Below are 72,089 nucleotides of genomic sequence, written 5' to 3'. Positions count from 1 at the left end.
GACCTAGATTTAGCCAGCACTCGATAGTGACCATCATGCTATTATTGCGGACAAGATGGAGATAGGTGGCCTGGAAAGTAGTCCTGCTAGGTGGGTTTAGAACTGAGTGATCTCTAGACACACATTAATAGTTCAATGACAGTTTGGAAGAATTTCTCTAGTGCAGACCCCCAGGGATCTATATTTGGTCCTATGCAGTTTAATATTTTCATCAATAACTTAGATAAAGATAATGATAACTTGCTATCAAATTTCTAGATGATAGAAAGCTAGAAAGGACAGCTAACACACTGTCTGACTGAGTCAGAATCCCAAAAGAGAATGTTGGGTCAATTTTTAATAAGATAATATTTAATAATTAATAAACCAAATTCCTACACTTTCATTCAAAACATCATCTTCCCAAGGTCAAGATGGGGAGGTATGACTAGATAGAACTTTGTTTGAAAAATAAATTGGGAGATTTTAGTGAACTGAAAACTCAATATATCTATACTATTGTCAGTAGTAAAAAAAGCCAGTGAATCTTTGGCTACATTAAAGAAAGTGATGCTCCTCTGTATTGGATTCTGTGATGGCCAAAACATATTTGGAGATTTACATTCAGTTCTGGGCACCACTTTTTTGGTAAGACATTGATAAAGTAGAATATTTAGAGGTGAATAGACCAGAAGGTGAGGGGCTTCAAATTCATGCCATATGAGGAAAAGTTAAAGGAACTGAGAATGCTTAGCCTAGAGAAAACTTGAGGGAACTAGCATAATAACTGTTTAATCTGAGTTCAAAACCCATTTATATGGGATTCTCCACAATGGTGGAGATTAATTACTAAATGCTCCTAAACTATTTGGAAAGCTGATGTGATTGAGGTCCTAGCTCCTCCACATGTTGACTTCTTTCCAGAATCTTATTAGAGACCGGAAGAGTATGTGGAATCCCTATTCTCTCTCAAAACTGGAAACTAGAACCTCATACTGGTACAAAACACTGAGTAATTAATTTCTGCCGATGAGCAGAATCTTATGCAAAGGGACATTGAGCTGTGGGTAGCAGCTTGGGTTTTTTGGTGTTAATGTTGTTTAAATTTGAAGGCTTTCCCTGGAGAAGAGGGATTAGACTTGACCTTCCTAACCCCAATGGACAGAGAGGCAGAAGTTGCAGAAAGGCATGTTTAAACTTAAAATAAGCAAGAACTTTTAAACATTAGTTGTCCCAGAAGGAAGTGGACTGCCTCAGGACACAGTGGTTTCCCCATCATGGGAGGTCTTTAAATAAAGTCTTATTGGCAATATAATAGAAGGATCCACTGACAGGCATAGGTTAGAATGGATATCTTCTAACATCTGTTCCAACTCTTAGAATCCATAATTTTGAAAAAGATGGTGGGATTATACATTCTGATTTAGAGCTGTTCGGTATCACCGATGTCAGTAAGTACCTCTATGTGCCAGAGGCTGTGGCAGGCACATAGTACCTTAGGATTTGCAGAGTGCTTTATCCCCTTTGGTTCTCAGAACTGTAGTTTCTTGATCACTCTAGTTTTTCAAGCAGAGGCTAAATCACCATTGTGTTGAACCCCCTTCCTTTACAAGTGAGGAGACTGAGGCTCAGAAAGATTCAGTGACTTTCCCAGAGTCAGTCACACACAGAGTGGCTGAGATGGAATGTGAGCAAAAGTTTTTTTCAATCCAAGTCCATGCCCTGTGCATACCAGTGCAATGAAATTCGAATGGAAGCAGATTCCTTCAGGCCATATATTGCTTTAGAAAGCCATAAATTTACAGTATCTGTGTTATGTTTTATTTTGTTAAACATTTCCCAATTACATTTTAATCTAGTTGGACCCTTGACCCTTAGGCCAAGAATTTGACACTCCTACATTGCACTGTGCTATCCTAAGTATCCAGAGTCCAAACAACCAGAAAACTCAAATAGTAAGACTTTTTTTCTTTTCCTTTACAGTGCCTTTTAATATAAGAAAGAGGTAAGGGTAAACAAACACGTTGATGTTGTGTTTGTTGAAAAGAGCTATTATATGATGAAAAGAGGTCTAGATTTAGGATTGTGGGTCCCTCAGCAAGTCACTTAACCCTGTTCGTCTCAGTTTCCTTGTCTATAAAATGAGCTATAGAGAAGGAAATGGTAAACCACTACAGCATCTTTGCTGAGAAAATCTCAAATAGGGTCAAAAAGAATCAGACAAGACTGAAAAACAGCAAACTGAACATGTCTACATGTACAATATACATATAATATATATATATATAATGCATATGTTATACTATATATACATATGTATATGATACATGATTGTTGAGATGGATACATGAGTTTATAAATACATGCATGTGGTATATAGGGTTAGATACATTTATTAATAACAACATACATAATTATCTCAGTACTCCTTTAGTGCACAGACCAGAGTTTAGCCTTTTTTTTTTTACGCCCAGCACCTGGCATATATTAAGCACTTAATAAGTGCTTGTTGATTGACCAACGTCCCAAAACAACAGGTCTGCAACAAATAACATTGCTATAATGCTCTAAGGTTTACAAAAGGCAATAAACCTGAGCAGTAGGTAGCACAGGTATTATTATGATCTGCATTTTACATATGAGGGTATCAGAGTATCAGAGAAGTAAAGTGTCTTACCCACGTTTACACAGCTAGCCAGTTTCAGAGCCAGGAATTTGGATTCCTGATTCCTGATTCCATATCCAAGGGTCTTTAGGCTTCTACCATACAGATCTTGAAAGGAGTTTTGAAATAATCAAAGAAACGTTCAGTGATGTTCAGCCTATTTTTCATGTTAGGTATATTTTTATTGTAAATCAAGAAGTCGTTTATAGAACATACAGACTCATAGACTATCAGACCTAGACAAGACCTTAGAGATCATCAGATTCAAATCAGACTCACTTTACCGATAAGAATATTGGCCCAGGAAGAATAAAAAGTAACTTGTTCAAGATCACACACCTGTGTTGGACACCTGGGCCAGGTCTTGAACCTGGGTCTTTTGACTCTAAGCCCGGTGTTCTCTCTCCTTCATTGAATTACAATAATCAATTAGAGTATTCTGATTATGAAGATAAGCAGATGTTTGTGGGTCTCCATAATATATTCAACACATTCCATATAACTTATAGCACAGTAGAGACATATGAATGACTTAGATAAATATACATTTTTTAGGTCTAGATCTTTAAAAATTTTTGAGTTTTTCCTCAATATAGAATTATATTATTCCCTTAACATATTTGAATTCAAAAACATTAGATGCCTGGGGCATAGGTATGGAAAAGTAGCACATTGTACTAGATTCACAGATAAGAATATCATGGAGTAGAAATCAACAGCTGAAGCTAATAAAACCAAGTTTACCCTTTGGGAATAGAGGCAGATGAATTGGCAACATGGATACACATATTTGATGGAAAAGCAAACTTCCTCTAGTCCTACAGGCCAAAATGTCTCTCCTGTTCAACAATGTGGGGGAAAAATATATATATATATATATATATATATATATCTTATATATATATATATAAGATATATGTAAGTCAGCTAGCACTCTATTGACTAGTAAGTGCCTACTGTGTGCCAGTCATATAGTGCCTTGAGATTTGAAAAATTCTTTGTTGAATTTGATTTTCATTTGTAGTTTCTCGACTATGCCAGTTTTTCAAGCAGAGGCTGGGACTTTGTAGGTAGAAATCAGGATTAGGTTGAGCTAGATGGGTTCTAAAGTCCCTTCTATCTCCTCCCTACACCTATGATTTTCTGATTTGATAGCAACAATATAAAGCACACTTTTATATAGTACTGTTTTGTTGACAATAATCCTATGAGATAGGTGGTACTTATATAAATATTCCCATCTCACAGATGAGGAAACTGATGCTGCAAAATATTGTGAGTGTGATGATAATGGTTATGGTCATTAGTAGCTGACATTTACATAATGAATTTATAAGACGTCTCATGTACATTATCTCATTTGGACCTCATAACAAGTCTCTGATGTAGGTTTTATTATTATTATTATTATCCCCATGATAACGATGAGAAAGTGAGGCTCAGAGAGGTTGACTTACCCATTATCAAACAGCTCATTAGTGTCAAAGGTATGATTTAATGACTTACAGAAGGTCATGCAGGCAGTAAATGAATGAGCCAGGGCTCACAGGATCACACACTTGGAGCTGGAAGGGCCTTTAGAGTGCACATCATCCAATCTTCTCATTTTACAGATGACGAAAATGAGATCTAAAGATATCAAGTGACTTGAGTAAGGTCACATAGCTGGTAGAACAGAGATTTGCATCAAGTTCCTCTAATTCTGCAAAAGTGGTCTTTCACCTACTGGCTCCAAAACCAAGTCAAAATCAGTCAGAAATGCATGCTTTAAGTTCAAAAGCAGGAGAAATGTCCACAAATGGGACATTTAATTTATAAGATGAAATTTAATTACAAATTGGTTTTAATAACTCTATTCTGCCCATAAAACCAAGATGAGAAAAGATGATTTAAATCAAGAAGACTTAATGTATTTGCTTAAGATAAAGACCAGTGTAGTTACGTGTTTGCATATATTAAACTTTTGACATTCAGTCTCCTTGGATTTTCAAGAACAGACAATGTTTTTTAGCCTTGGACCTCCCCTTCGAAGCCCAGGCTCACTAACCTATACATAAGGACTTTCTTCCCTGAATGATGATGGTACTTGGGCCATATGCTTTAGGGCAGTTTATGTTGCTAAGCCCACTGTGGAATCAGCTTCCCTTTCAGACAGATAACCACTTGTTAGGTTTCTGTCTTCCTAATTAGCTTGACTGATTGTATGGAGTGTAAGAGATGTGACCACAAGCAGATCTCATAATGTGAGGCTAGGAACTAAGATAATACGTGCTTTTTTATTCATTTAGCACCAGCTGCAGCTGAAATTTGAAATAAGAGATTTGTCTTCTGTGCTATGGTACAAATGAAAAAAAAAGAATGAAAATCTTGAGTCAGGATAAAAAATAGTTGGAAACAGACTATTTTATGTTTGTTTTAAAATTTTCTTTTTGCTTGGTGTACAAGTTTTAGCCAAATTTCCTGAGTTACAAGTGTGTTTTTTTAATTTTTTTTTGTAATCAAACCCAGCATCCCAAAGGTTGCATGGCAGCCACTTTGGTGGTATCCTCCAAGCCATCATCTTGGGAGGCCCAAACTAATATCATGATAGCAAGTTATCGGAGAATCAAAGGTCAGGGCTAATTTGCAAAATGCAGAGTGTGTTGCCAGCTGCCCTGCCTTTTGTGGGGTGAATGGTAGGAGCTCCTAGAATTTATTTACTCTCAGGCAATACTTTATGCCGAGCTACCACACATTTTGACTTACTTGTGTGTGTGTCAGTTTTTGTTTTTGTTTCGGTGTTTTTTTTCTTTTTTGGAGGTTATTTGTTTTGATTGTGTTTTGTTTTGTTTTTACCAAAAAATGCCAGCAGTTAGAGTTGACTGCAGAATCATTGGAAAGATTAGAGAGAGGTGACAGATTTAGGGTAGAGAATGAGGCAGATAGATGTAAAGATTCTCTTTCTCTCTCTCACCCTGCCCCCCACCATTGAGGGAATTTGTTTAGCTTGACTAGTTGTATTTGTTGAAATAAATTTATTTTTCTTTTTTTTAATGGAGTTGGGATAGGAAGGAGAAAAAATAGATTTCAGTTCATTCAAAAAATGAGAGAAGTGAAGGGTGTGACATAGATATAAAATGCTGAATGTACTTTCAGATGAAGATCGCTGTGTATAGTATTAATTTTACTTAACTGTTTAATTTTGTTACAAGAGACCTCTCATGAATTGGGAGTGATCTTTGAATGTATTATGCAGATGAAACGCATCAATAAAACTTTTAAAAATATATAAAAGAGTCACTGTAAAGGCTTGGGGCTCTAATCTAAGCCACATTTGCTCTCTCTCAAGGTAGAGTACAAAGTTGGAACTCAATAATACTTCATAAAAATCATTTGGTTGATTGATTTTTAAATGCCTCTCAGAAAGAAGATTCTATGACCTCTTCTTACTTTGATTCTTTAAAAAAATCAATGATTTGATTAGAATGGGCACTTCTTGACTGATTCAGGTCACAATGCCATTGAACCACGTTACATACATGTATCTTCCAGTTGATATGGCCCAAAACTGAATTTATTTGTGGCCTAACTTAAAATGAGTTTGTCAGAACCAAAGTAGGCTGTTTAATGGACAGGCTATACAGCCTGTCATTTAGCCTAGACTCAAGGCCTTTCTAGTGAGCCAAGATTTGCTTTAGCTTGTGGTTGAACCACACAGTTTTCCAGAAATCAGAGGTACTTCTATGCTAGAGTAAGACACCAGATAAGAACTTTAATGGAGCTTTTCTGATCCATTTGATATGGTGGTTGTAAATTGATAGAATTTTTTTCTGATGCTCGACAAAAGGGTGATAGTAACAATATAGTATTTTGAGGGATTCATTATATTTCTGGTTAGTATTCCATAGGTAAAGATCTCAACACTGCCACGACTTACTAACATGGTTTCACAGAAATACTCCATTGAGAATCTACCCTTCAAAGTGGAAGCATTCAACCAATTAATAAGCATTTATCAAGTGGTAGGCCCTATGCTAAGTATTGCGGGTGAGAGAAAAGAAAAGCAAAACAATAACTGCTTTGCAGAAGCTTACATTCTAATGAAGGGAGAAAATTCATGCATGCATGGATTTCACACAACATACACGAAATAACATATACAAAATGAAGATTCTACAAGACAATTTCAGGAGAACAAGCCCAGGGGGTGGAAAGAGAAGAGGGTCAGGAAAGTCCAAACATTGAAGACAGTGCTTCCACTGAGTCTTGAAGGAAACCAGGTGTCCTGAGAGGTAGAGATGAAGGAGTGCCACTCAAGGCATGGAGGATAGCCATATCAGAGGCATGGAGATGGTAGATGCAGCATCATATATATACAACAGCAGGCAGGCCATTAAGGCTAGAAACACAGAGCACAAGGAGAGGAGTAATGTTTAAGTAAATTAGAGAGGGAGAAAGATGCCAGGTTGTGAAGGGATTGCAAGCAAGGATTTATATTTGATCTTACAGGCAAAAGGGAAGCATATGACTTTGTTTGGGGGTAGGGGAGGATGAAATGATCAGACTTGTGCTTTTAGGAAAATCACTTTGGACGTCATAAGGAAGATGGAATGATGGATGATAAGGAAGATGAGGAGTCTTGAGGTCAGGCATCATATATCTGTGATCATGCAATATTCAGAGCATTATTGGGGTATTTGGAGCTGATTGTTAATATTATATGTCTGGTATCCTTTATTCTCATGAAATAAACAGCCCATTGCCTTTTTCTCAATGGCACATGTTACACCAACATTCCTTCAATGGTATATGCTACTCCAACTCTTGCATTCAACCCATGTTGAAAAAAAGTATATGCATATGCATGGGTTTATATGCATAGGTTCATATGCATGGGTGCATGCATATTCCTATATGCATATGTACACACACATATACATGGGTGCACATGGTTTGGTACATATATCCATTTGGGTATATGGTGTGTATGTTCACATGTCTGCCATGTATATTAATATGTATCTATAAAGAAATGCACTGCAAATTTTTATATAACTATACACATATACATTATGTATTATACATGAACATTTACTATGTACCTAATCGGTTTTCTCTGTAATCTTATGAATTTTATGCATTTAAAAACATTATTGTAAGAAGGGATCCATAGGCTGTACAAGACTATCAAAAGGGTCCAGGATGTACAAAGAGTATTTAAGAACTCCTGCACTAGTTGTATTCTCTAGGACTAAGCAAGGGAAAAACATTTAATTCTTCTGTTTTAAACATATGAAAGTACAAGTCATGCCCAATCAATTTTCCCTTCTCTATGCTAAAATTCCTTGATTCTTTTAACAAATCACCTCATGGCATAATCTCAAAGCTCTTTATCATCTTTGTTATTTTCCTCTGGACAGTTTCCAGAACATCAATGCCCTTTCAAAAATGTGGTACCCAGAACTGAATACCACCCTTCAGATATGTTTTGACTAGAGCAAGGGACAGTGGAACTGTGAGCTCCCCCATTCTGCATGCTAAGGCTTATCAACGCAGTCTCAGATTCCACTCATGTTTTAGCCACCATATACTGGGCTTGTAGTGTACCAAAAAGAAAATAAACTCAATTTTTAACACATTACAGATTGGAAATTTTCCTTGGTTGCCAAAGAGAAAGACTTCATGTGTTTTTGTCTCCAACTATTCTGCCACTGTAATATAGTTTATGTTGGGTCTTGAGAATTTCTCACATTTAAAAAGAACAAATTAATAACTTTTTAGCCACAGAGTGAGTCAGAGAGCACAGGATTGATCATCTATCTCAAACCAAGGTGAAATATGGCACTCTAAGTACTGTGAAATGCATTATAATTGAACTTAGATTCAAAAGCCCTGGATTCAAGTCCATTTTTGAAAAGATGTGTTGGGGTCAGCTCTTAATCCAAGCCAGAGCCACTTGTCAAATTTTCAGTGAGACTATTTCCACTACGGAAATTAGCCAAGGCTATAAATCAGGACTTGCTTTATTATTTTATTGGTTTCTCTCTGGCTGCTTGCAGTATTTTCTCCTTGACCTGGGAACTCTGGAATTTGGTGACAATATTGCTAGAAGTTTTCTTTTTGGGATCTTTTTCAAGTGGCAATTGGTGGATTCTTTCAATTTCTTTTTTACCCTCTGGTTCTAGAATATCAGGACTGTTTTCCTTGATAATTTCTTGAAAGATGATATCTAGGTTCTTTTTTTTTTGATCGTGGCTTTCAGGTAGTCCAATATTTTTTTTAAATATCTCTCCTGGATCTATTCTCCAGGTCAGTGGTTTTTCCAGTGAGATGTTTTACATTGTCTTCCACTTTTTCATTTCTTTGGTTCTGTTTTATAATTTCTTGATTTCTTATGAAGTCACTAGCTTCCACTTGCTCCAATCTAATTTTTAAGGTGGTATTTTGTTCAGTGGTCTTTTGGACTTCCTTTTCCATTTAGCTAATTCTGCCTTTCAAGGCATTCTTCTCCTCATTGGCTTTTTGGAGCTCTTTTGCCACCTGGGTTAGTCTATTTCTTAAGGTGTTATTTTCTTCAGTATTTTGGGGGTCTCTTTTAGCAAGTTGTCGACTTGTTTTTCATGATTTTCTTGCATCACTCCCATTTCTCTTCCCAAGTTTTCCTCTATTTCTCTTACTTGCTTTTCCAAATCCTTTTTGAGCTCTTCCATGGCCTGAGACCAATTTCTATTTTTCTTGGAGGCTTTTGATGTAGGCTCTTTGACTTTGTTGACTTCTTCTGGCTCTATGTTTTGATCTTCTTTGTCACCAAAAAAAGATTCTATAGTTTGAGTCTGAGTCCTTTTTCACTGACTGTTCATGTTCCCAACCAACTACTTGACCCTTGAGCTTTTTGTCAGAGTATTATTATTATTATTATTATAAATGGCATATCAGATTGGTGTCTGGTGGTGCTCTCCTTACTCCCTGCCAGATAGATCTCTCTTTTCTCTTTCTTCCTTTTTCCCCTAAGAAGTCATACCTCATCTTCCCCTCACATTTCTGTCCTTCATCTTCCTTCCATGTCTATGGGTATTTTTAACAATCAAAGTTTAGATAATGTTTTGAGGCTTTCACATAGGTAGTACCCTCTCTCAGCTCAGTCTCCCAACTCCCACCAGCAATGGCAAGGTGGATTCCCAGAAAGTAGCTCAATATTATTATCCTCCTCATGGTTCTAGCAGTAACCTTGAGGGACCAAGATTTTTTGTAGTGTAATTCATGAGTTCTCATGCTTCCATTTGGAAAAGAGATTTATTGAGAAGACATGGCAAGTGTTATTTGTTACAAAAAACATTTTCTCTCAATGTGGAACATCTTACTTTTGAGCAAACAAGGTCAATGGGAAGAATGGACTCAAACACAGAGTACAATGGTAAAGGCTCATGAATAGAAAACACATGTGGTCAATGGAAATCTCCCAACATTGGGCCCTTGAAGTCTCATTCCCTGGCTTCATGACATTCTCCTTATATATTTGTAGCTCTCTTCTTGGTGATAAATCCTAAACCTGCTACCATCTTCAGGGGACTATTTTTTCATCTCAGATTGGATAGATCTCCCAGTTATGTTAGTAGCCCCCTCTTAGAATACTTAATCATTTTTGAGATTAGGAAAGGGTACACAAATAAATCTGAGGCACCATGTGGTCATGGACACATGTCACCTGGGCAGGAGATAGTGAAGTTGCTCTCTTCCTCCACCTAAAAGCTTATAGCAATTTTGCCTTATCGCCATCTGGAAGGAAAGAAGCAAAAAAAGCCAACTGAGAGAAAAGTTGCTCTTTTTGTATATACACTCAGTTCTAGCTCAATAGTATCAGTCATCAGTCTTTCCAATGCCTCAGTCAACCAGAAAACATCTTTGTCATCACACGGTACCATCTCCTTAGTCATCCATAGCCAGAAGTAAGCTCACCAAGCTTCCCTAACTGTTTTGATTGCAAGCAATAAAACAGTATTTATGGATGGTCTAAGGACTAAAACCAGGCAGGCAATATCAACACCTTATCAGCACCTGTTGCAAGGACTGTCTTCTCCACTGACTAGAATCCCTCCCCCCAGCAAACATATTATATCTCATTTAATACTCAAAAGCCTATGAGGTAGTTATTATTCTTATAGACGAGGACACTTAGGTTGAAAGAGGTTACATGATTTCAGCCAGAGAATCTATTTTTTTTGCATTCTCTCCTTTCTTATTTTCTGTACGTTTTAATGCCCTTCTCTTTCCCCACATTTTCTATCCACTTCTCAGTCCTACCTCAGGTTCTCATACAAATGATTTCTTCACTTACTCCTCTTATTGATGACATAGGAGGTTGTTTCATTAGATTTTAATTCACTATACATATTTATGGGTCAATTTATGGATATATGTGTGCATATATATTCCAGACCTATAATTTCATTATAGGTAGAAGCATTGGTGTAGGGAGCATCAGGCAAGGGAACTTCCTGCACTAATGATGCTTAGCAAGAGTTATGTAAGTTTCCATATTAGGGAGGGTGCTGAGACATTGAAAAGTTAAATTATTTGGCCAGGGTCATATGACTAATGTATGACAGGACTTAGCCTCAGGTTGTCCTGATTCAAAGGCAGGCCCTCCATCTATTATGCTATGTTGCCTCTGATAATGATGATGATATTGATGATGGTGGTGATGATGATGATGTTGATGGAAGAGGAGGGGGAAGGAGACATTTATATAGTACTTCAATGCTTACAAAATATTTGGAAAGAGCCTTAGAGATGATCTATTCCAACTCCCTAATTTTACAAGTGTTAAAATTGATTCCTTGAGAGATAAAAGAACTTGAACCAGGTCAAACTGGTAATAAGGTCAAAGTTGGGATTTGAACCTATGTTTGCTAACTTGAAATCCAGTGTTTTGCTTAAATGACAAGAATTAGTGGGGGCAACCAAGATGGTTCACAGTATATTAACAAGAACAGTAAAAACACCAGCATATTAAGATTTATGAAGCACTTTATAATAAATGATCTCATTTGATCCTCTTGACCAAGTATTATTCCATTTCTGAATCTACAGGGTATATCTTCATTCTTCCTCCCAAAGGAAAAACAGGCGCCAGTCACCGAGAGTCTGGGAATCTTTAGTCTGCATGGCCTCGTTCTTTTTTCTTCACATGACACTAGTATGAGGTCACAAGTCGTCTTGGAATGTTTTGTGGGTTTGAAAGACTATTGGAATGTGAAAGAAATGGAAAAAATATTAAAAGGGATGTCATTTGGAAGAAAGATCAAATGCATTCTGCCTGGCCTCAGAGACAAGAACTAGTAACCATGTTTGTTAGGTATTGTTGCCTAAAACTTAGCAAAGTCTGAAAGTGGAATGAGTAGAGTCTGGATGGAATGTCCCTCCTCCTTGCCTTCCTCTTCAAGAGGACTTTAAGTAAAGGCTACATGACCATTTATGAGGTATGTATGCCCTATTACACAGACTATAATCCTATATCCCTCCTCCCATACACTGCCTAGTTTCTTAGCTGCACTTCTACTCTTCAATCCTTTAATTCCTATCAACTTTCAATTCCTCTACCCTTTGCAATACGGCTTCCAAAAATACCACACTACTGAAAATACTCTCTCCAAATTCACTAAGGATCCCTCAGTTACTAGATCAGTTCTCAACCCTTATCCTTTTCTTTCCGCTGCCCTAGAAACCTTTTCATCCTTGGAGGCTCATTCCAGCCCTAGAATTCACATGTGGGAAGTACCTTCTGCCCCTGCTTCCTCTCCCTCTGGTTGGCAGGTTCCTTGCAGAACCTCTATTTAAGCAGGATAGCCAGGTCAGCCATGTCTTATTACTCTCCAGTCAGCACTCCTGATATTCTTTTCCATCCCCCACCCCCATGCTCTTGAGTTTCCTTTTATGTGATGTCTTCCCCCATTAGTATGTAAGCTTCTTGATGGCAGGAGCTGTCTTTCTTTCTGTTTCTATGTATATTCCCAGTGTTTAGGATAATGTCTGGAACATAGCAATTGTGTAATAAATTCTTACTAGTTGGCTGGTATTTGACACTGAATATCTGTCCTATATGCTAACTATCTCAGAGTTGGGATGGAAGAAAGATGTGACACGGAGAAGGAAAGGAAGCAGGACCACTGAATATTTAGAGCTAATAAATTTAGAGCTAAGCAAAGAGCTAATCTTCTTCTATAAAGGAGGAAGCAAGAAGTAATAGCTTCTTGTTCTCCAAGGAACATAATAATAGAGCTGCAGATGCTATCAGATAATAAGCTATCCGATAGTGAATAGAAAGAGAAGAGAGAGTATAAATAGTTGATTACTCTCTACTGAGGTCTCTTAATATGGCTTTTTGTCAAACCGATCAAAACAATTCTGAGATCTTTCCTCTTCCTAGTGTATCTATCAGGGACATGACAGTGAGCCACTTAAATCTTATTATACCACATTATAGAATCACAGATTTGGAGATTGAAGGGATTCTGAAAGTCATCTAGTCCAATCCCTTTAAGTTACAGAAAAGGAAACCGAGGTGCAAAGCAGGCAAGTGACATGGCCATGGACACATAGGCTGTTTGTAACAAAGGTGGGTAGGACTAGCAGTAATGGAAATAATAATAGCATTTATACAGAACTTTAAGGTTTACAAAGTGCTTTATATGTGTTATCGTACTTGTTCCTCACAATATCTCTGAGGTAGGTGTCATTATTACCCCCATTTTACAGATGGGGAAAATGAGGCTGAGAAAGATTAAATGACTTGCCCCTGAGTCATACAGCTGACAAATGTCTAAGTCAGGCTTTGAACAGAGGTCTTTCTGAGATCAATTCCCATACTCTGTTCACTGTACTGCTTTGCTGCCTAAGTGAGATTTGAACACCTGGCCTCTGATTTGAAATCCAGTATCCCTTGCACTATAATTTATTTCTTGCTGATTCCTTCAAGAATAAATGATATCCCTGAATTGGAACCTAAAAAAATGATTGCTGAAATTCACAAAATCTTGGATAAACAAAACAAACCAAAACAAAAAAAAACAACAGGAAGATTTATAGGAATAGGAGATATTTTGCTTAAGAACAAGATTTGACCTTTTTAGTCATTTCTTATAATTTAGGGATAATTTTAGTCTTTTGGTTAGCTATGAATTCACCTAACATAGCCTAGTAAATATGGGCGAGGTGGCCTCTGAGCTTCCCTTGCAGATAGGATATGCTATAGTTCTTTTTTTTTTGTTTATGGATTTTAAAGGAGTATAGATGTGATAACTAAAGTTGTATAAATCAGCAAAGAAAATTGTCATGGACAAGCAGTTGAGAAACTTTAACTTAACTGGTCTTGAAAGTGTCCTCCCTTTCTGTATATCTATGTAATAGCCTGTGGCTCACTCTCTCTCACAAGGGACATTGGTTCTGGATTCAACATGAAATCTGAATTCATTCTGGGGGTGGGAGATGTGGGGGAGGGCATGAGTCTGACTTCAAACAGGAGAATCAGACTTTTTGAAATCACATTCTCTGGATCAATCATGTCCCCACCCCTAAAGAAATCTCTTCATTTAGAGATATTTTCCTTACCCCAAGGGAAATCTCTTAAATAAAACTTCTGTTTGGCTCACTTCACAAAAGGAGTTACTAGAGTCCCTTCTAGAAAAGTTGCCCAATACACAAAGTAAAAGATATCAAATTTAGGACAGGATTTCTTCCACCATAAAAAGGAGAAAAAGTCTTAAAACACAAGATTAATGTATACTTAAAATATAAAATCTAACCCATTACCTCTATCACAATAACTTTGAAGGTAAAGAATCCCTGGAGACTTGTAGGCTGGCTAAAGACATAGTTCACAATTACAAAGATCCATAGTGTCTGAGCGGTAACTCAAAGTCAGTATCTTCTGGCCAGCTAGGCATGCACAGCTTATCTCTTGGCAGTGATTATATTCTCTGAGAAGGTAATAGCTACAAGGAACACCACTGGCTGTATCTCTATTTGGTTGGCTGTGCCCATGGGGAAGAAAATAATACCTAGTAGGATGGGCACCCAGGGACATGAGACAGTGCCTTAGGCTTACCTAGACAAAAAGAGCTCTCACTGCCACATGCTCATTGCCAACCTATCTACTATTGGGGAGTAGGAGATAAGAGAAATCCCTCTTTCCCATGTTGAAAGTCCAAAAGAGAGTAGGGATTGTCTATGTCCTCAAAGAAGGTATGACTTAAATGAGTGGCAGCTCTTCCTGGTTCACTTACTAGTCATTTAAAAAAATTCATTTTTAATTCATGTAATAAAACAAGCATTTCCACAACATAGTATAATAAAAAAGATGATTGCACATGAAACTGCAAATCTATTATGTACAACTTGCTATAACTTTTAAAAATATAACAAAGTTATAATAATTTTTTTTTCTCTTTTTTCTCCACCCCCCAGAGATGGCTACTGTTAGACATCATTAGGTAGATAGATAGATAGATAGATAGATTAAGATAGATGGAAAGAGATTGGGGTAGATAGAGAAATAGAAAGATAGATGGAAAGAGATGGGGTAGAGAAAGAGAGAGACAGATAGATGGAGAGAGATAGGGATAGATAGATAGATAGATGAAGAAAGATGGGGATAGATAGATGGATAGATAGATAGATAAATAGATAGAGATAGACAGATGGAGAGAGATTGGGGTAGATAGTTATAGAGATAGATGTAAAATTATTCTATACATACTTCTATTTATCAGTTCACCAGTCATCTTTGACATTTGCCATGGTCCCTAACATGAGGACCAGAGAACCAAACCAGGAGCCTCTGGTTACATATGTCCTTTAGCAAGGGCCCAGAGCAAAGGCCCATCTCCATGCATTGCCCACAGCCCCTGAATAAGCATGCATCTACATTTCTTTTCCTAGTACCCAGGGACTGTAAGAGGCATAGCCATTCTGGTATCTTTCATTTGTCTTATAAAGAAATCAGCATATGGCAAAAGGTACAGTGGTTTGGTCCTGAGTCATCTGGCAAATGAGCACAGAATGAGGAAAAGGAGTGTTCGTGATCCCTGAGTTTCCATTCTGACTTTGCCAACTCAAGTTATAATAATATACCCCTAATGCTTCCAGGGATACTAAAGAGGTCCAAAAAGATGAGGCAAATCACCAAGTTTTACTCTGTGTTAGGCAGACCTACCTAGCCACATGTTGAGAGGAGAATAAAATTATGCCTTGGTTCAACAGTAATAATAATGATATCTCACCTTTATTTCACACTTCATTTAGTAACATGAGAAAAACCTAAAGAAACTGGATGAAGACCAGGTGGTTTTGTTGCTGAACAAAGAAGTTCTGAACTTTCAAAGTAAACAAGCTGGGTCCACATAATCCAAGGCAGATTTGCAATATTGTCCCCTCCTCCCCCCTATTTCCCCCAGGGATATTTCCTTCTCAGATATATAACCAAGAAGTCGGAAAGTTTTATAAACCAATGCTGTTTTAAACTGTGCTTATGAGTCCCCTCCTCAATCGTAAGTGTTGAAGATAAAAATCTTCCCATCCCAAGGATGCAGGGAGTTTGAAATGTAGTTAGGGACTTTTTAAAATAATAATAGCTGCCCTTTCTGAGAGGCAACATTAGTGGATAGAGTTTTGGATTGAGAGGAAGGCCTGGTTTCAAATTCCGCTTTTGACACTTACTAGCTGTGTGGCCATAAGCAAATCACCTAACGCTCTCTGAGCATCAGACAACTCTCCAGCCACATTCTACAGGGTGATTGGATACAAATATATAAGATGTGCTCATGCTGAAATTTTAACATCTAACTATCTGTACACACTGACTTTTTCACACCTTTGTTTATTATTGATAAGTATTCAAAAGGGCTTAAAGGGAAGCCACAATATATGCTGCTAATTTTATATACATATATGTGCATATACATATATACACATTCAAAGACATATACGCATGTGTATATGTATGTGTGTATATGTTACATGTATGCACATATATGTACATGTATGCATGTGTGTATGTATGTATTTCCCCCTAGTAATCACCACAATCCCTTTGGAGGCAGTGGCTAGAATACTGGACCTAGAACCATTCTACCTAAGATACTAGCTGTGTGAACATGGACAAGTCATTTTACTTCTCCGTGCCTCAGCTTCCTCATTTCTATAATCCTTGAACTCAACCTCAAGGAGCCCTTTTAAATCTATAACTGTGACCTTATAACCCTTTCACATCCTTCCTCTGTCCATTTGCACAGATGAAAACCCCCTATTCCCTTTCTCCCACAGGAAATCAACTTTGCTATTCACCTGGGCTCCTAAATGGCTCCTTTTTTGCTCTGTTGAGCTCCACTCATTCTCCTTACCACCTCTGCTCACTGGCCACTGCCAATGATTGAAAGAGTGTGTGCTCAGCACCATTCCATAGAGCACCTATGATGCATTCCATCCTTCTGGAACCTTCAGTAAGGCTACATGGTTGCCCAGGTGGTAGCCAGGAGGAAGAGTCTTGAGAAACTGACAGATATTTTAAGGAAAGGAAGAAGCTTTGGTGCAAATAAAAAGTTCTAGATTTGGATTCAAATGTGGATTGAAATACAAGCTCTGCTACTTACTATGTTCTTGTTATAGTGGGTTAATTAACTTCTCTGGATTTATTTTTTTTTCATCTGTAAAATGAGAGGGTTGGATTAGTTAAATGCTAAGGTTCCTTCCTTCCTAGTCTGTATGAGGCAATGACTTTCTTAGGGTCACACAACTAAAGAATGATGGATCAAAAATAGAACCCAGGTCTTCTTGTCCCTATCTCACTAATTTTTCCCTGTCATATGAATCATATCATTTAATGTTGCTTAATCATTTTAAATTATTTAGTACTGTTGTGTTTTCTCTCCAGTGAATTCGAGGAAAAAGGGACTGTGTGACCTTCTCATCTACTGTAGTGGAAAAAACAAAAGGGGGAATTTATATTTTATTGAGCTTTAATACCCTGTCCAGAAATGCCAATGTGGGGGAACAAAGTTCATCTGGCATGGATCTGCCTTAGAAAAGCATTCTGGGCAGCAAGGCTGCACAGTGGATAGAGTGCCAGGCCTGAAGTCAGGAAAATTCATCTTCCTAAGTTCAAATCTGATCTCAGCCACTTATTAGCTGAGTGACCCTAGACAAGTCACTTTGCCCTGTTTGCCTCAGTTTTCTCATCTGTAAAATGAGATGGAAAAAGAAATGGCAAACCACCCCAGTATCTTTTCCCAAAAAGTCCAAATAGAGACACAAAGAATTAGGCATGATTAATAGACTAAACAACAACAACAACAAAATTAAAGATGCAATGTGTATAGTGGATAAAGAATTATCTTGGGAATCAGGAAGACCTGGGTTCAAGATCTGCCTGTGACACATAATGGCTGATTGTCCCTAGGCAAGTCAATTAACTTCTCATTGCTATAGGCAATTCTCAGAGACTACAGGTTGGGAGTTCCCTCACTTGGGAGACTCCTGTACCAATGAAATCAGCAGCCCAATTCCTTACCCTAACCTATGCAGTATTAACTTACAGAGCTGAGGTGAGTGGCATTGTAACATGATACAGTAGAAAGAATGACGGCTTTGATAGCTTAAATAGTTTAAATGCTACACTGATAATTGAACAATTGGATCTCCAGAGGCAGTTCAAGCTGGCTTCAGCTTACCTCTGCTTCTATCGCTAACTTTTTTTTTAAATCAGAGATTGAATAAAATCACTGTTGAAGTCCTTTCCAACTCTAAATCCTATGATCTTCCTTGTTTTACTATCTTGGACCTTCATTTTGGCCCTGCAGCTCATTCATAAACAGATAAATGGAATGTGAATTGGACCCCTGATGATTGTGGAGCAACAGACAGGAGCCAAAGGTTGCGGTCCCAGTTCTGCCATGGTACAAATCCAAAAGCCGTCCGTACTATGACTGGAATGTGATTCTCCAAATTCATGGGATTGTTGTACTTATTCATATCATTAATATAGTAATAATGGTAATAGTAATACTTTTGTCAAATGTGCCAAATATCACGTATCTGCCCAACACACTCTATTGGCTCAGCCAGCACTAAGCAATCTCAACCATGGTATTGGTCTTAAAGGACTTTCAATCACAGTCATAGATTTAGGACCTTAGAAATAACCTAGTCCAATCTTCTGAGGCAGGGAGTGAGGGGTGGGGGGACAAGCCAGGATCTGAATCCAGGTTCCCCAACTCTAAATCTAGTACACCTTTGGGAGGAAGCAAGGAATGAAGGAAGGGAGGAAGGGAGGGAGGAAGGGAGGAAGGAAGGGAGGAAGGAAGGGAGGAAAGAAGAAAGGAAGGGAAGGAGAAAAGGAGGGAAGGAAAAAAGGAGGGAAGGAGGGAAGAAAGAAGGGATGAGGGAGAGAAGGAAAAAAGAACCTAAGCACCTACTATGTTCCTGCCACTGTGCTAAATGTTTTACAATTATTACTTCATTTGATCCTGAGAGCAACCCTGGGAGGTAAGTGCTATTGGCATCCTATAGCAGAGGAAACTCAAGACAAACAGAGGTTAAATGACTTTCTCAGGGTCTACAATTAGTGAGTCTGAAGTCAAATTTGAATTCAGGTCCTCCTGACTCTAGGCCCAGAGCTCCATCCCTTGTTCCACTCTGCACAAATACTTTGATAGAGTAGAGAGATTGAAGACAGGGGCGATAGAATTTCCATGGTAGTCTCGGAAGTGTTTTGGATTGCAATGTTTTGTAGTCATTTTTTTTCCTTAAATTATGCTTTAGAAAACAAAGTCTTTTGGGGACTAATTCCTAGACTGAGAAGAAAATCATAGAAAATAGAATGTCAGAGATCTTAGAGGCCACCTGGTACAGCCTTTTCATTTTACAGATTAAGAAACTGAGGCTCAGAAAAATGAAATGGTTTGCCCAAGATCGCATGGCTGGAAACTGGCAGTCCTTAAATTTGACCCCAGGACTTGTATCACCTAGTAGAATGGGGTGTGTGTGTGTGTGTGTGTGTGTGTGTGTGTGTGTTTCTGCTGCCTAGATTTTTGATAAACGAGGAAGCTGCAGATCTAGGACGAGTCAAAGCCACCTTTTAGTACTGGAAGATACAGAGAGCGGACACCTCAACAATTCATGGGCCATGGACTCTGGTCCAGGGGTTTTACAATCTTTCCTAGAGTTCCGGATGCTTTCTTGCCTCACTACTTAATCAGTAGATTGTTTAGAAGGAAATTACTGTGTTCCATCTGGACCCAGGATGTTCATGTTGAGCCAGGCTGTGGCAAAATGGCAAAGTAAGCTCAGATGTACTGAGCTGGAAGGAATCCTAGGGGTCACCTAGACCAACCTCTCTCTTTTACAGACTAAGAAGCTGGGGCTTATATGGGAAGTCTTTTGTACAAGGTCACAAAAGTAGTAAATGGCTCTCCAGCCTAGGTTTGAACCAAGGCCTTGTGATGTTAAATTCAGTATTTTTTTCACATTACACAGAAGGAAAATTGTGTCTTCTCCAGCAGTGTGTTGTTAAATATTTAACAACATGCTCTCTTGGGGGAAAATGTATATGTATCACACCTTAAACTTGATCTATGTCATTTTATTTTTCTCCATCACTTTCTTAAGTCTGGGCAATCCACAAAACAATGAATGAGCCTTTATTAGTAGCACTGATTTATTTACAAGGTTTAAATTTTCACATTGAATTTTTTTTAAAATTTATATCTTACTATTTAAGTTTCTTTTATTGTTTCACACACATTTTATAGATGAAATGAATACAGAAACTTAATCAATGATAAAAATCAAAGATTAGAGTGCCACTGGAAAAAAAATTACCTTGGATTCTGTGCCTCTCCATTAATGCACTTAATGCTTTGTATCAAAGATCTTATTAATAGAGATATTAGCCCCCCCGCTCCCAGGTCCTACACAATGTGGGCTTCTTCATAGCCTTTTACTTATTTATTTATTTTCAAATTAAAAATTTAAGCAAGTAAGCCAGTTTCAGCCCATGTTGGAAAACCTTTGATACTTGACACTTCAGCATCCTCAATTGCCTCTCTCCTCTGATTGGAAGGCTGGGGGGTATGTAGCTATAAACTCCTCCCTCAGCTTTCCTTTATATAGGGCTCCAAACTTTCCAACTAAACTCTGCATTTTCCATCAGCTGCTCTGTTTTATTTTAACTCCACAAAATTCATGCTCCCACAACAGGTACGTCCAGCAGCCAACCCCTCCCTTCCACTTTTCAGTTTCCTTTTTTGTGCATTGTTTTCCCCCATTACATTATAAACTCCTTGAGGACAGGGTCTGTCATTCTTTTTCTCATTTATATCTGTATCCCTTAGCATACAGTAGGTGCTTAATAAATGTTTATTGACTATTGACTATCTACTATTCCTGGCTCTGCTTTGGGGCCTAAGCAAAACACTTGTCTAATCCCTCTTTAACATGAAAGTTCTTCAAATACTCGAAGAAAATTATCAGGTTCCTCTTTAAAGTTTTTTTTTTCCCTCCTAATAAGTATCTCAAACTTAATATGTCAAAACACAGAATTTAATATCTTTTCTCCTAAACCTAATCCTCCTTCAAACTTCCCTCTTTCTGTTGAAGGCACCTCCATACTTCTGATCGCTCAGGCTTGCAACCTTGGAGCCTTCCTTGAATTGTCATTCTCCCTCATCTCTCATAGCCAATAAATTGCCTTACCAAATCAGCTTTTCTATCTTGCATAAATCTCTCCTTCCTTCCTCACATACAACCCCCCCACCCCCCGCCCAGCCCCAACCTGCCGCCAGCTCAACCTCTCATCACCCCTCAACTGGACCATATTTCAGGAATCTCCTAATTGGTCTCCTTCCTTGCAATATCTCCCTTCTCCAATCCATCCTTCATGTAGCTGTCACAAATAAGTTTAAAGTTCATCTTTTGTCAACTATGTCATATGGATAATGTTAAGCTCTCAGTCTTAAAATAGTCATACCATTTTTATATAATTTTTTTTTTCTAGCCAGCCCTCCCACATGTTATACAGTTGACTTTTTGAACCCAAGTTCAAGACTTTAGCATTCATTCTTCCAGCTTGTTGAGATCTCTTTGGATCCTAGTTCTATCATATAAATTGTTAGCTAATCCTACCAGCTTCCTATCGTCTTCAAATCTGATAAGCATGACATGGTGTTCAATGTTTCCTTCTGAGACGTTGATATAGTTCCACTGACTTTTTCTTTAACCCAAATGCAAGACTTCTCTTTTATCCCTCTAACCTGTTGAAATCTCTTTGGAACCCAATTCTGTCATATAAATTGTGAACTGGCCCTACCAACTTTCTGTCATTTTCAATTGGATAAACATGTCCTTCTTTCTATTGCATTCATCTAGGACTTTAATAAAAATGTTGAATAGTCCCACTGACATCACTCCATATTCTGAGGCTAGTCATTAAGCCAGTTTTGAATCCCCTAACTTTGCTATTTTTCAATCCTTCTTTCTCAGAAAGCATGGACTAGGTAATATGAATTACCTAGAAGTTTTAAATATAGAACAGATGACAGTCATGACTTGGAGCTGACTAAAGTATTCCATGAAGTGCCCAATTTTAGTATTTAGAGCAGATGCATGAGTTTCAGAGCAGAGGTATTTGAGATTTAGCAGTTTGGGTTCTTAACACTTTTGAAAAGAACCCCCAGAGTATGGGACTGTTATAGTTTTTTGGATAAAGGCTAAATAAATCTGAGTTTAGATGATGTCTCTGCTATTTGCTACCTTTCTGACCTTGGCACGCCCCTTCTCTGTGGGACTCAGTTTTTCCATCTATAAAATGAATTGATTGGACTAGATGACCTCTAAATTCTCTTCTAACTCTAAATCTATTATCCTAGAAAGACATATTGTTAATTCTGTGACCTTTCACCCTTGCAGAAGCCAGCTTTGTTTAAATATTTCCTTTTCCAAAGGTTTCCTTTATTAATCTTGAAGAAACTGTAGTTTCTTACCACAAATTTCCCCATTTTCTTTAGTAAGTACCAACGGTTCTGCTTTCTGATGCCCAGGAAGGTGCTTTAAACTTAATGACCCTCAGGTGATCCTGAAATGGTCTTTGCAAAGACCTGCTCTTTTCCTGTTACTTCAGTAACCACAAGATAAGCCAACTTTGGTACTCAGGAAAGTCTGGACCCCAGCAGGCATCCTGAGGCTGGCTGACACCACACGGGATGTTTCTGTTTCCCTTTTTAACTGATATATTATAATGTTTGAAAAACTTGAGCACTTCGATAAGGTTTTCAGAAGCCAAGTCCCAAACTAAGCACTTTGCCTTGTAAAGCTATGAGCCTTTCCTGTCAAACCTAGAAAAATATAAAATTATTTTTAATCCCATGATATCCCTTAGTTTTCCATCCATGAAATGAGTGGTTTAGATCATATCAGGGGTTCTTAGCCTCTTTCTGTTATGGACTCCTTCGACAGTGTAGTGAAGCCTTTGAACCTCTTTTCAAAATAATGTTTTTGAATGCATAAATACATTGTATTGCAAAGGAAACCAATTATGTTGAAAGACAGGTATAATATACATATAGATATAGATGTAGAAATAGATATAGATATAGATGTAGATATAGATATAGATATAGATGTAGATATAGATATAGATATAGATATAGATATAGATATAGATATAGATATAGATATAGATATGGATATAGATATGTAAAGTTTATTAATCCCAGATTAAGAACCCTTGGATCAAGTGATTATTTATAAGATTTTGTCCAACCCTAACAGCCTCTGACTGGGCACTTAGCTATTATGCTACCATGTTGCTTCCTCAAGGCTCCCATCCTAGGGTCCATTATATCTATCTTATGTCCCAAAAGAAGAGAAAATTTTCTGCCTGGACCGACAGCTCATCTTGATCTGGCAGGTCACCCTCCTTTCAGCTTTCTGAGAAAAACCATGCCATTTATATTATATTTTGGCTAAGGTTGAGTAGCAACCACTTTGACCAAATCCACAATGAGTTCAGTCTAGGTCAAGTTAGTGAAGCAGGCCTCTACCCTACCCCTTTCTGAAGCAATCATTCTCTTTTCCCCCAGAATTAAAAAAAAGTGACCAAAACTGTTCCCAAAGACAGATTAAACCCACAAACAGCAAATTTTCTAGACATTTCAGGGTATAATTTCTTTTTGATTTGCCAGAGGAATTAGGCTTAAAAAGACTAGACTTTGAAGGCATTCTGGGTACAAATAGAAAAAATGAGCCCACTTAGAAGCCATCAAAGTTGCCTCTTTCTGTAGTCAAGATCCATGACCCAATGGATGAGAAGTCCTAACTAAAAGACTTTCATCGCCTGTAGGTGATTATTCAAGTTATAAATTAGCTTAGTTGTGAAAACAAAGGCTAGGTCTGTCCTTTAAAAAAGACTCAAGCTGGTTTGACAACATGATTTATAAGTACTTCTATATTGTGGCATAAAAAGCTAAAAGCTTGGGGTCAGGAAACCCATGTTCAAATCCCAGCATTGACACTTGCTAGCTCTGTGACCTTGTATAAATCGTGTCAGCTCTCTGAGTGAACCTTAGTTTCCTCATACTCAAAAGGGAGACATAATCCTTCTATTATTTTCAACATATGGTTGTTGTAAGAATCAAAGTAGATATTGGCTATGAAAGGACAATGTAAAATATAAAATGCCACATTCATAAAAGGGTAGTTTTTGGAGGTCCCTCAATCTGACCCCCACTCAGCTTGATCAAGGTACATGGTACTGTTGGGATAATCATCTATTCAAATATGAGTTCATTATCCTTCTACTACTCTTTTTAATCATATCAAGAAGTATAGCCATGAATTCAAAGCAAAGACATTTCATGGACTGAACTACAAGTCAGTAATAGGAAGCAACATATTAATTGTTCTCAGCATCAATTCCCAAGCAACTACTGTCTCTATTTCCTAGGGAACACCTGACCCACCTTCTGGTTAAGTACTATGTTTCCCCAACATGACAGGAGGGAATACATCATATAAAATGATGGGATAATTTGATCCAGCCTAGGGAACATTGGGTTTTTCCACACAGAAATCAGTTTGTTACAGCCACAGGTCCTACCCTTGTTTCCAAGGGTAGGCTTGAAGGCATTGACCTATCTGATCACTGGAATAGTGAATGCCATTGCCAGCCATGATTGTTACCCTCATGATCAAATTCTAATTGGGCTGCTGGAGATCATTACATAGCTACCATTTTCTTTCCTTTTTTTCTAATTGATTCTCTAAATCAGTATTTGATCTTTCTTGAGATTTCGCAGAACAAGGGAAGCTGAGAGTTGGAAGGAACCTTAACAGTCATTTAGTCCAACTCATATATGTCACGAAAGGAACCACGGCATGCCAGGAAAGTTATTGCCCAGCCACTGCTTGAAGGCCCAAATGCTTTTGAAAGGTTCCTGCAATTGGAGGCTCCTTGTGATATGAATTCATTGGGTCTTCTAAAGAAATAATTACAAAGACAATATGGAGCCCGTGTCTTAGACATGCCCTCTCAATTAAAGTAATAGGGTATCTTCATATTTTAGTATTATTGACATAGTATATATTATTGTTACTCATATTATGTCTATAGAATAAAGCCTATATTTTTTTTTCAAGAGTATTCTTTGTTGCTAGAAATTTTGCTATATATAATGATAATAACAGATAATATTTATGTAGCACTCACTATGTGCTAGGTGGCTAAGTGCCTTACACTTATTGTCTTATTTGGTCCTTATAACAATGGTGCCAGGCAGGTGGTATTGTTATTCCCATTTTATATATGAGGAAACTGAAATAAACAGAAGTTAAGTGACTGGTCCAAGGTCACACAGTGTCTGAGACTAGATTTGACCTCAGGTCTTCCTGATTCCAGGCCCAGTGCTTTGTGCACTATGGCACCTCCTAGCACCTGTATGGCAACTTAGAAGCTATCTGATCCAATCCCATCATTTTATAGATGAGGAAACTGAGGTCCAGAGAGACAGAGTGACTTACCCCAGGTCATACAGTTTCTTCACCTGTAAAATGGGCTGGAGAAGGAAATGGCAAACCATTTTAGTATCTTTGCCAAGAAAATCCTAAAAAAGGATCACAAAGAGTTGGGAACAAACGAAACACGACTAAATAACAATACAACAAAGAAATGTTTATGGGATATTCAAGCTGAGATGTCAAACAGACAATTGTCAGTTAGGAACTAGAGAAAGAGAGACAGACAGACAGACAGAGACAGAGAGAGAGAGAGAGAGAGAGAGAGAGAGAGAGAGACAGAGACAGAGAGAGACAGAGACAGAGAGAGAGAGACAGAGAGACAGAGACAGAGAGAGACTGAGAAAGTGAGAGACAGAGACCCAGAGACAAAGAGTCAACCCAAGGACCTGACATGTGGGCTTGCAACAAAACACAACACCACACCCTAGTCCCTTTTCTTGTTCCAGTCAGTACCATCTCTACTCCAGGCTGTGGGTATTTGCTTGAGCTATAACAGATAGCCTAAGCCCTGGCATCACTCCAGATGCCAGAAGCTTGCCAGGGCTTTGGCAAAAAGCACAGAGGTGGCAGCAGGGGAGCAGAGAAATAGAAGGCAAGGGGTAGAAAATGTGTCTGGGCTTGAAATAGAATTCAACTGCACACTCTCTTCCTTCCAGAGCCTCAGAGACTCCTGAGAAATCAAACCCATAGCACCAGCATGGTAGCTCTCTGAACTGCCATTGTTACACCAGAGAACTGAGGAGAAAAGGGAGCAGAATAGCATATGATAGCAGATTTTGTTGTATGGAGGCTGCTGTGTGACACTTACTAAGTCTGGGGGAAAGAGCTTGGCCTCTAGCTGAGTCACTTGGGACAGAGATCTAGGCAAGTGAATTGCCTAGCATTAGAGGAGGCTGAGATACTTTAAGATCCATCAGAAGGGAGGGAGTCAGAAACTAAGAAAAAGGGAAAAAATAGAGGGGAGGGGCAGACTGAAATTACCAAAGATCTCTAAAGGAAAAAATACTCAAAGAAACATAAGCGATAAATCAACAGGGAAGGAAATATGGCCTCCAGATCTAGTAAACATATTCAATTATCCGTGAATAAATATTGTAAAACAAAAGAAAGTAATCCTATATCTGATGAGACAGAAGACCCTGTGGCAATTGAGGAGAACATGGAAGCATGTGGTTTGAAAAAGAAATGAGAATTATCGGAGCAAAATTTATGGCCAAAAATAACAGGCAGAATAGAAAAACTTGAATCTGTGATGGTGTGTCATAACAAAGGAAAAAAGAGAGGACAATAGATTAGAAATGCAAATAAAAGGATATAAAGAATTAGATAGAAGAAGAGAAGCAAAATATAATAACATTAAAAGAAAATATACTCACTATGCAAGCAAAACATAAGGATCACAAATAATAAAATGTGTAAAGACATCCTAAGGATCATAGGTCTCCCAGGAAAATATGACAGCCAAAAACCCTTAACACAATAATGAAGGAAATAATACAAGAAAACTTCCCAGCACTTCTGAACATAGAAAATAAAATGCCAATTGAAAGAATCCATAGATCACCTCCAGAATAAAAGGGAGACTTGGACCTAGGGAGAATTTTGAGGCAAATGAAGAAAAGAAGGAAACTGGGAGAAGGATATAGCTCAGTGGTTGGCCGCATAATCAGGGACATGTTTTTGGGGGTATGCACTATCATGTGATGATGTTATCTATGTTACTTGCATGAATCGGTATTATTCTGGAAGTGAGGTACAATAGAAAAAGGAATCTTCAGGGAAAGCTTTGCAAGGCAGTGGCAGAAATAATCTGAAAAGGAGAGACCAGAATGGGTACCTTGAAAGTTTTGTTTCCATCAGGATTGTTGTTTCTCCTTTGTTTTGGAAGAGAACCAATGACATCATGGGGTCATGTCTTGACTCATGGATGAGTTGGATTCAAGTGCAGCACAAAATCATCAGCTCCACTCTCTCATCCAGATTCATTCAGTGGCAAGACAAAAATCAAAATGACTAGCAATGGCTTGGGATACAGCGGATGATCTTGTTATCTTCAAAGTCTGGCCAAGCTCTAAGCGCTCCACAGCACCTACGTCAGTCACCTTTATGGCCAGTTGGAACAAATTGTTCTCATCCACCCATTCTACTAGGGGAAATATCTATATGCTTACCTCACCAATGAGACTGAGGCCCATAAGTTACCCTCAACATGGTTTAGCCTGTCTACTGAGATAGTTTACCAGCATGCGACTGCTGCCCATGCTATAGCTTCTTGGAGAGCTGAGTGCCAGGGAGACAGCAAAGGTAGGTGAATAGCTCTGAAAAGGGTTTAGCAAGCCTTCATACACCTTTAACACCCCATACAACCCATGAAGATTACAGAAAATAGGCAGAATCTACATAAGTGTAGGAGTCATGAACCAGGGAATGGGAGTCTAAAGCAGACAAAAGGAGAATGGATAATGAAGAGAGTGAGAGAAACTATCTGGAAAAAGACACAAAAATGAAATAAAAAAGCAATCAATGATCAGGACTAATTGAAATAGAAGGCTGAAGGGGGAATCTACTTAACTAAAATGAAAAAAAGGAGACAAATTCTTAAATATCCAGAAAATGGAAATAATAAACAAAAAAAGACTCAAACCCATAGTCAACCACTCCCAAAATGATATCTACTGTCTATAAGTTTTTTTCCATCCAGCCTCAAAGTAGAAGAACTGAGAGGAAAAGGGAGGCAAGGGAAGAAGAAGGTAGGAATAAATTAACCAGGTTAATAATTTTTTGTTGTTATTCAGTCATGTCCAACTCTTCATGACCCCATTTGGGTTTTTTTTGGCAAACATACTGGGGTGGTTTGCCATTGCTTTCTCCAGCTCCTTTTATAAATGAGGAACCTGAGGCAAACAGGGTTAAGTGATTTACAAAGGGTCGTGCAGCCAGTAGGTATCTGAAGCCATATTTGAACTAAGGAAGATGTCTTCCTGACTCCAGGCCTGGAACTCTATCCACAACCACCTAGCTACCGAGTACTTAGAGTTAATTGAAATGGCCAATTTTGACGTCTTCTCAAAAGCTAGATTTAACAGAGGTGTGAATTTCTGCTTTAACATAAGTCATCAACAACTTTTGCTGCCCTGGGCAGCTGTGAACATTTCCATAAACTCTTGCTCTTAAATCAAACCCAAGGGGAAAAAAGAAAATAGCAAGGATTTTATCAAAAATATTTTATTTACAAAAAGAATCAATTTTACTATACATCTTATACTGGAAATACATTGAATAATTGCTAAAATAAATACAGGCAATTAATTCAACCTTTTTATAGAATGAGAGAATTTGACATTTGAATGGTATCAAAGCTTAACTTAGAACATAAATAGTTAAAAAGGTAAAATCAAGTTTTAATCTCATTTTTCTTTTTGAATGGCTGTGTTGTTTTCTCACAGGTTCACCAACCACTGAGCTTTCGGTTTTTCAGACAATTGTGAACCTTGAATTAAGACAAACCAGAAGGTAGTGAGCATGTACAGCTCTCTCTACAGCAGAATTTCATGTGGGTGCTTGCATAAAAATGAATCAGAAAAGACAGCTAATTCATTAGAACACCAAATGGTTTCTGCTTTACCACAGGGCTTTTTAATGTCACAATCCAAAGGGTGCCTACTTGTTCTATGGGTTCCAAACACATTTTTAGCCCAAGTCTACACAGCACAAAGTATAGGAAAAGATCTGCAGTGCCAGCCACCAGTCTGGATAACTGAGGCCCCAAAGTGGAGGGGGTCTATGTGTGTATGTGTGTGTGTGTGTGTGTGTGTGTGTGTGTTTTGGGGGTGGGAGAAGGGTGGGTACCCAGAATATCCAGTTTAGTTTTCTGTATGCCCAGATTCAAGAGATAGGTACCGGCCTTCTCTTTCCCTTGTACTGTGTAGTTATATCAATATAAGTCAAGAGAGGGAGAGTTGAGGTAATCTGTGTAATTCATAATCAAATACTTTTGGAGGGAAATCTTCTGATTTGAATTAAATAGGGTATTGATCGATAGGCTCTAAGACCACTACATTGTGCCCAGCTCTTTTTAATTTTGACCACATGGGGCTGGTTTTACCCTCTGTCTACACAGGCAAAGTCAAGTGGAAATTGAACAATTATCTTTTTGGAAAATCTGTGTGATATGTTTCAAATGAGCCAAATAATTAATTTAACCACTTTGCTTGGTCTGTGTAAATATTGGCTGTAGGTCCAAAGGATATTAAAGTTTTATTTATTGTGCATTTTTAAACCCACAAAAATACACACATTCTAAGCAGTGATGTGTGTCTAGTATTTTCTTTTGAGAACCAGTGTTCCCTTTAACTCAGTTATGACAAAATTGCACTTATTTACCCCTTTGGCCTTGATTTGAAATGACATATTCTTGGATGAATACAAAAATATGATTTTTTTCCTCCACAAAATTGGACAATTTTATTAGCCTTTTTGAAATAAAATGGAAGTCCAAAGTTAAAAGCCTGAAATCTAAATTGCCTTCTCATAGAAACAACTATTCAATTTAAAAGGCAGAGAGAAATGTTTTATTCTTTGTCATGAACAGCATCAGCCAACAAAGCTTCACATTTTGGGCAGGTTTGTTTTTTGTTTTTTTTTTTGTTTGTTTTTTTAAGTATGAATTCTTCTGAAATCTGTCTAAAAAGGAAGTATAGGTGGGTTTTGGCAGAAAAGTAGAATAAAGAATATGCGAAAATTGTGTTGGAAAAGTCATCATACAAAACAAAAACACACAATACAATAGTATAAAAATACAGCCAATTCTCCTTTGGCATTGTGTTTGGCAGACTAAAACAGAAGACCTTTTCTAAAAATTCTTTTTTAAAAAAAAAAAATCTATCAAAACAGTCCATAAATTAGGTTGTAAAAGTTGAAAAAACTTTTCCTTGAGATTTCCAATGCTTTTCTTGCTTGAGAACCCACATAAGCATGACTAGTGAGGTATATGAGGCGAAACACTGTCAGGCATATGCACAGTAAGGAAAAAAGTGCATAAACAAAGAATTCATCTCATTTTCATAGAAATAACAGGTTAAATCTGAGTTTATCCTTGAATGATCTATCATTTTACTTTGGCAGAATCAAAATAAACCCATAGAAATTGAATGTTCAAGTCCCAGCAGCAGTGAAGAATTTCCCTTGGTGACATTATCCAATGCCCCCAGTTCATTACAGTCCCTATAGAAGATGACTAAAGTGTTGTGTGTATGTGTGTGTGTTTTCAAACTTTGAGAAAAGTTAGCTCATACATCAAGCACCATGTCATACTGTTGCTCCTTCTTCCGCCTGCCACACTTGCTGATGAGAACCACATAGAGAGTCAAGAGCATAACCCAGTAGCATGCGTAGACTAATGAACCAATGATAAGAACTGTCTGTTTAGAATCACTAAATTCCTTCTTGGACTCTCTGTAAATGGTGAAAATCACACCACCCAGAAGGATTGTAAACCAAACGGACACTGGGATGAGTCCTATGAAGTTAACAACAATGGTTTTCCTTCCTGATGTGCCCCACCCTGCCTTGTTTATTGTGGCAATGGCAAAAATCTTTGCTGGGAGTAAACTTGACATATACAACACTGAATATAAGGACATGAAAACCATGACGATATTCCCTCTTAGGCAGCTGGCAAAGGAAGCCTTGATGAGGCCCACAAACTGGACAGTCAAGAGAAAAAGGAGAATATTCCAAATCTTCCCCCGGTAGAATAGCTGGATAACTGTGGCAATGAGGAAGAAAGGAAAGAATCCAGTGATAACTGCTTCATAGGTCATCCACAAATGATGTTTATGGAACCACATGGCATTGTACAGCCACTCCCGGAAGTATGATTTGCTCCATCGGGTCTGCTGGTTTAGCCATCTCAGGTACTCTATGGGTGTTTCTGTAAGGCACTTAGATCTGGCAGTATATTTTGTGGCATACCCCAGGCTCAGCACTCTATTAGTCAGATGTCTGTCATCTCCAAAGCTACAGTGGTTGCCCATAAATTCTTGATTGTACCAGTCTTCTACAAATTCATGAAGCAAAGAGTTTCTGTACATTCCCAGGGGCCCACTGATGCACTGCACACAACCAAAATAGGATTGACAAGCTCGTTCTATGTTAAAAGCCATCCAGTATCTCACGCTGCTAAGGAATGAGATCCAAGAATCATATTTGTTTAAAATCTGCAACCAGAAGAAACAGAAAGATTAAGCATTGGTAAAAGGTACAAGGCCCAGTACTCAGACCCAAATCTAATGAGTACCTTCTTATTGCCTTCAGCACTGGTCAGCTTGATAGCCTCTCACTTCCCCTCTTCCTAAATTTCTATGCTAACGTCTTCTGATTTCCTTGCTTTCTTGAACATCACAGTGGTGCTTTTTGGGGCAAGTGATCCCTTTATCAATCTTTTTTTTTATTGTGATTTTTCTGAGTTAAATCCGTAGTCCCCTATGCTTTTCCCCCTCAACTGTACATACCAACTTATTATGGAAGCCTGATTCATTTTCTCTTCCACACCATAAACCTATGGATTTCCTTTCTTATCTGCTTCTATTGTTGATCTGAGTTTCCCAAGGATCCTTCTTAGTTCCCCTACTGCTCACTTCCTGTAACCTCCCAAGCACTCCTCTGCTCTTGTCCTTTATTCTGTTCCTATAAAGAACAGCTATCTTCTTTCACTACCTTATATGCAGTATTTTTCCCACTCTTCTAAATGTGATTTCCTATTTTTTAATCCTTTGAACCCTTCCTCCTCTTTTAAGATCCTGTCACTCTCTGTCTCTCTCCCTCTCTCTCTCTCCCTCCCCCCCCCTCTCTCTGTCTCTGTCTCTGTATATATATATATATATATATATATAAGATATATATATATATATATATATATATATGTATGTATGTATATATATATGCATATATATATATATATATGTATTTAATTTCCATTCTGCAAGGACTTGATCAAAAGCAAGCTCCCATTATTATTTTCTCCTTTACCATGTGATGTTGGGATCACCCAATTCTCTTCTTGTGTATGCCTTTCTTTTTCTTTTAGAGTTTTGGAGGAGATTGGGTTTTTATTTTCTCTTAAAATTGTCATTTAGCAAGAGTACATATTCACTTATCTGTCTTCATGATGTACACATGCAAAATAAATTTTCAGAAATGACTAATGTATTGATCTGCTTTGATTCACATATTTATTGGAGTGATGGGACTTTTTTGTGGGGTCAGTTAGTAATACATTGTGATAGGTAAACAAAGAAGGAAACAAATAGAAGTCCAAAAGGGGAAACAAACAATATAAAATATGTAAAGCAATTTGGAAATTTTAAAGCTCTAAAGGTAACAGGTTAGTTATTGGTTATTACTACCTGGTTGAATTCAATACACATTTTTTAAAAACTGAATTACATATAATATTCTCTTTTGTTTTTAAATGTTAAAATGTCTGTTGATCATTATGTTCATGATAAAAACTTAAAACATGTATATCTATATGTGCTTATATATACATATTTATATATCTGTGTACATATAGACACATACACAATCAAGTTCTTAGCTTCCTGCTGGCAGCCTGTATGTCACTGCATGGAATTATTTTAAGCATTAGTCTGAACTTCTGATTTCATTGGTGTGGTAATTTCTGGTGTGGAAACTTCTTCCACAATTAGTTTGGCAACTCTTCTGTAACTTAAGAATCTTGGCCAGTTGCCTAGGGCACTAAGAGAATAAATAACTTCCCTGGGTTCACACAACTAGTACTTGTCAAAGGCAGGCCTTGAACCCAGTTCTTCCTGAATTGGAGGCTCGTTTTTTATTCACTATGTCATGCTGTGTCTCATTTTAGGAATATTAGTATGCACTTAAGTCAAATTATAAAGCATTAGGAAAATTTGTCTTTAAATATGGAGTGTTTACGAACTGATGCACGGAATTCCAAAAGACCTCAATTTTAAGGTGTCCAGAAAGCATATTCTGCTTTACAATCTTATTTTATTCAAGTCAAATCTCAGATTATATTCACCTGCACATCGCCACCAACACCTCCAACCATAGGGTCTTCTTCCAAGACCTTGACCATCTCCACAGATGAGGCTGGGTCAAGCATGGTATCTGAATCACACACCTGCAGGGTGACAGTGGAAAAGAAGGGTGAAGGAGGGGAAGGAAACTGGAGAACGCTCCAAAAAGAAAAGCTCAGATACATTTGCACTTTGCTGTTGCATGCTTTGCCCTACTACTTCAAGGCTTCCAAAGACCCTCCTGTTTTCCATAAGCAAGGCACTGAGTTTAGTGACACCCTGGATGGGATGGCTCAAATCTTGCACTGAGTTATGACGCTGCTATCTCTGATGAAATAATACATTCTGCAAGCTCTTATGAAGGCACAGCATGGAGAAAGCATAGAAAAAAGTGTGTGAAATATACTAGTGGTCTTTGCTCTATCTTCTGTGGTACATGGAGATAGGGACAATGCTTCTCCTAAAGATAGTGTCTGGTTCAAGTGTCACTTAAAAGAAAACCAGATGTTTGCCAAGGCAGCCCATAATCCTGTCCTGGATTAAAATTACTGTTCAAACCTCATAATGCCTTACCTACATCAGTGCTATTCTTTACACTCCTAGTATTTCTCCTGATACGAAATCAGGGATGTGTCATCAGAAGGAGGCTGAGATCCACACTAATGTCCCTAAAATGTCTATGTTCTCATAAACAGCAGTTCTTATAGCTATTCAGATGGCCAAGTCATTATACAAAATGACCACTCATTAGAAACCTGAATGTTTCAGATTTCCCAAGAATCCAGCCTGATGGCTCTGCCCGACACATGTCAGGTACTTAATAAATGTTTGTGAATAGAGCAGCCGATTTTCATCAGAAATTCCCAATCTCAACAATACCTCAAATCATTCTGTGAATGGCCATAGTTAGGGATTGGCAAAAACAATATATTTCTACCTTATAAACAATCTCTTCAAACACAAGCCCTAAAAATGAGGAGGAGAAACAAACCCTGAAAGCCTGCCTTGATCTCACTTACCACTATAAATATATGTGGGTATAAATATATATATATAAATACATATATACTATATATGTATATATTGTAAAATTTACACTTCTGCTTCATTAATCCTCACCACTCCAAATTATATATATTTACAAAATTTGTGTATGCCCTATAATATTATGCAATATTACATATAATTTGTACGTACATGGGTATGTGTATACATACATGTGTGCATAAATGTGTATATGTATGTATATGTATATATGTCTATATATATACTTTATGGCAGGGATGAATGAAGGGGAGCAGGTTTGCAGAATCTGTTCCTTTCCCTTCCTCAGGTTTGTAGTTTATGTTTAAAGACATGTAGTTTTAGGGTAGAAGTGTATCACGTGTGTATATATGTGTATAGATACATATCAAAGTGTGTATGTATATACACAAATACATATGTATGTATATAAAATTTGTGGGTGGTAAGGATACATCCATATGTATATATTATACACATACATGTGTAATATATATATGTGTGTGTGGCGAATACATATATAATATATATAATGTGTATATATATTGCTTATATACATGTGTATTTATTTGTATATATACACATATGCAAATGTGTAAATGTGTATGGGTCTGCTCCTCACTTAGGCGAATTTAAAAAAAAACTGTAAATAGCATGATTTTAAATGAATAAATGACTCATGGTGAATCCTTCCGTAAAAATGAGTTCTTATCCAACCTATTTTGGGAACAAATGTAAATGTTCAAGTATCAGAGCTCCTTAAAGTGTGGGATGCCTATACATCTGGATGGATGAGATGACTCTTCGGTTTTCCATTTTGAAATACTCTCTGATTTCAGAATAGAGAAGTGAAAGTGATAGATAATAATATTTTAGAGAAACTCTAACATGATTACTGGTAACAAGTTCTCCACGATGTTATATACCTCAATTGGCGTCCTAAACCTTCTAGGCGAAAGGGGCTCAAGTGGTTTTCCCCAAGTTGGATGCCCACCCCTTCCAAAGGTTGTCAATCATTGGTCACACACAGAGCTACAAGGTGGGCAGAAGGCCGAAGAGGAGGGTAGCAAAAGGTGAAGGCACAGCTCCAAAACCACCTTGAGATTTCCAGCATGTGGATGCGTTAGTGACACATCCACTGGTATTGACTTAAGCCAGGAAAGGTAAAATTGGGCTAAAAATAAGACTAATGACAACAGGAAAAAACAATCCCAAATTAACGTTCCAATTGCCATGCAAGCTTGGGAAAGTGAGCAAGTTAGAACTGCCTCTTATAAAAAACTAAACTTGAAGGAAATCTCTGAGGTTCTAAAATGTTTGAATAGGCCCAGACTCCTCCCAGTTTCCAGAAGCAGAGTGCCAAAAGTTCTGTGAGAAAGACTGTTCTCATGACTTTTTCAGCTATGACTGAAAAGTAAAACTGTCAAAAATCCCCTGGGAAAGAGCTTGCCATTAGGAGATTTGGGACGTTGGAAGAAGCTGCTCACCCTATTTAATACCAGTTGCTTCAAACTCAACTCACATGTTCGTGTTCAGCTCTCAGAACTAATCTTTTCACTTGTCCCAGTCCCATCTAAAGCCTTTAATCTTATTACAGAGCCAACCAAACAAATAATTACCCAGATTTATATAGCCCTTGTGAGATCTGTAGCTCTTTTGTGATCATCCTCATTTTACAGAACATGAAACTGAGGCTCAGAAAAACAGACTGAATGCCCAAAGTTTACACAGAAGGCAAGTTTCAGCTGAGATTTGAAATGTGGATATCTTGATGTCAATTCTCGTGATAACCTCTCAGAAAGAGTGGCATCATATGTCCTGGGTTGCAGTGGGTCTGAGGCTCTTGCCCCAGAAAACTCCGAACTGTATTTATCACTACCTTTAACAGGCTATGAAGATGTATGGCAGGGATGGGGAACCTGCAGCCTCCAGGCCACATGTGGCCCTCTAGGTCCTCAAGTGCAGCCCTTGGACTGCACTTCACATGCAGTTTGGATTCAGTCAATGGGTTGCACCTGAGGACCCAGAGGGCCACATGTGGCCTCAAGGCTGCAGCTTCCCAACCCCAATTTATGGCATTGTGCAGGTATAATACCTATACAGGAGAGAGAAAGAAAAATAAATGGAAATACTGGGGGGAAAAACCCTCTCTATTGCATGGAATTTTGCATATTTTTTAGACAGTTTTCTATTTGTCAACAACTATAATTCATTGAGTACCTATTATCTACTCAGCACCTGGTGTCTTAGGGGATACAAGAAATAAGAGAGGAGGGGAGGGCTTTCTTTAAGGAACCCACTATTTACAAGGGTGAGACAAGACTTATGTACCTGAAGCAGAGGAAGCAATCACAATACGTTTCAAATTTCATAAGACTCCAAGTGGTCAGTAGCCTGAGAGATTATCTAGGCCACTGGTTTCAAACTCGATTAGAAATGGATCCTCATAGATACAAATGGATCCTTATAGATTTAGAAAACTGAGAATTAATATTATCTATATTATGTTGGGTTTTTTAATTTTGTTAAACATTTCCAATTATATTTTAATCTGATTCCAGCACACTGGGATGCTGCCTGGCCTTAAGTATAACATCTCTAATCTAGTCCAATTGCTTCATTTTACAGATGAGGAAACTGAGGTTTATAGCTAAAGTAATTTACCCAAGTTCACATAGGTAGTAAATAATTGGCAAAGTCTGAGTTTGAACCCAGGGCTTCTGACTCTAGACTCTGTTGTCCTTTCTACTATACCATTGACCAACACCATTTGGCCCTTAGCCTTTCCTTGTTAATAACGTATTGCTGAGTGTACTGAGTTTTTCACAAAGTTAATCAGCAAATAACCAGGATGATAAATGCAGTGGGACATGGTAGAGAGAGTACTGGCCTTTGGACCAAGAAGACTGGGTTCTAACTTTGCTTCTGATACTTTCCAGTTGTAGGTTTTGGGCAAGTCATAAAATCAACAACCTAGGACAGTGGTTTTGCTGTTGTTCAGTCATTTCAAGTCATGTCTGACTGTACGTGAACCCATCTGGGGTTTTCTTGGCAGATATACTGGAATGTTTTGTGTTATCTCATTTTACAGATAAGGAAATTGGGGCAAACGGGGTTAAATGACTTGCCTAGGATCACATAGCAAACAAGTTTCTGGGACTGGATTTGAACTCAGGTCCTCGTGACTCCAGAGCTAGTGCTCTATCTACTCGGCTACCTAGCTGCCCAGTGGTATCAAACTCAAATAGAAATGGAGATGACTAAAGCATACATGAAGAACCTATGGGCTGACTTAGTTTTAAAATGTGATGTTACTGACTTGCATGAACTGATGGCTGAGTGAAGTGAACAGAACCAGGAGAACACTGTACATGGTGACAACACTGTGCAGTGACTAACCTTGATAGACTTTGATAGACTTAGCTCTTCTCAGCAATGCGAAGATCTAAGGCAACTCCAAAAGACTCATGATGGAAAATGCTATCCACATCCAGAGAAAGAATTATGGAGTCTGAATGTAGGTCGAAGCACACTATTTTCTCTCTTTCTCTTTGTTTCTTCTTTCTCATGGTTTTTCCCTTTGGTTCTAACTCTTCTTTACAACATGACTAATGTGGAAATATGTTTAAAATGATTGTACATGTATGGCCCGTATCAGATTGTATGCCATCTTGGGGAGGGGAGAGGGGAAGTAGAGGAAGAATATTTAAAACTTAAAATCTCATAAAAATGAATGTTGAAAACAAAAACTAAATAAATATTTTAAAAAAATAATAAAACAATATGATGTTATTTATGTCTTGCATTTTCATTTTGTAAAACATTTCCCAATTAAATTGGAATCTGTTTTGGGCTTCAATCAGGAGTCTTGCAGGCCAAAATTGACACCTGACCTAGAATATTGTTAAATCTCTGCATTGTGTTCTTATGATATTCCCTTATTATGACATATTCTATATTCTCATAATTTAGAGAAGTTCTAAAACAGGAAAGAAGAAGTACAAAATGAAACAGAAAACTATACCCTGCTCAGAACAGATGCAGTTAACTTCCTGCTTCAGAATCAGACGGTGCAATAGATGAGAGTGCTGGGCATTGAGTCAAGGAGATGTGAGTTCAGAACTAGCTTTAGACATTTCCTAGCTATGTAAACCTTAACTGATGTCTTCCTCAGTTTCCTTAACTATAAAATGGGGATATTAACATCACCCGCCTCATAGGGTGGTTGTAAGGATCAACGAGATGATATTTGTAAAGTGTTTACTTAGCACCAGGCCAGGCACATAGCAGATGCTTAATAAATACCTGCTCTCTTCTTCATTGAAAAAAGATAAGGCAAATACAAGCCATTAATGTTTCTGTTAATCTAATTGATATATTCCCTTACAGAGTAGCTACATAATACAGTGGACAGAGTGCCAGGCCTAGAGTCAGGAAGACTCATTTTACTGAGTTCAAATCTGGCCTCAGACGTGACTTAATAGCTGGGTGACCCTGGGAAAGTCACTTAACCCCCTTTGCCTCAGTTTCCTCATCTGTAAAATGAGTTGAAGAAGGAAATGACAAACCACTCTAGTATCTCTGCCAAGAGAACCCTAAATAGAGTCACAGAGTTCGACATGGCTGAACAACAACTTTTCCTTATGCTCTTTAATCCAGCTGATACTTTTCTTTCTTATCTGTCCAAGAGGGAAGAGATTTTCAGTTAATTTCTTAAAAATAAAAAAGCACATTTGAGATTCTCTTTTTAACTGAGGTAGTTATCTTTCCCAACCTTTTTAAGAAAGTAAACTAATCATATTGAAAGACAGTTTTCAAAAAAAAAATTAATTCACAGACCCCAGGCTGATTTAACCCCTGATTTAAATGGAAAACTCTACTAAACATAATTTATGCTACCAAACAGGAGGCCCTAAATACTAAAGCCTTAGTATTTCTCAGCATTCTGGCTTCCTTTCTTGTTTCCCACAGGCTGACTGACTGGTAGCCTCCTTCTACTCTCACTTCAAAGGGATGGCTAGAAGAGCTAACAAAGCAAAAGGAAATCTCAATTACCCTGATTGACTTCACTGAGGAAACAGGATGGACATAAATCAATACAAACTTCTATGGCCTCTCCACAGCCAGGTCTCGTACTGGTGATGTCCTAGCACTGCATATTTCAACTTTGACCCTACATCTTAACCTTGGCCAAGTGGGATCACTTAGCTCTATTCTAGACAGGGAAATTAATTCTTGATTATAGTCACTACAAGTCTACACAGTCCCTGCAATAACAATAACAACATTTATATAGCAGGCACTAGGCTAAGCCTTTTTATAAGATCATTGGAACCTCACAACAACCTTAGGAGGTAGGGGCTATTATCATGCCCACTTTACAGATGAGGAAACTGAGACAAACAGTTAAATGACTTTCCCAGGCTAACACAGCTAGTTAGTGTCTAAGGCCAGGTTTGAACTGACTCCAGGCCTGATGCTCTATCCACTGAGACCAAAAAATTGGTCCAAGGCACTTGAAGGAATTTTTCCAGAAGGTGCTATCTTTCAGGATGGGGTAAAGTTTTATTTTACAGCCTGGTGGTTCTCTCTGCAAAGTTTTCCTCTCCTACCTGGTTAGATTTGGTCGCCTTAACTATGGTCAAACCAATCCATGATGCTTATATATGATAGATATCCTGAAGTTTTCATCTGATCTTTGCTATTCTTTCAGGAACTAGGAATATAGAATTGTATAAATTTAAGAAAGTGTTTTAAAAGATACTTTCCCAGTCTGTCAACCCAGAACTAAGTAGAAAGCACATATGATTTTTGCCACTTATCTATCTTCCTTCCCGCTCACCAGGAGAACTTAAAAGTAGTAACAGTGAAAAAGAATTAACACTGGAGTTAAGACTATAAAATGAGGAGGTTGGACCAGATAGCTCTGAGTACCTTTCTACATCTAAACCTGTCGTCCTAAACTAATGAATCCCTCCCATCATAGTATGATACACGAAAGAACAGAGCTCTATTATGAAACCACTGAAAAAACAGAATATCAATACAGGGTGTACTGGAGGCAACTTGAAACTGTTCACAAGAGCTGATTGTTAAATTTTCTGTGTAAGCATTTACACCCCAGGATTTCAGAAACACTACAAATCAGAGCTTGAGTTTTTATTCTATTGATGGCCTAGACTTAAGAACAGGATGGGGAAAAAGTTAATAATGTAAATTAAACTTAAAAATATGTCCTGTGTACACTTTTTTTTGGCATGACAACTATGCCCTCCCCCACTCAATTTAATCAGTTTCAAGACATAATTATTTTTATGGTGTCTTCCAAATTGGGAATAACAAATAAATAGTGAAAGGCATAAGATCATTAGGGTTAAGTTGGGAGCTAAAGAGACAATTCTCACAAAAGGTACCACATAGTGGTTATAAAAACATAAGTAAAAAGAGGAATTGGCTTCCATTTTCCCTTCATATAAATCCCAAGTAGAAGAGCTTCATAGTTGTGTGAGTAGACATGAAATGAATGCTTGATGAATGATTGATAATATAATCAATTAATCAGCAAATAACCTAATAAACATTTGCAGCTGAGAAGACCAGGAAAGGTCTCCTGGAGTTGATGGCCCTTGAGCTGAGTCTTGGAAAAAGCTCCTCAGCTTTCTAAGAGTCAGCAATTGAAAGGAAGAACATTCCAGGCTTGTGGAAGAGGAGGTACAAAAGACCATTAGAGATGAATCAACACGACTAATTATCTGTAATGAGGTAGTAGCATGAAGAATCTTGTTTGTTTGTTTGTTTTTATACCATTGAGCCCTGGAACATCAGAGCTGTGAAGAACTTTGGACCCCACCCTGTACAACTCCCTCATTTTCTAGATGAGAAAAACAAAGCCTAGAAACCTGAAGTGAATGACCCCCTGACTAAAGTTGGAGTCAGGACCAGTGCCTAAGTCACCTGGGTCCTTACTCAAGGTTCTTAGCACTATATTGAAAAAAAAAGGATACTGAGAAATGGAGATTATTCATCAGGGAGCCTTTCAAGTTTATCTGATCTAACTCTCTCACAAAATATGAATCCTGTCTACAACTCCCTTCACCTTAACTGTTTCCCCATGATTTTGCTGATCCTCAAACTTCTTAAAGGTGTGAATTGCTACAAAGGGCAGGGAGGGCAAAAACAAACAAACAAGCAGGTTTTTAAGATAGAGAACATTATAGGGGATATCCACCAAACTGTGCACTAATTAAAGCACCATGAATATTTTGAGGTTTGTGGTCTGATTTTCTTCCAAGAATTCTGGAATGGATAGAATTGCAAAAACCTCTAAATGACTCCTTCATACTTAACCTATTCTCATTACACCTCCCCTGCCTACAAATTCCTAAAACATACATTAGAGGCAGTGGGGTGGGGGCGATCCCCCACCACCCTGGTGATGATTTAGAGTGTATCTCTACGAGAAGGAACATAGAGAATTGGACAGAGAGCTGTTCTCAGAGCCAGGAAGACCAGACTAGGCCAAACACTTGTTGTCTGATTGTTTCAATTAACTACTCAACAAACATTCATTTAGTGCCTTCTAGGTGTACAACCCTACAGCAAAGTCCCATCTCTGACACATAATAACTGTAAGGTCCTGTCACTTAACCTCTCACCCAAGGCAACTTTCTCTAAGACTATAAGTTACAGAGAAGATCCAAACTGCATTGGGAGAGGGAGTTTCCTCATTTGGAAATTCTCCATAACCCATAAAATCTTAAATCCAGTCCCTCTTCCTCACCCTAACAGATTTGACAGCTAATAGTCTAACATAAAACTTTAATGTAACACTTTAAGCATCATAAAGAACACTTAAGAATTATCTAGTCTGTCACTTTGCCCTAAGCCATCTTAGAAAGGTGAGAATCAGTCCTGTTAGAAAACACTCCTAGAAAAGAATCTAAGGCAAAGCTCAGGGCAAGGAACTTGACTATCATTCCCTGCCAAGTTTATCTTCTTTGCTTGTTTGTTTTCTTTAGAGCAGCGATCTGGGATCAATGTAATAAAAACTGAAATTGGAATTAAAGACCTCAGCTTGAATCACAATTCATGTAACGTCAAAGATGCAGTAGGGTGTCTGAGGCCAGATTTGAAATCAGATCTTCTTGACTCAATCCAGTCCTCCACCCACAGCACCACTTAACTGCCTCTCTAGGAAGACGAAGATTTAAGTTCTGTGTCTGATACATATCCCTTGTGGGACCTGAGGCAAGTCGTTTAATTTTTAGTACCCCAAGCAACTATAAGTTGAAGAAGAGATACTGATTTGCATTTGATAGAGAAGGCTCCCTCACAGGGAATTTCCTACAGGAAGAAATTATATATATATATATATATATATATATATATATATATATATATATATATATATACATATATATATATATATATACACACACATATATATATACACACATATACATATATACACATATATATACATATACATATAAATATATATGTATATATGTGTATATATATACACACATACATACACACATATATAACCTAATATATAATATATATTATATTTATACATAATATATAACACAATCTTATATATAATATATAATCTAATATATAATATATATGCATATATTTTATATATATACACAATATATACCTTATATATATAATATAACCTAATATATCTCTATATATAGTATACATTTATACACATATACACATAACTATGTAATTACACACACATACACATATACACACATACATATATGCACACATACATATGTATACACACACACATTATGTCATCATCAGGATCTTTACTTGAATTCATGAAAAAAAGAACCAAAACTGTGCCGCTGTTTCAAAAGAAAGTACTAAGTTAGCCAGGTTGATTATGTGACAATGGGCAGGGCCTCTGTTCTGTTATTCCCAAGTCTGACCACTGCTTTAGCAGAAAATCAGCCCTTTCACGTTTTCAAAAGTTTGTATTTTTTTTCCTGGACAGGCGCAGTGTAGGTTGTCAAGGCTACAGGCACAATTCAAAGCCAGAATTATAAGCGAAGGAGGAGTTCCAATGAAAATAAGAACTGCTCAGAGCAGTTAGGGACTACTCCTGTAAGACTGAGCTAGAATTAAAAGCAGAGCCAGAGGTCATTTTGTCTTGCTCTCTATAGGGGGACTTTAAGAAGTACCCAGATTATCCCAACTTTGATATTAATAAGCTGCACAGCCATGGGCAAGCCATTGTCCTCTATGAGTAAAATTACCTCTATGAGTCTCAGTTTTTTCATCTGAAAAATGGGGGTAATGATATTTGTGTTATGTTACCTGACAGGTTATTTGTGAAGAAGGTACTTGAACCTTAAATCACTACAAAAATAGGAATTATTATTATTACTACTACTATTTAGCACTTGCTCTTAATTACTATTTGACTTAAAGATGTAGTGGTGGCAGCCCCTTAAGACATTTTATTATGGAAGTCACACATATCATAGTATTGGAAAACAATGAGCCAAGGAGAGAACTGGCTCCAAGTTCAACATTCTCGCCACTATGCTACCTAGCTGCCTAAACCTCCCATCCTAAGGAGAAGGAAACTGAGGCACCAAGTGACTAAATTATTTGCCCCAAGTCACATAGCTATTTAATGACGGAAGCCAGGTTAGGTCACCTGAGTCTCAGGCCTATTCCACTGAATCAGGTCACCTGAGTCCTAGACTTTCTACTATACCACGTCAGTAACCAAGATACCTTTGAAGGCAATGAACAGAAGGCCTTTTATAAACTTATCGAAAAGGTTGGTAGAATCTAGTATCACTCTGTAAAGGAGAATAGAGGTCAAACCATACAGAAAGAAACTTCACATGTTCCAAGTTGTGCCCGTCAATTGGGAAATTACAACCAATCATAGTACTAACTAACTAGTACTATTATAAATAATAATTTTAATACAATTAATTACTAATTAACTTTAATAATAAAATTCTAAAAAAGCATTTTATCAGGAGTCAGCTAGGTCATGCAGTGGATAGAGTGCTAGGCCTGGAGCCAGGAAGACTACTCTTCCTGAGTTCAAATCCGGCCTCAGAATGTGTGCGATCCTGGTCAAGTCATTTAACCCTGTTTATCTCAGTTTCTTCATCTGTAAAATGAACAAAAAAGGAAACAGCAAACCCTAGCATCTGCTAAAAAGATTCAAATGGGATCACAAAGGGTCAGATTCGAATGAAACAAACAACAACAATAAGAAAAGAAGGAATATGAAAAATTCAGAGAATTGTGGGAAGACCTGTGTAGACTGTTGCAAAGTAAAAGAACCAGAACAAGGAGAACAACACATACAAGGCTCACTGGGAGGGTGGGTGAGTAAGTCCCAAAATGAATGTAATATAAAAACAAAAGACACCAATAAAACTGCAAAACTAAAGAAACGAAAATAAAGAGAATGACAGTGGAGAGATTGTCCTGTTAATTTTTACTTTGCAAGGACTTTTCTCTGTTCTTATTCCTAAAATCCATCTGAAGGATCTCAGCATAGGGAAAAGCAGCCACTTGAAAATTCATGGGACATTTTCATCTTCATAAAGGCTCATTTATGACAATTCCAAGACCTAGTAAAAGTCCTAATAAGAGATAAGGAGTGATGTAGAGACGGAGTGATCCCACCCTACAGTGTATGTTCAGGGAATTAATAAAGCACATGGGGTAATTATTTGTGTGGACGTGAATCGCATCATGAAAGTTTTCAAAGGTCAAGCTGCTTGGAATGAGGTAATGCTTTTATTAGGATGAAGTAAACACCATTTTGGCTTTTTGCAAATGGGTGTTTTTCTTTTTTTAATTTCTTCTCATCTGATTTTTTCTCTTCCTGAAGTGATCTCTAAATTGCTCTCTCCTCTCCATCTCACCCATCTTTGTGCAAAATGTTTCTAAAGGCCACACAGTGCCTTCCTTTTTGGCTGGTGGAATAGAACAACGTCTTAATAGCCTTGTACTAGAGGCAGCTAGCATGAGAGATTGTTTGCTTACAGGGTTGGAGGTTTTGAAAAGTTGTGGAAAATGACCTTGGATTTGACTTGGCTAAAGAGAGAGGGCGGGGAACAGGAGGGAGGGGCAGAAAAAGGTCTCGTGTTCAAAATATTCTTGATTTCTAACCAATCATATGGCACAAGTGAAACATTTTCATAGATACTTTCTAACAGCTTTGCAGTAGGTTTTTTTTTTCTTTTTTAAACATGCTTTCAACAGTAATGCTGTTTTCAAACAGACTGAAAGAAACACTGTGTTCAGAAGGCCCTGGGATGGTCTATAGCATACTGCTGGAGAGATACAAAAGTGGCTTTATTTAAATGGATGTTTGCATTGGAATGAGTCTAGAAGACGTACCTGCACATAATCCACACTCCTCCCCAGCGCTTTGAATGCTGTGTACATTACTTCTCTTTTTCCACCCCATTTTTGCATGATGCAAACACTTTTGTTGGACAAGACCAGTTGGGTTATGTACTGGGAGCTCTCCTTATGTGACTCGTCCGTCTCACCAGGGCCCTTTGTGTGGAAGTTATTCTTCCAGATGTAAGTGGCCGCAGTGTCCCTGCCCATGACGTCTCTGAAGATCTCCAGCATATACAGGTCATCATCTGAATTGCCATCTATGACCATGACCACCTTAATCCCAGGATAGGTTAGCCTTTTCACAGAAAGTAAACATTTTCTTAAGTAATCAGGGTCTTCTTGGTATGCAGCAATGCAAAGAGCCACAGATTTGTTCAACTTAATAGGAGTTTCTAGTGATCTTCTCATTTTCCTGTGCTCTAGAAAGGCAAATAGGCTTTGGATGATAAGATGTGAAGCTAAGAAAGCACCATAGAGTCCAAAAGAGAAATAATAATTTTCTGTTTGGAAAAACTGGTAGCCAACAATATAAGCAGCTGTGATCCCCAGGAGGAGGGAGACTCCAAAAAGGGTAGTTCCAATTATTCTCAGGATACAGATAAACCTCTCACAATGCATCTGTAATAGAATAAAATAAACAGAGTGAACCAGAGCTTGGCAAATGTCTTGCCATACATTCTTGGGTCATTCCTAGAAAGTTCCATCTTCACATACCCACCAGAGCTTAGAAACTCTGATCAAATGTTCCCAAGCGGTACCTGGTCAAATGATATCAAAGCAAACTGGGAAAGGCTACTGATAAGCAAAATGTAACCCCCTCCCCTTGTGTTAGAATAAGCTCCTTGAGGAAAGAGACTATCTTCCTTTCAGTATTTGTATTCCCAGAGCTCAGCACTGTGTCTGGCAGTCAATCAGTCAAACAACACATATTTATTTTAAGTACCTACTTGGTGCCAGGAGTTGTACTAGGCATTGAGAATGTAGCAAGCGCCTAGACAATGACTACTTGCAAAGAATTTCCATTCTAATGGAGAGGAAATAACAAGTCTAATATAAATATCTACAGCATAAAGAAATAAACCATGTGCAAATTAGTTAAATACAAGGTATTGGGGGAGGGAGGCCACTAGCAGTTGGAGGAATCAAGAAATTCTATTCAACAACCACATACTTCAACATTTGCCAAAACATGAGCAAAGTAAGGAGAGCTAGAGGGTGAAACTGATCATTCATTAAAAAAAATACACATATACACACACATTTCTTTAGTTTCCACTTAAAAGCAATCTACAGACCTAGGATGCTTCCTAGATGTTTGATCAAGGTCCAGTAATGTAATCTCTCCGATTCTCCAGCACCTTCCTAGCTAGTAAAGGGTGCTTCACAAAGTAGGTTCTTGATGAGCATTTTTTTAGGCAATTGAGGTTAAATGACTTGCCCAAGGTCACAGAGCTAGGACAAGCATTTGTTGATTAAATTTATGAAAGCACAGATCTGACCATGTTACCCTTCTATTCAATAAATTCCAGTGGCTCTCTATCACCTCCAAGATCAAATACGAAGTCCTCTGTTTGGTATTCAATGCCCTTCATAACCTAGCCCCCTGCTACCTCTCCAGTCTTCTTACACTTTACACCACCCCCTGCCATCCAACCCCCTAAATGACCCCAACCTCCACACACACATACTCTTCAACACAGTGACACTGGCCTTTGCGTTGTTCCTGGCACAAGCCAAATCATCTCCAGACTAAGTGCCCTTTCACTGCCTACTCATGCCTGGAAAACTCTCATTCCTCACCTCTGTCTCTCCAATTCCTTCAAATCTCAGCAAAAATCTTCTATGAGAAGCCCTTCCTGATCCTCTTAATGCTAATGCTAAACCTCTAGTGATTATCTCCAATTTATCCTGTCTATATTTGATATTTATAAAGTTGTTTTCCTGTTGTTTCTCCCCATTAGACTCTGAGCTCCTTACCAGTAGCGACTGTCTTTTGCCTTTCTTTGTTTTTCTAGTATTTAGCACAGTGCTTGTTGTTGAGTCATTTTAGACATGTCCACCTCTTCATGACCCTATTTTGGGGATTTTCTTGGCAAAGATACTGGAATGGTTTGCCATTTCCTTCTCTAGCTCATTTGACAGATAAGGAAACTGAGGCAAACAGACTTAAGTGACTTGCCCAGAGTCACACACCTAGCAGGCTGTATTTGAACTCAAGTCTTCCAGACCCAAGGCCCAACACTCTATCCACTGTTCAATCTAGCTGTCAATGTGCTTAATGAATGTTTATTGACTGTCAGTTTAGCACCTTTTGTGTATAAGGTTCTGTGTGGATGGTTCTTTTATCTCCCTCCCCTCTCCATCCTCCATCCTCAAGATGTCCCTTGCATAGCCACAGCTAGAGTAGCTATTGGTCTAGCCAAGTCAGAACTTTGGTTTATCTTTTACCAAGTCGTGGATATTGAAATACTACCATTTCTACTACCATTAATGACTGGAGACTTTGGATCCAATGGACAGCTTTCATTCCAATTGTTCTCCCCCAGAAAAATATGCAGAGGATTAGCTTTGATATGACTTACAGGAGCTGCTGTGTTATTCCATGACCTGAAATTTTCTTCTCTTTCCACAATCAGATTTTACCCACTCTCCAAAGGCCAGCTCCAGTCTTAACATTATAGAGTTGATAAAGTATAGCAGATACCATGTGGAGCTTGGACTAGGGTTCATATGCCAACTCAGACTCATTCAAGCTGGGTACCTCTGGGTGAGAGAATTCAACCTGTGCCTCACTTTTCTCATCTGTAAAACAAGAGGACTACATCTGATGGTCCATAAGGTCCCTTCCAGCTCAAAACTCAGGATTTATGAAGCCTCTGATCCCTCCCATGAAGCTGGCACAGTGTATCAGACTATTAGTCTGAGGATCCTGAGTCCTAGTTCCATTTCTGCCACTAATTAGGGGAAGGGCACTGGTTGTATCATTTACCATTCCCCTCCCACCATGTGTACTGTGCACAGGAATATAATCAATACAATCCCACAAGCATGTACTAAGCTCCTACTTATGTGGTGAGTATGGCTCAAGATGCTGTGGATACAAAAGCACAATAAAAGTGTCTGCCCTCTAGGAGCTTATATTCTACTTTGCCAGGCATGAGAGCAATAGAGGACAACTAGTACCAAGACAAGTAGAAAATATGAATATATATGAAGTGAATTTGGGGAGAGATGCCAACAAATGGGGAGATCAACAAAGGGCTTGTACAGGAGGAAGCACAAGCTGAACCTTGAAGAAAGGCAGAGATTTGAAGAAGTAGGAGTCGAAGTGAGGAAGAAGTGCATCCTAAGCATGAACAAGAATCTGTTGAGTTGAACAGAATCCTTGAACTCAGGATTCTCATGCTAGTACTCTAGTACACTGTGCTGGCTTCATAGGAGGAATAATAGAGCTCATCACAGAATCATCGATTTTGAGCTGGGAGAGATCTTTGTTGTTGAGTCCTTTCAATAGCATCTGACTCTCCATGACTCTGTTTGGAGTTTTCTTGGCAAAGGTACTGGAGTGGCTTGCCATTTCCTTCTCTGGCTCATTATACAGATTAGGCAACTAAAGCAAACAAGATTAAATGACTTGCCCAAGGTCATACAACTAATAAGTGTCTGAGGTTGAATTTGAACTCAGGTCTCTTGACTCCAGGGCACTTCATCCACTGTGCCAACTAGTGACAGAAGGGACCTTAAAGACCTACAGATCTAGCTCCCTTGTTTTACAGCTGAGAAAACAAGGCACAGAGAGATGAATTCAGTTACCCAGAGGCATCCAGCCAGAATGTGTCTGAAGTGAAATGTAGATTATTGGAAAAGGTAAAAGATTGTTGCACATAGGGAATATTAAGTAGAACGATTTAGCTAGAACAAAGAATCTGTAAAGGGAGTAATATGAAAGATATGTTGGACCCAGATGCAAATAATTTAAAATGCCTAACAGAGAAACAATAGGAAGCCGCTGGACCGTTTTTTAGCAAGGAAGTCATAGTACTACTCGCCCTGTGCTTTAGGAATATCAGTTTGGCAACTGTGTGGAGGATGGGATGGAGAAGGAGACAAGGCAGGGAGATCAATTGGGACATTATTGTAGTAGTCCAGGGATGATGTGATAAGAGTCTCAACCAGGACTGTGGCCAGTTGAATGGAGACACATGTGGACATTGTGGTAAGACTTGGCAAATAATTACCTATGAGAGAAGAGTCAAGGATTATTTTGATGTTGTGAATCTGAGTGACTGCAAAGATGGTGTTCTCAAAAGAATTAGGGAAATTTGAAGAAAGGGTAGACATACAAATTCAGTGTCACTTTATTTCTGCCCTCTCACTGATCTCCTTAGCCTCTGACCTTTTATAGTCAACATAGTCTATGCCCAGAAATTTAGCCCTTCGTTGCTCATTGCTCCATCTGACCATCAATTTCTAGTCACATTAGTCTAGTCTCCCAAATGAGACTGTTAGCTCCTTGACATTTACATCCTCCATGGCACACAGAACAGTGCTAGGGCCAGAGGAAGTGACTGTTCAGTACTTGTTTGATTGGGCTACAAAGGATTATTTTTATTTTTGAGTTGAATTTCACTTTTTACACGGGAGATGGTTCTTGTCAAGACTTCCGAGAACACCCAAAGTGTGCTTATGTGACATAATCTAGAGCAAGGGTAGGGAACTATGCTAACCTGAAGCCGCATGTGACCCTCTAGGTCCTCAAGTATGGCCCTTTTACTGAATCCAAACTTCACAGAACAAATTTCAGTCAAAGGCTGCACTTGAGAACCTAGAGGGCCACATGTGGCCTTGAGGTCGAGAGTAAAGAATGTGCTAAGAGGAATCATCGAATGCTATACCTACAAAGGTTCTTTCATTTGGCATTTATGTAGCTCTTTAATGTTTCCCAAGCAATTTAAATATTTTACCTGTGTAGGTGCTCATAGCAAGCCTATAAGGAAGATCTTTCAGGAATAATTATCCATATTTTACATGTAAAGAAACTGAGGTTCAGAGAGTTTCAGTGAATTTCCCATGACTGCACAGGTAGTGACTGAGGCAGGACTCAATCCCAAGTTGTCCTGATTCTAAGTTAAGCAGTCTGTGTCCCTGGTGTAGTTGTTCCTTAATTCCTAGAATCCCTACTAAGGATGCTAAGTGACACAGTGGGTAGAGATGTGGAATCCAGGAAATTTGAGCTCAGATCCAGCCTCAGTCAACAGCTCTGTGACTCTGGGCAAGTCACTTAACCTCTGCTTGCCTCAGTTTGTCCAACTGTAAAATGGGATAGTAATAGCACCTGGCTCATTGTGAGGATCAAATGAATAATATTTATAAAGTGCTTAGCACAGGGATTGGCACATACTAAGTGCTATATAAATATTAACTATCGTTATCATCATCATCATTGTGGTTGTTACTACTGCTACTACTACTACTACTACTACTACTACTACCACCACCACCACTACCACTACCACTACTCCTACTCCTACTACTTAACCTCTGTCATCTTTAAGAGATAATTATGGCACCTACCTTGCAGGGCAGGTGTGGTAGTTGTAAGGATAAAATGAGATAAGCTATGTAAAATACTTGAAAATCTTAAAGCATTAGCTTTTTAATTAAAGCTAATTCTAATTATTCTTACCTTGATCTTCTCCTTCCCCACCCCCACCCTCCATAAGGCCAAAGAGAAAGAAGACAAAAAAAATAACAGTAGGAGAATATCCTTGGGTACAAAAGATTATACCCAGAAGTTCAGCCCCTCCATTGCACAAATGATGGAACCAGGAGAAGTGAGTTGGACAAAGTTATACAATTAGAAGAATCAAGACTAGGTTCCTGGTGCCCTGACTTCCAGGCAAGCTTTGCCTTCATTTAACCAAGCTACCTCCTCACCTCCCTTCCCTCTCCTCACATTCAAGAGAGGTTTTGGCTTAGCACTCTGCTGGACCTGTGGAGGGAACTTATGACATCACTGGAAACCAGAGCAGTGAGATGAATAGGAGAAATGCTAAACATTTAGCGCCAGGCCTGCAAGCATGGTATCTCCTTGTAAACAGAGCTGGGCAGTAGGTATGTTGGCAGCTCCCAAGGGCTCTATGAACCAGCCCCGTAAGGACCCCAGGAGCATGGTCTGAGTCTCAGAACTTTTCATTTCAAAGAAATGAGTCATTCTCACAACAGTGAAAAAAAATCCAGCCCAGTTCAGACACTTTGCCAGGGAGAAGCTTAAGTGTGTGTGGGTGTATTTAACAAGTGCCAAGGGCAGCGGCTGGAGCTCCTCTTCTTGGCTTTCCATTATTCACATTTTCCTTGTATTTATCAACATAAGACACTGACACGCTCCGCCATAGCATCTGCTGAAACTGAAACATCGCCCTCTGACCTTGGTGGAGCCTCAGACCATCCCTTTGAAATTATCTTGGGAAAAGTCACTAGGAAATGGGAGACAGGTCACTGATGTCAATCTTTTGTGCTGCACATGAAATGCTGGAGCTAACACAGCATCTTCATTTTAACATGGAGGACCTTAGGGAGAGGAAAACAGTTCACCACTTTCTTCATGGAGACTATACCGATGCTCCTCAAGTACCAGTGTTTTTCCTAGAGTCAGGAAGACCTGAGTTCAAATTTGGCCTCAGATATTTGTTCGATGTATGACACTTAACCTCTGACTTCCTCAGTTTCCTCAATTGTAAAATGGGGATCATAGCACTTACCTCACAGTGTTGTAAGGATCAAATGAGATATTTGTAAAAAAAAAATGCTTAACCCAGTGAATGTGAAAGGGGAGAACAAAAGCTCTACCAGGTTCTGCCCAAATGGAAAGCCTTCAAGAACAGGATTCATGTCAGACTTTTGTCAGAGGGCAGCCTTGTTTTATTGCAGAAATGGGTAGCCCTAAAAAGGTGATATATATATATATATATATATATATATATATATATATATATATATACATATATATCTATTGCAGAGGAAATCATGGAATCATCAAAGATATATATGGGATTGTGATTAGAGACAAATCACCTATACAGATGAAAAAAAAGATCTTTAAACTATTATTGCTATTCTCATCATCATTATGATGAAATCACTCCCCATATATGTATGCTGCAGGTCCAATTATACTATAAGCTCCTTGAGGTTTTATAGGCTTATAAGTTATTTTCTATTTGATTTGGCTTATGATGGTTCTATTCATAGTGCGGATGCTCAGTGAATATCTGTTGTAGCTCAATAAATGACCGAGACTGGGGAGAAGGAGCCTTAAACTAGGATGGAAGAAGAAGAAATTTGCAAATCCCAGCAGAAAGAAAAAATGAACTTGGAGCCACAGGACCTGAGGAGGGAGAAGAAGAAGAGGGAAAGGTGGGAAGGAGGGAGGGGGGGGGAAGGAGAAGGAAGAGGAATAGGACAAGAAAGAGAAGGAGAAGGAAATTTAGAACATTAGGTCTCTGAATTTCTCTTACTAGAATACATTTAGGCAGTATTTTACAGTTATAAAATAGCTTTTCATTTATTTTATTTGACCCTTGAAGCATCCCAGTGGGGTATGTAGGGCAAAAGTTGCTCTCCACATTTTACAGATGGGTAAAAAGTGGCCCTATTATATTTTATGGAAATTTATGGCTCTCAAAGCTCTTTTCAGTGCGCTAGTATGGCTTAAATTTGGAGTCAGGAGTCCTGACTTCATATCCCATCTCTGATACCTATAATATACAGACCTTTTGCAAGTCATTTTACCTCTCAGAGCCTCAGTTTCCTCATTTGTAAATTGGGGATAATAATAGACTACCTACTTCATAGGGTTACTCTGCTGATCAGACATCATAAGGTATATAAGGGTATTGTATGACTCCAAAGTATTGACATAGATGAATTCTATCTCACATTATACCTACTTCGTAGGCTCGCTGTAAGGAAAGGATTTAGTGGATCTTTGAGCCCTACTGAAATATAAGTTATTAGATCACAGTAACTTTCAACTTGACTACCAAGCTTCTTAGATAAAAATACCCTCCCCCCTTTTCTCTTGTCGTTGCCCAATAGAATTAAAAGTAACAGTGGAGATCCCTAAGTATTATTCCTGGCTTTAAGAACCAGATTGATCTACTGATAACTGTTATTAAAAGATCTATCCTAAAGTCTGTCTGTCCCATTCAGAACTTATTCTTTACTTAGATCAGGGTGGGGAGAGGGGAATTATTTCCTCTTCTTATGGATGAGGTAACTTTGGCCTGATCTGTCCATGATCTCACACAGAGAAAGCAGGAGTCAGCATTGAAAACCCCACATCGGGCCCCCACGTCCAGCCTTCTTTTCCCCACGTTCCACAGCCTATTTATAATACTAGGCCTTCATATAGCAGGTACTCCATAAACACTCAATTTCTCCCTTCTCTGCTCTGATCTATAATTTGCCTACAAGTGTTTCCCAAAGTCAGCAGCTTTGTCCAAACAATGGCTTTAACTTTTCAGCTCACTATCTACCAATTAAATAGGATCCGAGGACAGCAGCTGGCTGCCAACCACAGATGAACATCATGATTTCTTAGAAAATCAAAATTGTATAGAACTCAAGATAACTGCACATTTCACTGCCTCCCTTTCCCATTCAATAAATGTTTCCTGAGAGCCGACTGCACACAAAGTTTTGTTGACAGAGAAAAATGAGTGACAGGAGCAATCCTTGTCTTTGAGGACTTTCCAATCTAGTAGTAAAAAGACAAGACCAAAATAATGAATTAAAAGTTAGAATGTGAAAAAGTGCTATACGGTTTGAGGGAGAAAGACATTTTATCTTTCCTGGAGGATCAGAGATGGCTTTTCAAAGGAGGTTAAGTTTGAACTGCTAACTGAATAGGCAGAATTTTGAAAAGCAGAAATTGATGGCAAAAAATAATTCCAAAAGGATCAGCATGATGGAAAATATGGAGAAAGGAAAGTATTAAGTGTGTGTGTGCATGTGTGTGACAGACAGCAAATAGTTCAGTCTTATTGTGATGCTTGGTATGTATCTACCTTATACAGTAAGAACCCCAAGGTAACTCTCTAAGGCAATTTCCCCACTGTATACAGAGAGGGAAATAGTGGAATATAATGTTGAGAAGATAGGTACAGTCAGAGAATGGAGGGTACTGAATGTCAGACTAAGTGGTTCATCTTGATTCAGTAGTAAATGCGGAGGCATTGAAGAATTTTGTGTAAAGTATATAATGATCATGGCTGTCCTTCAAGAAGATTATTCTAGCAGTCTTGTATAGAAGGTATTAGAGAAAGACAGACAGAGACATTATAGGAAAAGAGACCAGTTAGGAGACTGCTATAACAGTCTGAGTATAAGAAGGTAAAGTAATGGATTAGAATAGTCTACGTGAAGATAGAAAGGAGGAATGATACTATCTATAGAGCCAATATAGAGGTAGAAAGATAGGACTTGGGCAGTGATTAGATATAGGCAGCTAGCTGGTGCAGTGGATAGAGCACCAGCCCTGAAGTCAGGAGGATCTGAGTTCAAATCCAGCCTCAGGCACAATACTTACTAGCTGTGTGACCTTGGGCAAATCACTTAACCCCAACTGCTTCACCAAAAAAAAAAAAAAAAGATATGGACAGCTAGGTGACACAGTGGATGTAGTGCTAGATTTGAGTCAGGAAAACCTGAATTCAAATCTTCCCTTAACCACCCAATGGCTTTGTGACAATGGGCAAGTACATAAGTTCCCTCAGCTGTAAAATGAGGGATAATAATAGCAAATACCCCAAAGGGTTTCAGTGAACACCAAATGATATTAACATATGTAGAGCACTTTGCAGATCTTAAATATGTAAAATAGTATTATATAAATACTAGCCATTATTACTATATGGGACTATGAAAGAGAAACAATGTGATGCCTATAGATGACAAACAATGAGAGAACTAGGTAGCTAGGGGATGGAAGAGAAAAGAGCTATTTTTTCTTGAAGGTCTTTCAGTTGTGATGCAACAGACCCATGCTTCACAGAAATGAAGGGCAAGGCAACGTTAGGTTTCTGCTTCTTAGAAAAAGGAATGGAATGTGGAGAAAACATGAATGCTGCTTATATTTAGATGCCTGCCTGCTATAGATAACCACACCTGCTGCCTCTCACCTTGCATGTCATGCAGTAAGAAACTTCTAACGCACCTGAATGACAATCAGAAGACCCGAATCCTAATCCTTGCTCTGTCATTAAAAAGCCTAGTGGCTTTGAGTAAGTCACTGTTGTAACGTCTGCTAACTGAATTACATTGAGAAGGTTTTCAGTGCATGTACAGAATTGAAAGTACATCGTAACATTCTTATTCAGCTACAAAAAAGTAGTTGTTTTATTTACCTGTGCAATTGTCCAAAAGATATTAATAAAAGAATAGTAGGATATCAACATTCCTGGACTATTTCTATTAAATTCTATAAAAAGATGGGAATTTTTATATGATGATGATGATGATAATGATGATAATTAATGGTTCAAATCATCTCAAATTTTCCTGGTCCCTTTGTGCCTTTCTGAACCTTAGTTTCCTCAACCAAAAATAGATAGATAGACAGACAGACAGACAGATAGATAGATAGATAAATGAAGTAGGAGTAGGAGTTTGTATGACATAACCTCTAAGGTCTCTTCCAACTAGAAAATTCTGTGATTTTATGAATCACTTTAGATTCTAACTTTGGTTAGCAGCCAGCTTGGTTGTTGTTCAGTTGTTACCAGTTGCGTCTGACTTTTCACAATCCCATTTAGGGTTTTCTTGGCAAAGATTGAAGTGGCTTGCCTTTTCTTTCTCCAGTTCATTTTATAGATGAGAAAACTGAGGCAAATAGGGTTAAATGACACACCTAGGATCACACAGCTAGTAAGTGTCTGAGCCAGATTTGAACTCATAAAGGTAAGTCTTCCTGACTCCAGGCCCAGGTCTCTATCCACTGCCCCACCTAGCTACCCAGCTTCTTTGTAGGCATATGTAACTAGAAAGGCCTCTATAAACACCCCCAATTCTACCTCCCTCTACCTTCATCTGTATCAACAATGAGTGTGAATCATTAGGATGTATCTGTTCCTCTTGGGGCTAAAGTCTGAGTACTGAGGCACAATACTACAAGGATAGGTGCCATTTACCTAGTACTTTCATGGGTTCTTAGGGTGTAGATTTAGTCAGTCAACCAATAAGTATGAATCTTTATACTATAATATCGACCTCAAAATATCCAATAGAACTCAACTAATAAACTTGACTAGAACCAGACCATTGATTCACAGCCCAAAGCCTTTACATACAATCAATCATTCAGATATAATATTAATTCATACATACTTAAGAAAATATTCATAGATGTCACCATATTCATAACCTCCAAGATTCAAGAAATGAAAAGCTTTCAAAATAAAGAGACCTAGGAGAGAAGATCAAAATCATGGGGGACAGGATAAGTTAATTGTCATGTCTGTGGTATTTTCTGCTACTTGAATTGCATTGTGTTTTTCAGTGAACATACAGAAAATGAAATTACACCTTAACGCTTTTCTTCAGCTATGTAAGTGGTTGTTTTATAAACCTGTGTAATAGTCCACAAAATATTAAATAGAAAAGTAGGATACTGACATGATATAACTAGACCATTTCTATTGAACTCTATGAAAAGAGATGATGATGACAATGGTGATAATTAATGGCTGAGTTCAGTCTCAACATTCCCTGATCCTTTTTTCTTACCAAAATCTACCTGTCTGTTTTGTCATCTCCTTAGAGCACAATTCCTTAGGGAGTTCGGTGATGGGATAACTAGGCAAACATATTAATTTTCACTTATTTGTATATATGTAGTACCCTAGTATCACCCTTCCCCAATAGAATGTAAGCTCTTTGAGGACTGAGCTTGTATGTATGTGTGTATGTATGTATGTATGTATGTATGTTTGTATGTATGTATTTGGTGAGGCAAACTGGGTTAAGTGACTTGCCCAAGGTCCCATAGCAACTAAGCGTCAAGTGTCTGAGGTCACATTTGAATTCAGGTTCTCCTAACTCCAGGGCCAGTGCTCTATCCACCTATTTGCCCCTTGTTTCTTTCTTGACTTTGTATTCCTAGCTTGCACGACACAGAACAGCCAGTTAATAATGTTTATTGAATTATAAAAAAGAGATAATGTATGCATATTTTCCCCTTGCAGGTATTATAGACCATTGATGTAGGGCTAGAAGATGATCTAGTCCAACCTTCTCACTTTTCATAAGAAGGAAGGAAAAAAATATTCAGATTAGATTTAATAAGCACCAATTATGAGTCAGGCACTGTGATCTCATTTTATTCTCAAAACCAGGGAGGTAGGTGCTGATTTTAACCCAATTTAATAGATGAAGAAGGGCAACTAGGTGGAGCCGTGGATAGTTCTGCACTTTGAGTCAGGAAGACTCCTTTTTCTGAGTGCAAATCCAGCCCCAAATACTTCCTAGCTATGTAATCCTGGGCAAGTCACTTAACCCTGTTTGCCTCAGTCTTCTCATCTGTAAAATGAACCGGAGAAGGAAACAGCAAATCACTCTAGTATCTTTGCCAAGAAAACCCCCAATGGGGTCACGAAGAATCAAACATGACTGAAAAATGACTGATTACACGAAATAGATAAGGAAACTGATGCAAGCAGAAGTTAATCGACTTACCCAGAGTCTCATGGCTATTAAGGGACTGAGACAGAACTTGAACTTGGGTCTTTCTGACTCCAGGTCTAGGACTCGATCCACTGCATCATGTAGCTGCCTTAGTTATTATGCGTTTGCCAAATCCCAAACACAGTGGAGTACAAATACAAAACCTGACAGTCCCTACCCTCAAGGAGCTTACATTTTACTATAGAGAGACAGTGCACCTAGGGGAGTGGTGACCACGGAGGGGCACTATAGTGTGTCCAGTTACAGGAAGGGCAAAAGGGAGCAGATCTGTCCATCTAGGAACAATGTCACAGTTCACTTTGATAGTGGTTGCTGGACTGGAAGGAAAGGGCATGGCAAGCACACGAAAAGGCCACGGAGTATTGAGTGAAGCAAAGCATGGCTGAGCTTGCCTGAAATAGTGGGTCATGTGAGGCAATCACTTGTCAGGAGAGGGGTGGGATGGAAGTTCTGGAGCTCAAAGAGTGATAATCTCCTGAGCATAGGCTCTGATTACAGAGATTAAACTGAGACCCACAGGAGTAATTTGATTTGCCTATGGTCACACAAGTAATAAAAGATAGGGGCAAGATTTGAACCCAGGTCAACTGATCCAGAGTTCTTTCAAGTGCACTAGGACCCTTCCATGTTTGCAATTTAAGGGCAAGGGGCCAAGGGAACAAGCATTTATTAAGCACTTCCTATTTGCCAGTCACTATGCTAAGTACTTTAGAAATATTATCTCACTCGATAATGGTTTTGTCATCTTAACTCAGCCCGGTAAGTTGAAGAGGTATAATAAATAGATATAATAATATATAGGCAGGTATGATAAAAGTTATAATAATTTAATATATTTGAGGGTAGGTGTCTCAGATCATTGAGCAGGAGGATGGAGAGGGATCAAACATTCGTCATCTTCATGTAGCTCCTCAGTAACATAACTCAAGCCTGTGAAAAACTCTACTTCATTAGGAGTCTAAGATTTCAGGTGGCTTCTCTTCTTCACAGTCATGCTGGCTTGTCACTAAAGTCTAGCCAAAGGTCAAATTAAAGAGAGTCCCATTTTTAGTCCAAGGAAAGGTGCTCACTACATCATTTGCATGGATGCATGTCCCCCGTGTGAGGCTCTGATCCGATATCCAGTCTGATAACATTGTCCCCCTGCCCCAAGACTGAGAGCAGAGGGAGGGCTATCATGCAAATGAAGTGCTCTCAGTATGCTTCATAGATGGAAAACATTCAACTCTACTGTCCCTCTCAGACTCAGGGGACTATTAGTAATTACTAAAACAGCAACTTTTAGCTGGAACCTTACAGATTAGGAAGTGCTTTCCTAATTTCAAGTATTATTAACCCATTTTATAGCTGGGAAAGTTGAGACTCAGAAAGGCTAACCTGCTTGCCCAAAGCTGTATACAGCTTGTAAGTTGGGAGTTCAGAACTTGAAGCCAGGGTCTTCTAATTCCTGAGTCCGGTGCCCCTTGCATAATACCAGCACCTCTGCCCTTCTAACAAACTCCCTCTTTTTGCTTGATAGTCTGTACACCGGTAATTCAGGTTTATCCTTTAATCTCCATTTCCATTGCTTTCATCTGAATCCAGGACCTCCTCACTAGTCACAACATCCATAATTGTTTTCTTGACTCTAACTTCTCTTTGACCAATTCACTTTTCACACCCTTGAAGACTAATCTTCATGACAAATTATTATTATTATGTTATTCCTCATTTCTCACCTTGGCACTTCTCTGATTGACTTTACCACCAGAATCCCTTCCCTCATGGAGGACCTTTCCCCCTACCCCAAACTCCCAATTTTCAGCTTCCTTTTCTATACTTTCTTCCCCCATGAGACTTTAAATTCCTTCAGGGTAGAGACTGTCTTTCTTTTTCATATTCATATGCCAAGTACCTAGCACAGTGCTTGCCACATGCTTAATAAATACTGACTGATTGATGGAATGGTTATTCTTACTCCACTACCACCATCCCACCCCTTTTCATTAATCTTTTTATCCAAAAATTTTCTATTGTTTATATAGCAAGTTTTAAAAATCCTACATCTCTTTTAAAACACAGTTTAACTTTTGTTTTTATAACACCTGCATTTCTAAATATGTTTATCTCTTGCCTACAAAGAAAGCCATCCCTTATAACAGAGTAAAAAAAGAAAGAAAAAAAAATCAATTCAGCAAAATCAACCAACAGTCAACCTTGCCTGATAGCTTATTCCATGAACCACATCCAGAGCCCCTAACCTCTGCAAACAAAGAATGACTCTGACTCTCTTTGAAGTTCCTCCAGAATCTGATTTTACTCTATAGATTTAGTTTTATCTCTCAACACTCTCAAAGCCCAAGCCAATCTCATATAAGTACCAAATCTTAGAAAGATGAAAGGGGGCTCAGAGGCTATCCAGTCCAACTCCTTACCTGATTCAGGAATTCCCTCCCCATCAATGGCATATTTGCCCCCTTTCCTCCTTTTCTTATCCAAGTTCTAGCTAATCCTCCTAAGCTGGGTTCAAATCCCCCATGAAACCAGATCTTACTAAAGTTCTTTCTACTTCTAAAATTCTTTCATTCTCTAATTCTGCTCCAGACATACACTGTTCTCTTCCAGAGGCCCAACTGCTCTTGCCCTTTTCTCAGCACACACAGCTGAAGATTTCAATTATCTAATTTCTTTATACATTCAAGTTATGCCTCCCCAACAAGGTGGTCGGCAAGTAAGCATACTTACTTTGTACTCCTTTCATGGCTTCCTGGGTGTAGGGCACATAGTGAGGAAAAGAGAAGGACTTGCTTTCTTGATTTAACTACAGAGGGACATCTTGAGGCAAAGGTAATTGAGTCCAATGTGCATGGTGCAGGTTGTACAAGGAGAAGGAAGAACTAAGACATATCGAAGTAGAACTAACAAGTTTCGAGTAGAAGAGCTGTCCACCACATAGCTGCTGGAGCTCTCTGGCTATGGCCATTCCTGGTCATGTGTGGCCACTGGGAGCTACACAGAAAGGGGTGTGCCCAGATGAATGAATGGATTGGAAGGACTGTCCAAGGTATCTAAGCATCAGAGAAAGATAAGGCAGAGCTTGTGAGGAAGCAGGATGCCTGTTATGTCTAGGCTTTCCCTAAGCAACCAAATTGAGACATCTTGTGGCTGCTGAAGACAGTTGTTGAGTAAAGGCTAAGAATTTCAGAGATACCTGCAAGTTACCTAGATTCTGTATTTAGTTAAGGCTTCTTTGAGCATAGGAAAGCAGAATATCATATGATTGCTTCAGAAGAGTGGGGCAATTTGTGATTACAAAAAAAGGAAGAAAGAAACTGGACTACACGCCACCTTACATAAATCCTAAAGGGGGAGGGTGGATGGGCAGCTTTCAAAATGTAGGTACTTTAACATAATTATTCAGTAACATGTGACTCTTCATGACCCTATTTGGGGTCTTCTTAGCAAAGATACTGGATTGGTTTGCCATTTCCTTCTCCAGATTATTTTACAGATAAGGAAACTGTGGCAAACAGAGTTAAATGACTTGCCCAAGGTCACACAGCTAGTGTCTGAGGCCAGATTTGAACTCTGGAAGATGAGTCTTCCTGACTTCAGGGCTAGCACTCTATCTATTGCACCACCTAGCTGCCCCTGTTTTATACCCATACATGAATGTATAATATATGTATTATATAATATATATATATTTCTCAAGCACACATGTATATATGTATGTATGCATATATATATACATACACACACATACACCCATATACATATATACCTGCACTGTTACTTATAGTCTTAGACAGTTACCTAGTGGCAGTGAGGCATTGGGATGTTAAGTGATTTGCCACGTGTCAGAAAGGGGAATTGAACTCAGATCTTTCCTACTTCAAGCCTGCTCTCTATATCTCCCTCCCCTTCTTTGTGTATGTCTCTCTGTCTCTCTCCATACATGTATAAATTACTATATATTATACATACATATATGTACAAATGCATATGTGTGTATAAAACAGCTCATAGTTCATATTGCTATCACATAATGTTTGCTTTTATAGTCTTGGAGAAACACACATGTACATATAAACATGTGTGTATGAGTATATATGTCTGTATATACATATATATTATACACACGCACACATAATACATTCAAATTTGCAAGTTGTTTCACATACGTGACCTCATTTGAGCATCAGAACACCTCTATGAGTGAGGTGCTATAGGCATTCTTATCCTGATTTTATAAATAGAGAAAGTGAGGCTTAGAAAGGTAAAATGAACCAGTTAGGAGGTCAGTCAAGTAAGCTTAGGTCTGGACAAAGTCCTGAGGAAAGGCAGGAAGACTTCTTTGTAACCTTGGCCAAATCACAATTTCTCCATTTTTTTCAATTTATAAAATATTAATAATAATGCTTGTACTACTTATCCTAAAGGGTTGTTGTAAAGGAATGTGGTTTATTTGTAAACCTTAAAGTTTTATGTAAATGTAAGCACATTACTGCTATGACTACTGCTACTACTCCTGCAGCTGCTGCTGCTACTACTACTACTACAACTATGACTACTACAACAACAACAACTACTACTACTACTACTACTACTACTACTACCATCACTACTACTACTACTACCACTACTACTGCTGCTACGACTACTACTATTACTACTACTACTATTACTACTACTACTACTACTACTACTACTACCACCATCACTGCTACTACTACTACCATCACTACTACTACTACTACTACTACTACTACTACTACTACTACTACTACACTACTATTACTGTTAGTTCAGGGGATTCCTTTGCAAACTTTTGGCCAAGAAGGAAATGTGCTGTGAAAATATATACTGATGCAATTTGAAAACTGACTCCTCTCTTTAGGCTATATTCATTTGGCCAGAAAATGGCTGATGAGACCTGAGTCACCGTATTGCCCAACGTTTTCTCTCTTTTGTTTGGGAATTTTCAGAGGGAACCTTGACCTTTAACATTATAAATGAAATTTCAGTATTTTAGTTACTGTCTCTTTATTAAATGAACCCAGTTTTTGTTTTGCTAATGCTTATAAAGTTGCTCCCATGCCGGTGTTTCATTGAATCTTTGTAGTTAGTGTCAGAGGCAATATCACACAGGGGTTCTGGTGTTAGACTTAGAGTCAGGAAGACCTTAGTTTAAATCTCATTGTTGACATCTTTGACATTTATTAGTTGTTTCACCCTGGGCAAGTCACTTAACCTCTCTTTGCTTCAGTTTACCCATCTTTTAAATGGGGATTATATATTTAGAGTTGGAAGGGTACTCATAAGTCATCTAATCCAACCTCCTCATTTTGCACATGAAAAAAAAAAGGAGGCTCATGGAGAATTGCAGCTACATGCTGCAGTGGATAGCACACTGGACCTAGAGGAAGGAAGACTTAAATTCAAATCCTACCTTAGCTACGTGACTCTGGGAAAAAGACTTAAGCTGTGCCTTAGTCTATCAAATATGTCATCTGTAAAATGGGAATAATAGCACCTGCCTCCCAGGGTTACTGTGAGGATAAAATGAGATACTTATAAAGTACTGTCTATGTAAATACTAGCTGTAATCATTATCATTATTAATATTACTGTAAATTGTCATGGTCACACAGATAAGTAATAACTTGATAGCACTTCAATGTTTACAATGGGTCAGCTAGGTAGTGGCAATGGATAGAGCAATAGACATAAGAATTGTAAAGTACCTGGCATGTAGTAAGAACTACATAAATGCTAGCTATTATCTGTTATCTCTTTTTGATCCTTACAACAACTCTGGAAAGTAAGTGTCATTATTATCTCTATTCTACAGATGAGGGAAAAAAAGAAATTGAGTGGGATTAATTTACTTGCCCAGGATCATACAGCTAATAAGTAACTAAGGTGGGATTAGAATTCAGGATACCTAGGTTGCAGAGCTAGCTTTTGAATCCAGTTCCTCTGATAAAGGAAAACTCTGTGGTATGACAGAGTAGAATGAGTATTGGCTCTGAAATCAGAGGAAGTGGATTCAAATTTTGTCTCTCATCGTTCACTATGTTATCTATGAAGTACAATGAGGAGGAGTTGACTAAGTAGCCTCTGAGGTCCCTCCCACCTCCCAATCTGTGGCTCTATGGTCCTAAAAGGTCCACACCCTGCCTCTGTACCTTACTATCTATGTAACCTAGAGAAAGTCACAAACTTTCTGGGTCTCAGTTTCCTAATCTGTAAAATGAGGAGGTTGGACTAGTTTGCTTTTGAGTACAATTGGACTAAATTAACTTCTGACTCTAAATCTATGACCCTATGTCTCCTATGCAACTCTCTTATCACTGAAGGATGATGGACAGTCATTTGTTTTTCAGTTGCTTTCAGTTGTGTCCAACTTTTTGTGACCCCATTTGGTGTTTTCTTGGCAAAGATACTGAAATGGTTTTGCCGTTTATTTCTCTAGATCATTTTACAGCTGAGGAAACTGAGGCAAACAGGGTTAAGTGACTTGTCACAAAGCCAGTAAGTGTACGAGGCCAGATTTGAACTCAGGAAAATGAGTCTTCCTGACTCCAGGCCCAGCACTCTGTATAATACCCATATCTGGACCCAACCACTTGACTGTTCTAAGGATAAAATGAGATAATGGATATAAAACACTTGGCAAACCTTATGCAGATATGCAAATATAAGCTAACTTTACTCCCAGGATGATATCATAGTTCAAATTATAGTTCATTTTTGTAAAGAAGCTGTCAGAACGTATCACCCTAAGATAAAGTATTTCAAAAGATATGGTATTTCACAAGCTCGAAGGGACCTTGGGACATCTATTCCAATCTCTTCATTTCACAGAGAAAGGAGGCTATATATGGTTAGAGAAGTAGAATGCCTTTTCTAAGGTCACCGAGCTAATGAGAGGTAAAGACAACACTGAGTTAGGATTGGAACATGGGTTCTTTGACTTTGAATCTTTTCCACTGACTTAACCGAAGGATTTTCACAATCATGAACTCTCTTATTATCATCATTAGACATATACTCCATTTTCATTTTTTGTATATTCCTTAATACTAATTTTAAATAATGCATATAATACATAATTCATATATTTGTATGTATATGCTTTTGAAATATACTTGTGTAGACATATGTATATATACATATATGATATATATATATGTACACGCACACACATATCTTCATATATTAAAGGAAAACTACTAGGGAAAGCCTGCATTGTGTCAAAGGTTATTTTGCATGGCTAGCTAGTTTTTGAAACACAGGATTTCTGTGTGTGTAATCTTGTCAGTCTCTTGTGCAGACTGGCCACAAAAAAAAAAAAGACATGAAGTCTACTAGTGAATATTTAAACGAGAAAAATTTCAAAAAATAAGAAATTATTGGATTGATTCTTAAGTGAAAATTTGAAATAAAATTTAAATGATTTTTAAAAACCATATACAGCCACTCGCTCCCCGCCCCCCACACCGCTGTCACCTTTAGTTTGCATTATAGTTGGCTGAAGCTTACACTGAATTTACTTTAAAAGATGGCATCCTTAACTGACATTTGGCGGGAATTTGCCAAGAACCTAGAGTACTTTAAAGTGTCATTTGAAAATCTTAATCTCTTTTAATACCTTCAGTCACTCTACATGGCTTTAGGGTTCTCTGAAACCTGAAAGCAAGTTTCAAAAGGACCAGTGGAAATTGGAAGCTATTATTCCTGAAGCTAGGGTCTTCATTCCCTAAGACAAATCTAATTGCACTTCAAATAAATCGCCTCCTCCTTCTCTCTAGCCTTTTAGAACCCAGTCTCTTCCCCTTTTTGAGGCGCTCCTCTGCACTCAGCCATCAAGTCTGGGAAAGCCCCTCTTACCCAATCAGGATCCTTCAGATCTATTGCGTCACATCTCCCCCCAATGTGACGTCAAAGGCATTCCCTGCCCTTGCCACGTGGGTTTTGTAGGGGAAGGGAGGGAGATGTGTGGGAGTGAGCCTCGCTATTCCTCAGCAGCTGCTGGGAGAGCCACAGACTATTGCTCAGCATCCGGCTCTGTGGGGAATTGGGAGGAGAGGAAGAGTTGAGGATTCTCCACACCCACCCTGAAGGCTCCGAATTTTAGGCTCCGGCTGCTGCATTTGCACTTTCCCTAGCCCGGGAGGCACGCTGTGGCGCACCTATTTCCCCAGCCTGGGCGTTTGAGGTGGGGGTAGTTGGCAGCCTCAGTAGTGAAACATGAGCCTCCCCTTTTAAGCCCTCCTCCCATCTCCCTTCTCCACCCAGTCACAGCCCCCTTCTCTCTCAAGCCTTAATTATCTTTTCAGCGCCGCTTCCCCTCGGGGTCGTTCCTGGGCTCCAGGAAAGTCTCTCTAAGTCTCACAAACCCACTTTTCAGACCCGCCCTCCCGCTTCTAGGGACGCCTTTTGGAGAGAGCTCTCCTCTTACTGCTGCTGGGCGGGAACCAGCGTGACGAATTCAGTCTAAGGTGTGGATAAATTCAGACTCAGTCTCATGGTCTTGCTCCCACTTCCACCCCCCCTCCCCCGCAGTGGCCCTAGGCCCGGTGCCCTCTGCTTCGCCCCCAAATCCCGAGCCCCAACAATTCCCGCAGCTCCAAGTCATAGAGGAGCTGAGAGCAAACCCGACCAGTGTAAGAAGTATAAGAAGGTGGGTTCTTCTGGAAGGTGCCCCCACGCCTTCCCCTGGAGCTGGTCTCCCCAGCCCCCACCCCTCCCCAAAACAAGGCTTGCACTCGGGACCCAGTGGGATGTTGGAAGAACGGACCCAATTAACGGAGAGGCGTCGGCCCAGCCAGCGAGCTCATCCTACCACCTCCTCCTCTCCCCTCTAAGGGTGCTTGGCCAGATGTGCATTAGCAGAAAGAACAGATGCTCCTAAGAAAGTTTCGCGGAGCCGGGCTGAGTCCCCGCGGTTTGATCCGGGGGTAGTGAGGGCTGGGAGAGGCTAGGGGAAGGAGAGTGGGAGTGGCTGCGCCCCCGCCGGGTCGCGCATTGCCGCGAACATACGAGGTGGCACTAGGGCCCTCCCTCGCTGGGATCCCTTCTCCGCGGAGCTGAGGACCACGATCACTTAACCCTTTACATTCCGCTAAGGAGAGAGGAGAGCGGAGCAAGCAGAAAAGTAGTGACAGAGTTAAGATACTGGTCGTTTTACAGATACATGGGAGGACTAGAGGAATTGGGAAGAGGATGGGGAGAGAGGAAAGGCTGTCAATTGGCGCTTTTTCTCTCTGACTGGGATTTTTACTTTCCTAAACTGCAAGCCATTCCACAGCTCCCAAGAGACAAAGATAGGAAACTCCATCCTGAGACAAGCAGCTCTCTCTCTTCCTCCTAAGCTAGGTACCTGCGCCTCCATTAAAAAAAGGATTTATCTAAGGGGGCTCCAATGGGGTAGGGGTAGAAAATATGATTAGCTTAACCTAAAATGCACTTTTTAAAAAGTTACCTAAAATTTTCTTTTGATTACAAACTTTCAAGCTCTAACCTTTGTCTTAAGGTTTTTAAAAATAAATAACTACAAGCATAGAAATATTTCTAGACTTACACATCTTCCCGCCTATCTCTGTTTTATTTCAGACCCGTCCTATGCACTGAAATGCCACCATAAATAACTTACCTTGTTCAGCTTTTGGTCATAAAGGTCTTCTTCAGCCTGCTGTGTGGTCCCAGTGGGTTGGTAGTGAGCAGTTCCCAAAATTGAGGTAATAAGAGATCAGATGAATTTGAGACGGCCGGCCAAAAAAATTAAAAAAATAAAAAATAACATTAAAAAGAGGGGTTCTGTGGAAACCCTAAGATGCACTGTTCTTCCCACTTTTAGTGGATAGTGTAATTAATATTTTCTGTACTTATTATTTAAATTCAGCGTCGGGTCTCAAACTCTCTACGTGTATTGCTTGTGCCCTTAAAATAAATTACTAATTTTCCCCCTCCTGCTCCCAGCTCTGTATATGAGAAAGTGTCCTTTCAGTTTCAAAAGCTACTCTCATGAAGAGTCAGCAGAAGTCGTCCCAAGATGTGCAGCATCAGGAGAAAGTCTTTGGCTGATGCCGGCCAGTTCAAGTCCCTAGTTCAATGAGCTTCTCAGAGTAGGGACTGGGTAATTTTTTCCAGACGTCTTGACTTTTTCTTTCCTGCTATTGCCTTTCTGCCTTCTCCAACTTAAGGGGGTCTTTTAACAAGTGAGACTTGCTGGTTGTTTTAATAGGGCGGAGGATGGGGGTGGGGGTGAGGGGAGTGGAGAAGGGAGGTGTGTTGGGGGAGGGCGGGTGGGGAAGAGGGAGGGGAGGGAAGAAAGAGAAGGGAAGAAGGGAAAGAGGAAGGGAGGAAGGAGAGGGAGAGGGAGGGAGAGGGAGAGGGAGAGAGAGAAAAAGGAGAGAGAGAGAGAGAGAGAGAGAGAGAGAGAGAGAGAGAGAGAGAGAGAGAGAGAGAGAGAGAGAGAGAGCGCATTCAAAGTCACTTAGTTTTGGGACCAGTTCAAATTCCAATGAATTCATTTAATTTAATTGCAAAAGTTTGCAGAGAAATGCAATACCCACATGTTAGCACCACCTGATTTCCTCTTCATGTACGAAAATCTGAACTTTAAAAAGAATTTTTTTTTTTTTTTTTACCTATGTCTGAACTGCATGGACCATTTCTCTGATAAGATGTTTTAAGGGGAGGGAGGGGGAGAAGAGGGGAATGATGCCATTCATAGATTCGGCTGAATTGATGGGGGGGAGGAATACATATATGTATATACATATAGTCCCTCTCTCCCTCCCCCCGAGTTAATTAGCAGAGTGGAGAGAGTTGATAAAGTCAGAATTAGGATCAGCTAAGTGCAATATACGTTGTTAAATCTCGCTAACCCTTCCATGTTAAAATGTTGAAACAGCGCCTATTTTAAAAATCGCTCTACAGAAGGAAGAGGAACCGTCTGTCTGCATAAAGACAATCACAGCAATTGCCGCGGAAATCTCCTTAACTGCCCTCCGTTTCCTGAATGCCTCCCCCGAACATTAGCAGCCAGGAGGCTGGGCGCTAGTATCTGCGAACGCTGCTGCAATCTCCCGCACCAGTGCCCCAGTCCTGGCGACTTCCTCGGCATGGTCATTTCCCCACCCCCGCCCCGCTAGTCCTTCCAGACAGTCGCGTGCTGACTCCGAATGACCAGAAGATGGCACTGTTTAGGAAATAATGAGTGAAATCCCAATTAACTCCAGGGGCCCTGGGCGATGCTGCAGCTGAAGGATGGGAGGAACCACACTAGGGGACGTGTGTGTTGTGTTGTGCTGTGCTGTGTGTGTGTGTGTGTGTGTGTGTGTGTGTGTATGTGTCTGAGGATGGGATTCGTGTGTGTCTGTTTACTAAGGTGGGAATAGGTTTTTCTTATTCCCCGAAATAATATTACAAATGAGAAAAGTAAATCAAGATGATGGTAGGGATGCTTCATTACTTTGCACCGGAGCTTGGGTACCGGTTCTGCGATCTTGACTGCAAGCCGACCAGAGGAGAGGTTAGAGGTAACTTACGAAGACCCAGGGGCCGCTCCCTATTTAATCTGATATAAACAGCCACACACACAGTCAAGCCCCACATAGAGCCTTCCTTGGTACACCAAAGGGAACATTAATTATATGGATCTTATGACTTCACCTGGTTCTACAGACACTGGCAAACATCTGTCCCTGGCAAACTTCCTAAGACTGCCTTCAATTCAATACAGACAGATGACCTCACAAGAGCATCCTGTAAATTTCAGAGGTTTCTTTCCTCTGAAATTAACCTGTAAACTTTTAGATAAGACAAACTTTTAGGTAAGATACACTTTTACTTTATCTTAGTTATTGGTATTTAAATATCCATTTTATCTTGTATTATTTATTCTGGGGCCCTTATACATTCTAAATGCAGGAGATTCACAAAAGTGGAGGGGCTTCTTGTGAGTCACCAAGATTTAGGTTCACATTCTACCTGTGACACAGTAGGTCTGTGTGATGCTGAGTGAGTCACTACTTCTCACTGTGTCCAGCAAACTGTCTCAAAATGAAAATTTACAGAGGGGTTGCAGATCTGCATTGCTGGAGGAAGTTTCCACACCTGGAGTCCCCCCACCTCAATGAAATCATAGTTCCAGAACAAATTACAAGAATGAGTAAGAAAAACAAAACAAAAAATTAGTGAGAGGCAAGCTTACAGTAGTATGGAAAATAAATACCACATTGGGAGTCAGGGAACCTTAGTTTTGAGTCTTGGTGCTCTAACAAATACTTAAATGGGGGAGCTTTCCCTCATTCATCTCTTTGGATCTGTTTCCTCAATGCTAAAATAGGAATGGAAGATAGATGGGAGAAGGGAAGTTTAATGATCTTCAAGGACTATTCAGAGTCTAAAATGCTATATTTCTTCATTCAACATGGTCATTTTACAGCTGTGGAAACTAAGGACTATACAAAGAAAGCTATTAAGCAAAGATCACAGGACTCTGCTTAAACACCTCCCATGATGGGGAACTCACTACCTCACAAAGTTGCTCATTCCCTTTTTGTACAGCTCTGATTTTGGAAATTCTTCCTCATATTGAGCCATGACATTCCCTTCCACAATTTACACTGATTTTAATTGATATCTCAGCAGCCAAGCAGAGCCAGTCAAATTTACCCATGATAATCTTTTAAATATTAGGAAAGCCATCATCCTTTTTCTTATCATACACACACTCACAAAGATTTTAATTGTTCCCTGCTTTGAACTCCTATTTCTATGTCGCCTGCCCATGTACTAATTAAGTAGGAACTAAGCTTTGAAGTGGACTTTTAGGAAACAATCACCTTGGATGAACTAAAAGCTGGAGCTTTTGAATGATTAAAAGATGCCATCATATCCAAGAAGGGGTAAGAGTGAAAATTCCAGGCTGAGGCTTTCCTATAAAACCCTATGTCACCTCTGGAAAAAGAATAGAAATGATAGAATGCCAGTCAGAAACAATTTCAGATTTGAGTCCAGCTCACTATAAGATCTCAGATAATTTATCTTACAGTCTCTGCTTGAAGACTTTGAGTGGTAGAAATCAACTCCCTCCCTTGATACATAAGGAAAGAGAAAATGAGTTGTCAAAGGTCCCAAGCTGGTAAGTGGCAGAACCACACTGAACAACTCAACAGAGTAGA

The 72,089-nt window shown here is 38.9% G+C and overlaps 1 protein-coding gene across 1 annotated transcript; it reads right to left on the bottom strand.

The window, feature by feature from the left end:
- Positions 1-30,961: 30,961 nt before the first annotated feature.
- Positions 30,962-68,598, bottom strand: HAS2 (hyaluronan synthase 2). The gene is made up of 4 exons (XM_036741480.1): positions 68,552-68,598; positions 46,162-46,788; positions 33,747-33,848; positions 30,962-31,902 (listed from the first exon to the last, which is right to left on the bottom strand). The coding sequence occupies exons 2-4, from the start codon at positions 46,786-46,788 to the stop codon at positions 30,973-30,975; spliced, it is 1,659 nt and encodes a 552-aa protein (XP_036597375.1). The 5' UTR covers positions 68,552-68,598; the 3' UTR covers positions 30,962-30,972.
- Positions 68,599-72,089: the final 3,491 nt, after the last annotated feature.

The sequence above is a fragment of the Trichosurus vulpecula genome, chromosome 1, assembly GCF_011100635.1.
Source record: "Trichosurus vulpecula isolate mTriVul1 chromosome 1, mTriVul1.pri, whole genome shotgun sequence".
Taxonomy (NCBI): Eukaryota; Metazoa; Chordata; class Mammalia; order Diprotodontia; family Phalangeridae; genus Trichosurus; species Trichosurus vulpecula.
The sequence above is the reverse complement of the archived record's forward strand: the minus strand, read 5'-3'. Positions and strand labels throughout refer to the sequence as shown.

Excerpts from the sequence above, each read along its gene's own strand:
- HAS2 (XM_036741480.1), bottom strand. The coding sequence starts at position 46,788 with ATGCATTGTGAGAGGTTTATCTGTATCCTGAGAATAATTGGAACTACC. Across the intron at positions 33,849-46,161 it reads GGAGTGTGGATTATGTGCAG|GTGTGTGATTCAGATACCAT; the intron begins GTACGTCTTCTA and ends GTCACCCTGCAG. Across the intron at positions 31,903-33,746 it reads GTGTTGGTGGCGATGTGCAG|ATTTTAAACAAATATGATTC; the intron begins GTGAATATAATC and ends TTCTGGTTGCAG.